The following is a 71893-nucleotide window of genomic DNA, read 5'->3' on the forward strand; positions in this document are numbered from 1 at the left end:
AGATATAGTCATTGCAAACCATAGATGAGCTCTTGAACACCTCCATCCGGAACCTTTGGAGCGCTTGTGCACTCCTTTGCACACAGTACGGATTTTCGAGCAGACTTGGTTGAAATTGCCGAACGACATCGAGTAGTGTGTGCTAAATGAGTCATTGGTCAGTCAAAGCCTCTAAACGACTTTAAGTCGGACCTTTCGAGCTTTTGAAAGTTTCCGCCTTTAGCGTTGTTTGGAGATTACGAACTAAGGAGCTTCCTAGCTATGATAAAAAGGTGTGTGACGGTCATATTTCCGTTTCCGCCAATTTATACTCTCACCTATCCCACGAATTGATGCAGAGGCCTGGGTCTTCCCCTTCTTCAAAAGAAAAAGGAAACTATCCTACCGGTTCACTGGAAGCAACACTTTTTCAAATCATATTTTCTAAGAGAGGATACTAAGATACTTCGTGTGGAAACTTTTGGTCCGTGAGTGTATATACCCCTTATATGGGAAAATTAGTAATTAAATAAAAAGTCAAATTCTGAACATATTTTTGAAATAAAGTTGACCTTCCATTGTACTTGTAAGAAAAATTCCACAAAAAGAAAGAAAATCTGCCGACTTCCTCTAAAAAACAATAATTCAATAGATACGACGATGCTATCAAAATGGATAGAAGTTGTTAGGCTGAGTTTCTCTCTCTATGTGTCGAAAGATTGAACTCAAAAGCCCTAAAAATAGCCTTTGGTTTTTCCACTGTACCTACCATTTTTTGTACTTTTCCGCTTAGGACCATACGAACTACTCCCTCCATTTCAAAATATAGTGCGCCTGCGCTTCCCGAGGTTCAACTTTGACCATAAATTTAACCAACGAGACCAACTGCGGCGGGAGAAAAAAATATATAATTGAAAACTTCTTTCGAATACGAATTCATTGATATAATTTTTGCTCCCGCTGCAATCGGTCTTGGTAGTTAAATTTACGGTCAAAGTTGAAGCACGTGTATAGAGAAAGCACTACATTGTGGAATGGAGGGAGTACTTTTTAGATATAGTCATTGCAAACCATAGATGAGCTCCCGAACACCTCCATCCGGAACCTCTGGAGCGCTTGTGCACTCCTTTGCACACTGTACGGATTTTCGAGCGGACTTGGTTGAAATTGTCGAACGACATCTAGTAGTGTGTGCTAAATGAGTCATTGGTCAGTCAAAGCCTCTAAACGACTTTAAGTCGGACCTTTCGAGCTTTTGAAAGTTTCCGCCTTTAGCGTTGTTTGGAGATTACGAACTAAGGAGCTTCCTAGCTATGATAAAAAGGTGTGTGACGGTCATATTTCCGTTTCCGCCAATTTATACTCTCACCTATCTCATGAATTGATGCAGAGGCCGGGGTCTTCCCCTTCCTCAAAAGAAAAAGAAAACTATCCTACCAGTTCACTGGAAGCAACACTCTTTCAAATCATATTTTCTAAGAGAGGATACTAAGATACTTCATGTGGGAAATTTGTGGTCTATGAGTGTATATACCCCTTATATGGGAAAATTAGTAATTAAATAAAAAAGTCAAATTCTGAACATATTTTTGAAATAAAGTTGACATTCCATTGTATTTGTGAGAAAAATTCCACAAAAAGAAAGAAAAGCTGCCGACTTCCGCTAAAAAACAATAATTCCGGCTAAAAAACAATAGATACGACGATGCTATCAAAAAGGATAGAAGTTTTTAAGCTGAGTTTCTTTCTCTGTGTGTTAAAAGATCGAACTCAAAAGCCCTAAAAATAGCTTTTGGTTTTTCCACTGTACCTACCATTTTTTATACTTTTCCGCTTAGGACCATATGAACTACTTTTATAGTCGTTGCAAACCATAGATGAGCTCCCGAACACCTCCATCCGGAACCTCTGGAGCGCTTGTGCACTCCTTTGCACACAGTACGAATTTTCGAGCGGACTTAGTTGAAATTACCGAACGACATCCAATAGTGTGTGCTAAGTGAGTCATTGGTTAGTCAAATGCTCTAAACAACTTTAGGTTGGACCTTTCGAGCTTTTGAAAGTTTCCGCCTTTAGCGTTGTTTGGAGATTACGAACTAAACCTCTGGAGCTTCCTAGTTATGATAAAAAAAAGTGTGTAACAGTCATATTTCCGTTTCCGCCAATTTATACTCTCACCTATCCCACGAATTGATGGAGAGGCCGGGGTCTTTCCCTTTCTCGAAAGAAAAAGAAAACTATCCTACCAGTTCAATGGAAGCAACACTCTTTCAAATCATATTTTGTAAGAAAGGATACTCAGATCCTTCATGAGGTGAACTTTTGATCTATGTACAGGAAAAAGTAGTAATTAAATAAAAAGTCAAATTCTGAAAGAAAAAAATGAAATAAAGTTGAACTCCCATTGTACTTGTAAGAAAAATTCCACAAAAAGAAAAAAAATCTGCCAACTTCTTCTAAAAAACAGAAATTCCGGCTAAAATAGTGTGAATAGTGATCTATAATAGCAAATAAACTTTTTTTTGCCCTGAAGACAACGCTGGATTTTTGTTCACTGAAATTTATGTAGTAGTGCAAAAGAAAGTCAGGTTTATTTCAAAAAAAAACTTATAAACTCTTTTTACTTTTTTGTAATTATCAATTATTTTTTCTCATATAGGGTGTATATACACACGAGGAACTAAAGGGTATTTCCCAGATCCTTCACCGCTATTGTTGGTCCATTCTGCAGCAGTGTAACGTCCATGAGGAAATGTAGCCTGGGATCCCAAGCACCCCGCGGAAACAAATGATTGGATGTCAAAATCAGGAATAGAAAAGCTGCAACACGCTCTCCGATCCCCACGACAGCTCCTTCGGCAGATGGGAGAAAGGATATGAGCAGATACTCACTCCTCACCGCAATCCGCACCTAATTTTTGTATACATTTGCCTCCCTTGTCCTTCCTCCACACTTTGAATTCCCGGCTTCCTCACCTCCGCCCCCGCCCATGCATGCGAAGCAGCAGTGCTCCCATTACTTCCCAATTACTCCTCTCGCTCTTTCTCCCACCCTCCTCCCTTCAATTGTCATTCTCGGTCCATCACTCGAGCCTAGCACTAGCACCAGCATCATTTTCACCAACCTTCTACCCGTGCTCGGTAATCTTCTCCCCGCGCGCGTTTCTTGGAATTTCCATCGCACCAACCACCGGCCACCTGCACCATATCTTTGTTTTTCTCTCTCGCCTCACCGTAATCCTCAATTTTCATCGCGCCGACACCGACCGAGCCATCCATCCACCGCCCTCCACTTTCCCAGCGAGCAAATCCAATCTTCGCAACCACATTGCTGCGGCCCTGCTTCCCTTTTGCACCCGATCAACTTCCTCTTCATCCCCGCTCCCTTTCCGGCACCGCCGTGCCCAGCATCTGGCCGTTTGCGCGGCACAGTCCGATGGTCTTTGCGGCCTGATTGCCCCGGGCCCGGCCAGAGATCCACCAGTTCGGGAGGAGCAAGAAGCTGCAGGCTGGTGGCAGCTCCCATAAATGGCGGACTCGGAGCTGTCCCGGAGCACGGTGGTGTTCGGGCTCCGCTTGTGGGTGCTCCTCGCCATCGCCGTCGGCGCCGCCTCCGCGCTGCTCCTTGTCCTCCTCTCCGTCCTCTGCTTCCTCGGCTCACGGCGGCGCCGGCCAACCACCCCCGCCCACCACCTCCCCACGTCCGCGCCTCCGAGTAAGGATGCCAGGAAGGTCAACGCGCCCGAGGGCATCCAAGAAGCCCCCTCCCACGCCGCCGCGAAGATGCCGCTGGCGCGGGTGCTGCAGTCCCCCATAACGCCGCCGCCGTCGGTCAAGGAGCAGCGCGTGGCGTACCCGGAGCAGCCCCCGCACCACAGCCACCGGAGCAGCGGGATGCCATCGTCGCAGGGCAGCACCTGCGAGAGCGGGGACGGCGCGGCCCCGGCGCACCACGCGCCCAAGGCGGCGCCGGAGGTGTCCCGCCTCGGGTGGGGCCACTGGTACACGCTCGAGGAGCTGGAGACGGCGACGGAGATGTTCGCCGACGAGAACGTGATCGGCGAGGGCGGGTACGGGATCGTGTACCACGGCGTGCTCGAAGACGGCACGCAGGTCGGCGTCAAGAACTTGCTTAACAACAGGTATTTTACAGTAACTTACTATTACTGAAAGTGTTGTCAACGTTGAAATATCATATCTGTCACAATTTGTGAATTGCAATGGCTATGGATCACCCGAGAACACCCTCACCGATTTGAATTTGAATTTGAATTCGAATTTATGGGTGCTCCCAATTGAAAAGCCTCTATATATATGCGCTGTTAGTATTGGTGCCGGACGCTGCATGAGAGCTGCAGCTTAGGTTCAGTAATTTTTCAGGTATGTTCGTAGCCAGTAGCTTCAGTGTGTTTTAATTGAGGGACGCTGCCCTCGCCGCTCCGTGCCATCAATCGCCTGGCTCAGGGTGCTCTCCGCGGCCACAACTGCTCGATGAAATGCGTATGACAGATATTATGACAAGGACAGAGGGTAGAGAGAGACTGCCAGGTGTGTGATGACCTGTCAAAACCATGCTTTATCAGCACAGATGCTTTGGCTAGGTTGAGGGACGAAAAATGTCCGGTTTAAAAAGTTGAAGTGGAAGTTTCCCAGATTGGGGATTAAGGGACAAAACATTAACTTGTAGATTAGTTGACGGACTAAAAATAGTTTTTTCTTCAATATATATGTTCAACTTTTTAGGACCGGCTTGGATTGGTCAATGTTTAGTGTCTTGCTCAAACTGATGAAATTTTGTTTTTCTTGATGACTTTGTTAGGGGGCAGGCGGAGAAAGAATTCAAGGTTGAGGTCGAAGCAATTGGCCGTGTTCGGCACAAGAACCTTGTGCGCCTTCTAGGATACTGTGCCGAGGGGAATCAGAGGTATTGTCTTGTATGTGCATGCACATTATTTGATTACCTTGCTGAGTTATAGAATCAACAATTATGGATTGTGGTGATGTAAATGTTGCTCATATGGTTGGTATTCTTAGGATGCTTTTGTACGAGTATGTTGATAATGGCAACTTGGAACAATGGCTCCACGGGGATGTTGGACCTGTAAGTCCCCTTACATGGGAACACAGGATGAAGATCATATTAGGGACGGCAAAAGGGTGTGTGTTGCTCAGCTTGGATAACTCTTATTATTACTGACATCTTGCCTAGTCACGTAAACATCTCACACTTTGTAGTGTAGGTTAATGTATTTGCATGAGGGGCTTGAGCCGAAGGTGGTTCACCGGGACGTCAAGGCAAGCAACATCCTTCTTGATAAGCACTGGAATGCTAAGCTCTCCGATTTCGGACTTGCGAAACTCTTAGGCCCAGAGCGGAGTTACGTAACTACACGAGTTATGGGAACTTTCGGGTTAGTTTCTCTGCATTTCCTGTACCTATGGTGATATTATAATATGGCATGAATTTGTGGTTACTAATTTGTTGTTGATCATTGCAGGTATGTTGCTCCGGAGTATGCGGGGACTGGGATGTTAAACGAAACAAGTGATGTATATAGTTTTGGGATTCTTATCATGGAAATAATATCTGGTAGAGTACCAGTGGATTATAACAGGCCACCCGGAGAGGTTAGTCATTGGTGTGCCTTCGTATAGCCTTATGAGCTTGTTAATGCATTTTTATTAACTGCATTTATAATTTCTATAATTAAACATTTTCAGGTAAACTTAGTTGATTGGTTGAAGACAATGGTGAGCACCAGAAACTCTGAGGGGGTTGTGGATCCAAAGATGCCCCAGAAGCCTGCCTCTAGAGCAGTGAAGAAAGCTTTGCTCGTGGCGTTGCGATGTGTGGATCCTGATGCTTCCAAGAGGCCAAAGATTGGACAGATCATTCACATGCTTGAAGTTGAGGATTTCCCCTACAACAGAGATGTAAGTCAATAAAGGCATACATTCCTAAGTTGGATTTTCATTTCATCTGGACATTTACGATCGTAAAGAAATTGAAACATATGAATAAGAAGACATCATCTTATTGCTAATTTCAGGAACGTCGAGGCGGTAGAGCTCCAACGAAGGCAAGGTTGCCCGGGAAACCGACTAATGGAATAGATGATGGTGAAATTGACAACAGTGGGGACAACCACGACCAACCTTTCAGATGGAAAAATACAGTGGCCTAGGTACTTGTTCGGTTACCAAATTATGTGGAACCCCATGTTGTAAATAGGGACAATACCTGGTGAAGCCGCAAAATGTCATTATTTTAGTGTGATTCACGGAGAACATCACATCGAATGTATATGTCATCTAAGGAAAGTAGTAGTAATCCCTGATTATTTATCCAACTGGAGATGTTTTTACATGATAATGCCATGATCTTTTAAGTTAACAACGAAATGTTAAAGCCCTCAGACGGCCTTTGGTTAAAAACTAGCCGGCGCTTGTGACTTGCCCTGACTCCGACACCGTGTTGTCATTATTTACAGTACAGTTCTGAGATTTTGGATACTTCAACAAAAGGTCGGAAATTAAGATGTAAAAATGTGATTATTCTTGTGCCCACGTACAGATAACCCTAAGATGTTTCTCATTTGAAGTGCACGATCATTTCTCTGAAATTAGTTCATCTGTAGCATTTCATATTTTTGAGTTCCAAAGTCAGTACACCACCGTTCTAAATTTATTGGAGTTGTAGATTTTTGAGTTCCAAAGTCAGTACACCACCGTTTTAACTTTGACCAGCAATACATTAAAATAACCTGAAATCTACAAATCTAATATATAAAATACGAAAATATATTTTATAAAGAACCTAATGAAACTAATCTGATTTTGTAGATGTTAAATTTTCTGTAAACTTGATCAGATTTAAAGAAGTTTAACTTAAGACAAAACCAAACCTTCGGTTAATTTGGAACTGGGGGAGTACATAGTACTGGAGATCAAAGAAGAGCGACCAAAATGTGAAGCTGGTTGTTCAGTGATGGGATCTACACCTAATCCGGTATTTTTCCTTTTGTTGCCTTCTTGTTGGCACATGTGAGCAACTTTGACCAATATGGTTAAGACGTCGACATAGAAAATGAAAAGAAATAGATGGTGCCTGCCTGGCATCCATGTCAGGGCTATAATTCTCAGAACACAAAAGCTCTTTCCAGCTGAAACAAAATGTTAGCTGATATGTCGTGACCGAGACTGGAGCTTTTCGTAATGCAGCACGCATGAAGTACGCACATTCAGTTAAGAATCATCGTTTGACAAACCTGCAAGCTGCCAACAACAGCAACCAAATTGGCATGTTCAGATGTTGAAGCTTAAGAAAGAATATCAAACCAATAATGCAGAGAGCCTAGCCAGCACGATGAGTACAGCTTGGCCAAGATGCAAACGAGAGAGAGGTTGAGAGAGATGCAGTGCAGAAATAATGAAAAAAGATCTTCTTCCACTATGCTGCACAAGCTGTACATCTGTTACAAGATTTCTTTTTTAGGGAAAGGATCGGATCTACTGTAAAAGTTCGTCGGAAGTACAACTCAAACATAATAAAAATTACATCAAGATTTCGAGACCACCGAACGATCACTACTGCCGTGAGAACGAGCCGCCGATGCGTCGCTCCCCTACCGGAGCCAGCTTTGACCTTATCGATGATAGCCAGGAATTCTTTATGCACGTGCCCCTAAGGACCATCACCCTGGAGCCGCAGTCATCGCCGTTGAACTCTTGCATAGATCTGAATCATCTGACACCAAATCTTGTCACATGACGAGAAACCCTAACCTCACCGCCCTAAGAAGATGGCAGGAATCTATGTTGGAGCTCCGTCGCTACGTTCAAACAGAAGAACTCGAGGAGGATCGAAGTCCGGAAGACAAACTCGAAGAAGAAGCGTAGTCGTCCGCCTGAGCGTCGCACCTGCGAGAACTAACAAACCTAATCTAAATTACTAATCGGAACGGAGGCAACGAGATTCTCCTCCGGCTGCCGGAGCGGCAAGCAGAGGGGAGGCGGATCCACGGGCTCGCCGGTGAAGCCTGGAGGGGAAAGTTTGCCCTGGCCGCCTAGGGTTAGGGGAGAAAACAAGAGGAAGTCACGTTTGTGCGCAAAGAAATATTTTTCTGTTACAAGATTATGTGGAGAGTGCAAGGAACTTGAAGATTGTATTCAATCTGTTTGAGCTACTCTCCGGGCTAGAATTTTTTAAAAGAAAAACACTTTTGCCCCACTTTATAGATAAAGCACCAATTATGTCCCTACACCACTTTTCTTAAATATGTTTGTCGCTCCTTTTTAAACCATGTCCGTACACCATGTTAACCAAGTACATGTAAAAAATAAGAAATTTGTTACAGCAACATCGACATGCCCAAAAGCGAAAAGGGAAAGTGATACACGAATCCTCATAAATGAGGAATCAACTACTAGGAGGCTCAATGAGCTCAGGTCGAGCACCTGAACACCATCCAACATGTTGCCTAGCTAGTCTTTGTCCCACCGCCTGCATAGCGGGCACCATTAATATTCTTCCCAGTGTTTGGCTACTAGATGAAGCTATAGTCTCCCCACGAAAGGATGAACTAATAACACTTTTGAGCTTGTCCATATTCTGAAAATTTTGACGTATCACCAAAATGTGAGACTTGTTAATAAAAAATGCGGGAAACAGCTCCACTAAGCTTATAGTGACTATATCATGCATCAGAACTACTCTAGAAAATTTCAAATAACCACGCAAACTCATTTTTTTGTTTGACAACAGTAGAAAACATAGCATGATATAAGGCACTAATCAAAATTCTAATTGAATGAGTAGAGGAGAACCATACCATTGAGTAATCCCCCAAAGTTTGAACACATATACTTGTCGAGAGAGGAAGATCAACAATGGGCATCAAGAAAAGTATGGATTTTTTTTTGAAAAATATGTGATGCTTGAGGAAGGTGAAAGAATCCTCCCATGCCCAAGCCCCCTGTGTGTGTGGCTAGTGGGCCCCATACGACCCTACTACCAGGCGGCCACCCCTCAACTGTAACCGTTTGGCCCCATCGTGTGGGCCTTTTGGAGGTCCGAGATGGGACTCCACGTGCCACTGGTGCTCTTTTATTTATTTATTATGCACTGATATGTCTTTCGATGATTTTTGATATTTTTATTTTGATCACTTTTTATTATTTAATAAAGCTGCTTAGTGACATAAATACTCTAATTGAAAGCTTCAACTAAAATAAAAAGTACTTGTAGGTTAGAGGGAAAAATATTGAAAACAATTGGATGAGTGGAGGAGAACCATACCATTGAGTAATCCCCCAAAGTTTGAACACAAATACTTGTCGAGAGAGGAAGATCAACAATGGGCATCAAGAAAATCTTGGATTTTTTTTTTGAAAAATATGTCATGCTTGAGGAAGGTGAAAGAATCCTCCCATGCCCAAGCCCCCTGTGTGGGTGGCTAGTGAGCCCCACACGACCCTACTACCAGGCGGCCACCCCTCAACTGTAACCGTTTGGCCCCATCGTGTGGGCCTTTTGGAGGTCCGAGATGGGCCTCCACGTGCCACCGGTGCTCTTTTGTTTATTTATTTATTATGCACTGATATGTCTTTCGATGATTTTTGATATTTTTATTTTGATCATTTTTTATTATTTAATAAAGGTGCTTAGTGACATAAATACTCTAATTGAAAGTTTTAACTAAAATAAAAAGTACTTGTAGGTTAGAGGGAAAAATATTGAAAACTTTTGACTTTGTAATCACCAAGGATTCTATTAGGAAGGGTGATCAAGCATTTTTAACAATTCTTCGGTGGATTAAAAAAAATCAGATTTATGCTTGTGTTACCTCCATTTCAGTGAGAATGAGCCGCCGATGCGTCGCTCCCCTACCGGAGCCAGTTTTGACCTTATCGATGACAGCCAGGAAGTCTTTATGCACGTGCCCCTAAGGACCATCACCCTGGAGCCGCAGTCATCGCCATTGAACCCTTGCATAGATCTGAATCATCTGACACCAAATCTTGCCACATGACGAGAAACCCTAACCTCACCGCCCTAAGAAGATGGCAGGAATCTATGCTGGAGCTCCGTCGCTATGTTAAACAGACGAACTCGAGGAGGATCGAAGTCCGGAAGACAAACTCGAAGAAGAAGCGTAGTCGTCCACCCGAGCATCGCACCCGCGAGAACTAACAAAACCTAATCTAAATTACTAATCGGAACAGAGGCAACGAGATTCTCCTCCGGCTGCCGGAGCGGCGAGCAGAGGGGAGGCGGATCCACGGGCTCGCCAGTGAAGCCTGGAGGGGAAAGTTTGCCCTGGCCTCCTAGGGTTAGGGGAGAAAACGAGAGGAAGTCACGTTTGTGTGCAAAGAAATATTTTTCTGTTACAAGATTATGTGGAGAGTGCAAGGAACTTGAAGATTGTATTTAATCTGTTTGAGCTACTCTCTGGGCTAGAATTTTTTAAAAGAAAAACACTTTCGCCCCACTTTATAGATAAAGCACCAACTATGTCCCTACACCATTTTTTTAAATATGTTTGTCGCTCCTTTTTAAACCATGTCCGTACACCATGTTAACCAAGTACATGTAAAAAATAAGAAATTTGTTGCAGCAACATCGACATGCCCAAAAGTGAAAAGGGAAAGCGATACACGAATCCTCATAAACGAGGAATCAACTACTAGGAGGCTCAATGAGCTTAGGTCGAGCACCTGAACACCATCCAACATGTTGCCTAGCTAGTCTTTGTCCCACCGCCTACATAGCGGGCACCATTAATATTCTTCCCAGTGTTTGGCTACTAGATGAAGATCTAGTCTCCCCATGAAAGGATGAACTAATAACACTTTTGAGCTTGTCCATATTCTGAAAATTTCGACGTACCACCAAAATGTGAGACTTGTTCATAAAAAATACGGGAAACAACTCCACTAAGCTTATAGTGACTATATCATGCATCAGGACTACTCTGGAAAATTTCAAATCACCATGCAAACTCATTTTTTTTGTTTGACATAGTAGAAAACATAGCATGATATAAGGCACTAATCAAAATTCTAATTGGATGAGTGGAGGAGAACCATACCATTGAGTAATCCCCCAAAGTTTGAACACAAATACTTGTCGAGAGAGGAAGATCAATAATGGGCATCAAGAAAAGCTTGGATTTTTTTTTGAAAAATATGTGATGCTTGAGGAAGGTGAAAGAATCCTCCCATGCCCAAGCCCCCCGTGTGGGTGGCTAGTGGGCCCCACACGACCCTACTACCAGGCGGCCACCCCTCAACTATAACCGTTTGGCCCCATCATGTGGGCCTTTTGGAGGTCCGAGATGGGCCTCCACATGCCACCGGTGCTCTTTTATTTTTTTATTATGCACTGATATGTCTTTCGATGATTTTTGATATTTTTTGATCACTTTTTATTATTTAATAAAGCTGCCTAGTGACATAAATACTCTAATTGAAAGCTTTAACTAAAATAAAAGGTACTTGTAGGTTAGAGGGAAAAATATTGAGAACTTTTGACTTTGTAATCACCAAGGATTCTATTAGGAAGGGTGATCAAGCATTTTTAACAATGCTTCGGTGGATTACAAAATCAGATTTATGCTTGTGTTACCTCCATTTCAGCATGGTTCCTACCATAATTATTCGATACACCTTTTGGGGGGGAATGCATTTGAAATTGAGAATTTCCAATATGAATGATCATCACCCACTTTGATTGAGGACAATATTTATTTTCGTTGATTTTGGCATTCCTTGGGAAATAAACAATGTGCTCACTTCCTTCAATATTAAAAGTAATTTTTCCTTGACTGCAATCAATAAAATCCCATGTAGTGTTTAAAATGGTCTTGCAGGAATAAAGTGAGAAGGGTACACAAATATCAATTGGTCTTGCAATAGATTTATTAATTAGCCATCTCCAAAGATATTTTAGTTGATATCAGTTTATTCAGGTCAAATTTCTTATAAATAAAGAAGGGCATGGCACTCACACCTGCACCTAAGTCACATAAATCATATTTAACACAATTACTTTTAATGGTGCATGGTATAGTTGGACTCCATAATCTCCTAGTTTTTCAAGAAATTTACATTTAAAAGAATATTTGCAAGTATAGTAGTTTTTTATTAAGTTGGCAGTTTTCTTTTATTGGTAAAAAAGTCCTCCATATACTTAGAATAATGTGAAACTTTAATAACATCAATCATAGGAATTTGCAAATAAAGGGTTTTAAGAAATGTTCCAATCATCATGATTTTCAGAGATATCATCAAGAAGTTCCTTAGCCTCAATCAATGTCATGTTCTAACAATCTAATTGCATCCTAGATTCAGGGGTTAGAGCATATGAAATGCAGCGGGCAAAACATTATCCTTAAATACCATGACTACAACTTCTTTGCAATTCACAAAATCTCCTCCAGAGCTAAGTGCAAACTCTCATTCTTAAGTTGGGAAAATTTGTGAATTTCTTTAGCAATAACATTCAGCTTTTGCATATGCATAAAAATAAACAAATAATCATGAGCAATTTCTTCCAAGCTGATTATGCTTCTAGGTGGAATTTTTTTTGAACCATATCTTAGCATCACCTCAAAGTGAAAAAGTAAACAACTTAGGCACGTAATAGTGAAGCTACATGCCTTTCTTAGCAAAAAAGGTTAGCAAATGCCACAAGCTTCACTATATGATCATAATGATTTTCATCTTCCCTACCATTGAACCAATCTGATTCAACACCAAAGGAAACCATAAATTCCATATACCATAGAAATCTAGGATAGAGAGGCTGTTGTAGTGCCAATAGATTCACTACTGAAGCCCCGTTATCGGCTAACAAGCCATTCTGGCAAACAAAAGAGATACTTCTATCAAAGGAATATCAATAATATCAGGTTCAATAGAGAATTCATAAGCATTATCTTTAAAATATATGGTAGAAGCGCACAATTCATTATCGAGGATAAACATCTCCCATAAAGCTCTCCTTCTAAATAGTCTAATTCTAGCATCAAGATAATTATTAGTTTCACAATTCACAAAAGCTATGGCGAAGTTTTAATCATACACAGTGGGTGTGCGTGGAGTGTTTGGTTCCCTAAGCTGTGAAGTGGATGCATCAGCAGCAGCAGCATCAAGTTCTTTTGCTCTATAAATTTGTCTATCCAAATATTCTCCAAAGAAGGCACATAAGCAAAATCAAGTATAAGATCATCAGTAACATGTGACATGTTGGACTGCGTATCAGGTGCACGTAGATGTGCGGGTGGTGCGACTAGTTGATATAAAACTAATGAAGAATAAGAATATGTTTTGGTTTCTGGAGGTACATTTTTTACCTTCGAGTCTTGAATTGTTCCCATGATGGAAAATAAATTCAGAAAACAAATATTTTCCAAGTTGACTTATACGTAGATCTATGCTCTCTGACAACGGTGCCAGAAAAGTGCTTGATATCCCCAAGTGCAAACGGTCACATTATTCTTCATTGAGAAGCATTACAAACCTAATTTATATTCGACATGGTGGGAGCAAGATAATACTTATAAGTTTTGGCAGTTGAGTTGTCAATTCAACAATCACCTCGAAACAATATCTGATCAAGAATTTATTAGTATAAAATGCCCGAAGTAATTGTGATTGTTGCATGTTTTGCAGAAAGTAAATGAAAGCAACAAATACCCATCAGTTGCCAAGTATCAAATATCTTAAAGAGAAAACAAATTATACGAAAAAATAGGCATATGGCTGGATAATGGGAGGTTGTGTGTATACGATGTAAAAAAAATGTTTCGTATGATTAAAAAATGCACGTGAGAATTTATGGAAATATTCTCACGTTTTAGAAAAATGTCATGACATTTTAAAAATTTGTATACAATGTAAATAAAATGCGTAGGTAAAAAAAACCTATTTCCACTATAAAAATGCATGTGACATTTTAAATAAATAATCACGTGTTAGAAAAAGAATGTCCACAATTTTTTCCAAAATGTTTATACAATGCAAAAAATGTTTGCATAGTTTAGCGAAAATGTTTATTGCCATTGAAAAACTGTACAACGTGTATTTGGCGAAATTGTTACCATGAATTTAAGAAGTGTTCAAAACATGTATTTTTAAAAAAGTGTACATCATGTATTTGAAAAATTTCCAACGTGTATCATAAATAATGTTTCGTTCGTGCTCTAAAAATGTACATTATGTACTGAGAGAGAAGTAGAGATGTGTTAAAAAAAACCCAATAGAAACATAGAAAGAAACAGAAAGAAAAGCAAACAACCAAAGTAAATAAAGAAAACCAAAAAAGAAACAAAAGAAAACCAAAGTATATACTATGAAAGAAAGAAGAACCAAAAACCAATGAGAAAATAAAGCAAAATAAAGAAACAACCATGAGAAAACCAATGAAAACCAAAAATAAATAAATAAAGAAAACAAAAACATAGAAAACTGGACCTACAAACTTACAGCGCACATCGGACAATCCGTATTACTAGGCCGGCCCACTAGACGTCGCCATAGGCGATTTCTATTAAGAATCGGTACAGACGATATATAGCCCTGACGGTAATAAACCACTTAGGCGAAATAACAACAACAACAACGAAGACACCAACAAAGTCCCAAAAAAGTTGAGTTCGACCACCACCACACCCTGTAGGCGCAGCGGGGTGCCTCCCGCGGCACATAGCCGCGCACAGCAGGGTGAAGTAAAAAGTTTTTTACACTTTTTTAGATGAAGTAGTTTTTGCATTGTATACATAATTTTTCAAGAAGAGTGTCCGAATTTCAAAGCCCAGCAGCATGGATATAGGGGCAGTTTGGTTCATGACCTGGCCCTAGTGCCTGCATCTCTACTCCTAATGGTGCAGTTGATAGACTGGTACTTCGGTTTTATTTTCGTCCGGTTTTATTTTCGTCCACCTCCCACCACCCCCTCCCACTGGTTTGTTTTCGCCTCACCTTCCATCACCGCCTCTTGTTAAAAAACCGAATCAATTCCTACTATACTTCCACTCGTTTTTCTATCCTGATACTTCCCATCACGTATGATTCTTTCCTTCTTGGGGTAAAGATCTCCCTCTTCCTCATTTTTACACAATCATATCTTCACTTTCCTTACTTAGGCGCACACTCCCAAATCACAAATCAGTCTAAAATCTTTCCTTTTGTCTCATCTAGATCGTGTCCCTGTTCCTCACCCCCGCGGCTGCTATGACTAGCCCGTGGAGTCGTGGACGTGGTGGCCTTGCGGACTAGGGACGATGCGGCCGGTGCTCGGTCCACTCGAGGACTTCTACGCAGTCGAGAAGGTTGTGGCCGGGGACGGTGGATCTGGCTATATGAGCCTGGCGGCAGCCGGATTGTCCCGATGGGCAAGGCGGTAGACCGCCGGATCTTCAGATGGAGGTGTGTGCGCTTGCTTGTTGATGTGTGTCTGTTTGAAGTGCTTGCTTCCATGGTCGAGATGAGTCTGTAGTTGACGTCAGCTTGCTCAGGACGGTGTTTTCCACGTGCTCAACCACAGCGACAACCACCAGGACGACGGTGGCCACACGGATGATAACGTACTCACGCAGGGCGGCCTCCACATCGGCCTCAACAAGACGCCGGCGTCCACACGGAGGACGAATTGCTTGAAGAGGGCGGCGTACACCCGGACGACGGCGTGCTGCCGACCTCGCAGAGGCCAACATCCACCTGTACGATGGTGTGCTGGCGGAGTGCGGCGTCCAGCTGAACGACGGAAAAAAATGTGGCGAACGACGGCAGCAACCAGCCACTTGTCGATGATAGCGGCAGCATCCTCGCGGATGACAACATGCTTAAGGCCAGTGGCATGAGAGCGGCAACCAGCAGGACGATAACGACCTCGTGCACACACTCCAACACAGCAGCAACAGGCAGGACGATGGCAACCAGGTGCACGTGCGAGCATCTCCTAGGAGCTGGGGCCGAACGACGAAGAAAGCATCCCCTAGGAGCTCACGGTCAAGCATGAGATTGCCTGGGCCTGGGCGTCTCATCTGTCCTTGCTGGTATGTGTTATTTTCTCCTCTCATGAGATATCATCATGTGCCAATTATGCTAGAGTTGTACGTATTACACATACGTTGCAAGACCTGACCAATAAGCAGTTGTGGCTTAGGATGCCTTTGGAGACTCGTGGGAATGGTAAAATTCATTCAAACTATCACATGAGCATAGCAGACCATCATATGATGACTATCATTCAGATTATAATGAATGACAAATGAAGGTCTGGATGTCAAACAAAAAATATAATAGCCAACCAGTAGATACAATAAAACGTTGTCAGACTCTGCTTACTTGACTTCTTTTACCATTCAAATCAGGTAATTATATCTTGTACATCAAATCATAATGTTTCCCAAGTATACAAAGGAATGCACATTGAGCCCATACTCAAACTACGTATTGTTTCCCAAGTAAAATCCTTTAATTTCCCCTTCGTCTGGCTCGGTCACTGCTAACTTTCCAAGGCTTCTATTAACAGAAGGAAATTTTCAAGAATATTGTACTGCTATTTTCTCAAGCAACTGTTAATACCATAAGACCAAAGGATCTCGTTGTTTCCTGGATAGGTCTATTACACAAATAAGAACATTGTTAGCCAAAAATGACAGCTGCACTTTGGCGCATTATAAATGGAGATTATATGCCATGATGTTCAACACACAATTCTTAATTAGAGAAATTGTTTTATTACTTTCTTTTATTTTTTATTCCATGGCAACGCGCAAGTTCTCACTTTGTTCGGCTATGCATTTGAAATGTAGTATACTTAAGATTAACTGTTTTTATTCTCATATTTTTGGAGTTTAGTTCTCAAGTCCTTCTCTTGGTTGTAGTAACATCTTATGTTATGGTACAGAGGGAGTATGTGCATATCCATTAAAAATTGAGTGAATTCCGGTTTTTTTCCCCTATTTTGACATTTTTTTAACACTAATTACCCCATTTAGCAAAAGTTCTGCCACGATTTACCCTGTTTAAAATTTCGTGAGTGTTCTGGGCCGACATGCCCCAATTGTCAAATCCTGGCATGCCACATCGATGGTTTTTTTCTTATTTTCTCTCTCCTAAACCAATCCTCCCAGCTTCTCCCGACCGGACCGGCCCGACGGAGGTCGCTCGCGTCGCGTCCAACGCATAATGCCTGAGTCGACCACGCTCCATACTCACGCCCAATCGATTGCATCGCCTGTCCAGGCTTCTGCCTGCACGTACCCGTCAGTCTCGCTCGAACCTAGGGATAGGGATTGTCAGGCAGCGGCAATGGCTATGGTCCAACAAATCAGCGTGGTTACCCAATTCCACAGGATTTTGACCATCTCCATCATATATAGCAAATTTTTGTATTATGAAATTTTCCTGACTCATGCATTGGCCGGTGAGGCGTTTGATTCAGACAGAATTAAAATGCTTATTAGAAGATCAGTCTATACATATCACCCATCTATAACTGACGTACATTGATTTAAAGTTTTCTTTTTCAACATTTTTAATATTGTCAAAATCCTTTTACTTCTTTGTTTGCAGCGTGCGCGTGATTCGAAGGAAGGCGAGCGATGCGTGCTATGAATATTGGAGGTTGGAGTGGTGCGGCCCGACTTAGGCGTTGTGCCTTGGACGCGAACCACCTGCTCTGGTGATCATATCGGGCCAGCCCAGTCGAGCGAAGCTGCGAGGATCGGTTCAACATGGAGAAAAGTAGACAGGTAAAAACCGTCTATGTGGCATGGTAGATGGACCTAACAATTAGGACCAGCTCATCAGAACACTCGCAAAATTATAAAAAGGGTAAATTATGGCAGAACTTTTGCTAAATGGGGTAAAATGGATGAAATCCTGCTATGGGGTAATTAATGTCAAAAATGTCAAAATAGAGGGTAAAAAAGGGAATTCACTCTTAAAAATTTGATATGCTTTGTACTAACAATCTGATGTGATTTTGTAGACACATTTTTCAGATACTAAACATGTAGTAAGAATTATGAAACTAAAACAGGATATTACTGTTGGCATTTGATGGCGAAGTGAGGAAATATAGAAAAAAGAACACTAAAATTTAGCTTTTGGTGAGTAACCTGTGATTTTGTTATGTATGTGTCTGCCTTTAGTTTGCAAGTGCAACATGAAATACATATGTGATTGCTCTTTCCTTTTGCACCGACTAACTAGAGAATATTAGTACTATGTTGGTGTTGACAGGCCACACTATCTTCTCCAGTGGCATGGGCAACATGTATTATGTCGAAGTGTGTAGGATTATTGATTTTATGTCTTTATTTGTACCAATATATATTTATAGAACGGCGTGTATATCTCATTCAACCAGTTTCCTCACATGTAAAGACAAGTAATGCTCTGAGAAAATGCGGGGAGGTCTTTATTTACTCAAGAATATGAAATTCTTATATCACTCTAGAATATGACCAGCACAAGGGGTCCTTTTACACTTCTTATAAATGCACCAACATCATCAAGCAAAATCATCTTTAAAACAGACTCATGCTTCCTCGTAGATCTAATATCGAGTGTCATCTATTGTGTGTGTGTGTGTGTGTGTGTGTGTGTGTGTGTGAGAGAGAGAGAGAGAGAGAGAGAGAGAGAGAGAGAGAGAGAGAGAGATGGATCTAATTGTTACTCCTAAGTGCATCATTAGATACATAAATCTGTGCCACGAATCAGGAATGTGTGCGCGAGTGAGGGAACAAGAGAGAAACATTTACATTTTTTACGATTTGGACACGTCCAGCTGTATGATCTTCGACCTTGGAGACAAATTTAATCATTTGTTTAATTCATAGATAGTGCATGTGCGTTGTCACAGGCACCAAATATTTTTAACTTGGGCCATGCATGGTGGAAGATAAAAATATCAAAGAGTAGAAGGGAGGGGGGGTATGCATCTATTTAAGTAGTAGATATTTATGTGCATCTTAGCCCGTAACAACGCACGGGCGTTCTACTAGTGTTCAGTGTTGCCTGGTGTGGCGTGGGATCTTAATTTTTTTCTGCCTGACCAGGCATGTGTGACAATTCAGCGTTTGGTTGCTGACTGGCCAGGTAAAAAGATCAACGTCCCATCAATACATTCGATGGAGCTACTCCCTCAGGAGTATTATTTAATTCATTCAATACCCAGCAAGGCAGGTTTTAGCAGTGTGGCCGCATGCCAGGCGTTGGAATTCGATTGCCTGGACCAGCGTTGGGAGTCTAGGCTAACTACGAACCAGGCCAGGCATGTATCCGTTTTCTCAGGTTAGCAACCAAACAACCGGGGTTCCTATATGGCGCATAGGGCGCCGCTGAGCGACCTGGCGCACACCCCCTGGCGCGCTGAGCTTTCGTATGGGCCGGCCCATATGCCGTTTATCTTTCTTTTTCGTTTTTTCTTGATTTATTTTCTTTTTTTCTTTTATGTTTCCCTTTTTCTTTTTCTTTTTTTTCCAAATCCGTGAACATTTTTTTGTAGCAAAATAAAAATATGTTCGTCAATGTGTAAAACGCTCAATGATTCATAAAATGTTCATACAATTCCTTTTTTCTTCATCGGGTTGAAAAAATGTTCATCAAAATTCAAAACTTGTTCATCAAATTCAAAAAATGTTTATCAAATTCGAATTTTGTTCATTGATTTAAAATATTGTTCACAGAATTAAAAAATGTTCATCAAAATCGAAATTTGTTCATTGATTTCAAAAATTGTTCACCAAATTCATAATTTGTTCATCGATTTTCAAAATTTGTTCATCATCGATTTAAAAAATTGTTCACCACATTCAAAAATTGTTCGTCGATTTCAAAATTTGTTCATCAAATTCAATTTTTTACTTTTTTCTTTTCTTTCCAAATTCGTGAACATTTTTTTGTATAAAATTCAAAAAATGTTCATCAATGTGTAAAAATGCTCAACGATTCAAAAAATATTCTTAAAATTCATGTTTTGTTCATCGAATTGAAAAAATGTTCATCAAATTTCAAAATTTGAAACCATGAACATTTTTGAAATCATGAAGATTTTTAAAAATCACAAATAATTTTTTAAATCGTGAAATTTTTTCGAAATTGTGAACATTTTTCAAAACAAATGAATATTATTTTGAAATCATAAACAATTTTTCGAAATGTGGAACATTCTCTTAAATCATGAATTTTTTTTGAATTTGAGAACATTTTTTGAAATCATGAACATTTTTTTTAATCATGAACATTTCTTTAATACAAGAATCAGTTTTTGAAATCATGAACATTTTTTACAAATTTGTGCACATTTTTTAGAATTCGTGAACATTATTTGAAATCATGAACATTTTGAAATTTATGAATCTTTTCTTACAAATTTTTGAACATTTTTTAAATCATGATTGTTTTATTTAAAATTAGTAATTTTTTCTGAAATTTAAATCTTTTTGATATCCCGAATTACTGTGAAAAAGAAAAAAGAGAAAAGAGAAAAAACAGGCAGCGTCCCAGCACAAGCTGGGCCGGCCCAGGGGAGCGGGCGGTGCGCGCTCGCTGCGTTCCCGGCGCCTTATGCGCCCTATATAGGAGGAGATCCAAGGACAACTTCAGGCCAGGAAAATTCTGACCCATATTCCGGGGCCGTGTTTTTGCATTGGTTTTGGGCCATCAAAGCAGGCCCTTAGACCTCCTCTCCTGACCTCATGTTCCAAGCCCACGTCTCTTCACCAAGAGAGAAAAAAAAGGCTCCAAGCCGCTCCAATGCGGCTCTAAAAACCCCCCTCTTCCCCTGTACCCTAGAGCTGCCGCCGCGCCGTAGCTCGGCGTCACCGCCGACGCCTCAACCCCCAACCCTCAACCGGCCAACCCCTCCGCCTCTCGCTCGCGGGCGCCGCCGCCATCGCCGTTGCCGCTCAAGCTCGTCGCCTCCCTGCTGCCCCAACGCCGCCCGCAATTTTTGCCGTTGGTCTCTGAGGTATGAGCTCGTGTCATCCATGGTTAGTTAAACCCCTGACCTCGAGAAATGCTGGGTGTGCGGGCGCTTACCCGGTGCGCCATCTAGATCCGCCCCTGCCCCTGCTTAGCGTATCTTGCTGAAATTGATTCATTCCGCTTTTATGTTCCCGGTCCGTTTGTTCTGGCAATTTTCTGAGTATTTTTTTATAAATATTTGATGTGGTGAAGTGGTAATTTCTGTATATGGCTGGGGGGAATTAAATTGAGAACTGTCTGAGACACTCCACGCAGTTCGCATAGGAAAACGTCCACTGTTCACTGTTGGGACATAATCTGTTTTTGGTACTGTTGTGGTTTAGAGTTTGTTCTTACTGGTACCGTGGTATTGGAATCTTTCAAGCTGGCCAAATCCACATCATTCTTGATATGTTAAGCGGTAATTATAGTCTAGCGCTGCTCCTCGTAATGTTTTCTTTCCTCTTAAGGGGCGCAAGTAATGTTTCTGATGCTATGCTGCTGCAATTGACTCGTGTTCCTGATGTGATATGGTAGGTTGTATCGAAGAAATGGAAGAGGTGGAGAATTCCAGCAAGCGTAAGGCACCCGAGCTGAGCTCGGAGGACAATTCCTCCGCTGCTGTTCTGGATGAGCAGCAGTCGCTGCCTGGCTCGACTGCCAAGCGTCCCAACCTCGCCCGGTCGTGCATCCATGAGGTCGCAGTCCCCAACGGCTACGATTTGTCCAAGGATGAGGCCGTACACGGGACCCTTTCAAACCCTGCGTTTAATGGGGAGATGGCCAAGACATACCCGTTTCAGCTCGACCCCTTCCAGAGCATCTCCATCGCGTGCCTGGAGCGGAACGAATCTGTCTTGGTCTCGGCTCACACCTCTGCTGGGAAGACGGCCATCGCTGAGTACGCCATTGCAATGTCGTTCAGAGACAAGCAGAGGGTGATATACACCTCTCCGTTGAAGGCTCTTAGTAATCAGAAGTACAGGGAGCTTACTCACGAGTTCTCTGATGTTGGATTGATGACTGGTGATGTCACGCTTCAGCCAAATGCTACTTGCCTGGTCATGACAACAGAAATCCTGAGGGCGATGCTTTATAGGGGCTCCGAGGTGATCAAGGAAGTTGGTTGGGTTATATTTGATGAGATCCACTACATGAAGGATCGTGAGAGAGGCGTTGTGTGGGAAGAGAGTATAGTTTTCCTGCCCCCTGCCATCAAGATGGTCTTCCTTTCTGCTACCATGTCAAATGCAACCGAGTTCGCTGAGTGGATATGCAATCTGCATAAGCAGCCTTGTCACGTGGTGTACACAGACTTCAGGCCAACACCGCTACAGCACTATGTGTTCCCAATAGGTGGGTCTGGTCTCTACCTTGTAGTGGATGAAAATGGTCAGTTCAGGGAGGATAATTTTCTAAAGCTGCAAGACACATTTGCAAAGCACCCTAGTCAACCAGATGGGAGGAAGGGCGGTGGGCCTAAAGCCAGTGGCCGAATTGCAAAAGGTGGAAATGCTTCTGGAACATCTGACATATACAGAATTGTCAAGGTAGGCAGTCACTGACATACTGTATGCAAGATAATTTCTGGACTTATTGTGCTTTCTAAATTTGTCAACAATAGATGGTTACACTTTCTTCAGCTTGCATGGATATTTTGTAATTCACCACTCACTGGGTTAGGAAACTAGGCAGCAGTTCACGTCTCACTTTTCAATATTCACTGTTTAGTTGTTGATGTTTTATACCTAATTTAATTATTTCTACTCATATCCTCGCTTAATTTCAATTGAATTATAATTCTGCAGATGATTATGGATCGCAAGTTTCAACCAGTTATAATTTTCAGCTTTAGTAGAAGAGAATGTGAGCACCATGCCATGTCGATGTCAAAACTTGATTTCAACACTCAGGAAGAAAAGGATAACATCGAGCAGGTTTTCCGTAGTGCTATTTTCTGTTTAAGTGAGGAAGATAGAGGGTTACCTGCTATAGAGTTGATGTTGCCTCTTCTTAAACGAGGTATTGCAGTACACCATTCTGGACTGCTTCCATTAATTAAAGAGCTGGTGGAATTGCTCTTCCAAGAAGGTCTTGTGAAAGCTCTTTTTGCTACTGAGACGGTGTGCCCTTTAACCCTGATTACCCGCTTGGCCTTATACTTATTTTGTCCCTTTACATGTAGTATAACTTGGAATTACATTCCTCAAATGGACTTCTATTTTTTGTTTTTGAACTACAGAAAGTCAGAGAACTATTGTCTTATACTTTCTGGAATGCATCTTACACTCTTTAGGAGCACCATTTGATGATAATGATTGTTATTTCCTCAGTTTGCCATGGGCCTGAACATGCCTGCAAAAACAGTTGTCTTCACATCTGTCAAGAAATGGGACGGTGATAGTAACCGCTATATTGCTTCTGGAGAATATATACAGGTAAATATTTTGTATATGAAGAGAAGTTGGGCATATGGATAGATTTATTAGGTCGATTGAATTTTGTACAAGCCCTTCTTAGTATAATTTTGTATGCATTTGTAGATGAGTGGAAGAGCTGGTCGACGTGGCATGGATGCACGTGGTATTTGTGTTATAATGATTGATGAGAAGGTAAGGCTGTGCAGTCTTCTGTTGCAACTATCTTTGTTTTATTTAATAAATTTTATAAAGCACTATGATCATGCAAGAAGCTTTGCTTTCTCTTTGTTGACTGAACAAGCCTAATGGACTCTTCATTTAATACAATGATTTGATCAAATGCATCCCTATCAAGATTCTGCAGTTGTCTCTTTGGGTTGATTAAGCACAATGAAATGTGACAACTGATAACTGCTTTATTTTTGTCTGATGCAAATGGTTTCTATTTCACTTATAGTCATGGTTCTCATTGCAATAGATGGTTATCAGTTTTGATATTTAAAGTTTTAAACTATAACAGTTTCATCGTTATTCGTATGCAGTGACATGCAGGACTACCTGATGTCATTATGAGTTAAGATGTGTTTTAAGACTTTACATTTGAAGGATATATGGCCTGCTCCAACCTCTCACCTCTGAGTAGTTGTGTTGAGTGTCATTTTGTGCTGTTGATGTTGTCCACCCAAGAGATGGCATTCCATGTTCATATTTGAATTTAGTTCTCATATCGATATTCACTTAGCTTGCAGTTGCAGTAGTTATGCAAATTTAATTTGTTCTGACTTCTTAGTAGTTGTGTTAACATTCACTTTGCGCTATTGGAGCTGTCCTTCAAGACACTTATTTCATCCCATATTCATGCTTGAATTGCCTTCCATATCAAGACACTATATCAAGATTTGTTTTGTAAGCCGTGGTTCTTATGCAACTTAAATATGCTCATGTGCTTCCTTTAGTCTGACTTTTGCTTGGTGTTAATATGAGTTAAATTTACAGATGGAAATGAGTGTTATCAAGGACATGGTGTTAGGTAAACCAGCACCTCTCATCAGTACTTTTCGACTGAGCTACTACACTATTCTGAATTTACTGAGTCGTGCGGAGGGCCAATTTACCGCTGAACATGTGATCCGGAATTCATTCCACCAGTTTCAGTATGAAAAGGTTTGTCTCACGACCTCTTATAGATGCCTCTCCTGACATTTCCTTGGCAATGTCAAATTAGCTTCCCTTGCTCTTCAGGCTTTACCTGAAGTCGTTCAGAAGATTACAAAGTTGGAAAATGAAGCTACATTGCTGGACTCTTCTGGAGAGGTATGCTATTTTAATTGTAGCAATGCATAACTGTTCTTCTGTTTGACTAACGTCTTAACACTTCTCTGTACAGAATGATCTTGCCGAGTATCACAAGTTAGGGCTTGATATATCTGAACTTGAAAAGAAAATCATGTCTGAGATGATTAGACCAGAGAGAGCTTTGTTATATTTGGTCCCTGGAAGGCTGGTACGTAACTCTATTTCTCATAGGTTCTGTTCTTTCTTGAGGATGAGACATACATGTTCATTAATGCTTGATATATTTGAACTTGACAGCACTACAGCAGGAATGCTGTAAATTTGCACAAATTCCCTTACACTCAGCAATTTGCTTCATGGCAGGTTAAAGTCAGAGATGGCTCAACAGACTGGGGGTGGGGTGTGGTCGTAAATGTTGTGAAGAAACCTCCAGCATCTAGTACTCTCCCCCCTGCATTAAGTGCACCTCGCAATAACTATATAGTGGATACCTTGCTTCATTGTTCTTCAAGTTCAAGTGAGAATGGAGCCAATGGACCACGTTCAAAGCCATGCCCACCTCGCGAAGGGGAGAAGGGAGAAATGCATGTGGTGAGTTGAAGCACATGATCAAGGGTTTTAATTGGTGGCATATCTTTTCAGTTCACTGGACTCGCGTTATGATGGTCATTTAAGTATATCCCAAAACTATTTTTGACTAACGCTGAGGTTTATGCAGGTGCCTGTACCATTACCTTTATTATCTGGTCTAAGCAGTGTTAGAATCAGCATTCCAACTGATCTACGACCACCTGAAGCGAGACAAAACATACTCTTTGCAGTTCAAGAACTAGGAAAACGTTACCCCCAAGGGCTTCCAAAGCTACATCCAATTACGGTGAAAATTCTTTTTACATGATGCCGCTTTTTAATCTTGTTAATGTTGCATTGCAAGTGACATTTCTGTCTAGAGAGCAGAAATTCCCCCCCCCCCCCCCCCCCCCCCCCCCCCCCCCAAAAAAAAGATACGCTGCAAAATATCTCATCAGGATTTAGATGGACATTTTTTTGGCACTTAGCATGCCACTCACCCATGCATGATACACAGGCAGAGAACACAGATGCAATACCTTCTGTTGTCATTTTCTTTCTGTCGTATTTAGCTGGTCCAGTTCCTGGGAGCATATTTTCTTATCATCTGGCATTGTAAAGTGATCTCTTTGATATTCTGATATAATCTGATACAATTAATAGGACATGGGTATTGAAGAACCTGAATTAGTTGACTTGGTTCATAAACTTGATGGTCTCGAGGAGAAATTATGTTCTCATCCTCTTAATAAGGTATGCCTTGTCATCACTTTCAATTAAGAAATGTCCAGTCCTTTTTTACTGTGACCCTCTTATATTTTTCTATTTTTGTGTCTTAGTCTGATCAAAGTGAGCAGCAACTGTCATGGTACCAAAGAAAGGCTGAACTGAATCATGAAATTCAACAACTAAAGTCAAAGATGCGGGATTCACAGGTTGGTTAATTCTTTGTATACTTGATCGCTCGTACAGAGCTAAATGTGTTCTTACGTTTTTCTCCTCCATTCAGCTGCAAAAATTTAGGGATGAACTAAAGAACCGGTCTCGCGTTCTGAAGATGCTTGGTCACATTGACACGGATGGTGTTCTCCAGCTAAAGGGACGTGCTGCCTGTTTAATAGACACTGGGGATGAGCTGCTTATCACTGAACTTATGTTCAACGGTACCTGCTTAATACGATACCATGTTCAGTTTTTTTTTTGTACTTTATATTCAGGATTGCATTAATATGCTGTACGTGACTAGGTACATTTAATGAACTTGATCACCATCAAGTTGCTTCTGTTGTTAGCTGCTTTGTACCGTGTGAGAAGTCAAGTGAGCAAATACGCCTGAGAAATGAGCTTTCTAAGCCAATGATGCAACTCTCGGAGGCTGCTAGAAAAATAGCTGAGGTGCATACTTGTTGTATCACCACCATTTACTATCTCACTAGTCCTTATACTTGTAGTGGGATCTCTGATTTCTCATTTTTGTTTTAGGTACAACGAGAATGCAAATTGGACGTAAATGTAGAGGAATACGTTGAATCAACTTGTAAACCCTATCTGATGGATGTCATATACTGCTGGTCAAAGGTTGGTTAGACTATGCATGTGCAGTTTGTGATGCCATACATTTTTCGTATTTTCGGAAATTTCCAGCCATTGATAAAATCTTATTTCCAATTGTGACATTTGATCATTTTCATGCCTAATCACCCCATCAGATGCAATGTTACTCTACATGTTTAATTCCGTTGCAATTTCTTTAGCTCTATATCGATTCCTGATTATCATGTTCACACAGGGCGCGACCTTTGGAGAGGTGATAGAAATGACTGACATTTTTGAAGGAAGCATCATAAGGCTAGTTAGGAGGCTGGATGAATTTCTAAATCAGGTACGTGTTGCATATGCTACGCCGTACCAGCACCTGCTCTCTCCATTCGCAGATACATGTCATTTGGGACATTCATATGGCCTCCAACGTACATCTTTGACTGTTACTTTATACATGCTTGTAAAAAATATGGAAATTTTCATTTTGTGAAGTTATTTTTCATGAAAAATCTAAAAGTATTATTTTCCCTACGAATGTGAATATTTATAATTATTTTAACAGTCAAAGCTATACAAGTTTGACTGCATGCTTTGTAAGATGGCACATACTCTATTTAGGGAAGGAGGCAGTAAATCACTTATAATCAGAATGTCTGGCATTGAATGCCCTGTTTAGATCAATGTGCAAGTGAATCAAAATTGTCTGCCTTTGAATATCCCCTTCGGATCAATGTGCATCCGTGTCGAGGAAGTGTATTTCATTGTGACACGGCCGAATATGACGTACAAGTTGAAGTCTAGCCGAAATCATTGCATGGCTCAATTACTCACACACAAAAAAGCTAAACCAACTTCAATTGTCGTACTGCCTGATTTCATAGCTTGCTTGGCGTGGTAAGTAGCTGGTATTTATTCGGATGTAGAGGTTGACTTGTGTTGCCTCTGTACAAAGAAATGTAGCTACATACCTATGTTGCTTCTGTAGAGGTTGGCTATGTTGCCTCCGTAGAGGTTGGCTATGTTGCCTACGTAGAGGTTGACTATAGTAATTGTGACTGACATCCACTTTCTTCTATGCCCTTTTCTGCATGCCTAATACTTCATTTTCCTGTTCCCAAGTCTGTGCACAGTCAACAGAAGTAGATGTGCATTGTTTTACTTATCGAACCAACTGACCGTGTGAATCTGATCTGTTTATACCAGCTAAAAGCTGCTGCTGAAGCCGTTGGGGAGGTAAACCTTGAGAAGAAGTTTGGGTTGGCGAGCGAGAGCTTGCGTCGGGGTATCATGTTTGCCAACTCATTGTACCTGTGATCGGTGGAGCTCCAGCAGTTGTACCATATGGGGTATATGTTAGCAGAGCAAATGTAGCTGTCTTGTATTTTGTCTTTGACATGGCATGGGGATGTAGCCCTCATATGTCGCAGCGTAGGATGGAGATGTAACCTTCTACTTTAGTAAACCCTTAGGCCGCAACTGTTTTATCAGAAGATTAGAAGCAATCTGCTATACATCAACATTTTTTGTAAGTGGTCCGATGTCTGAAATAGCACAAAATAGTATTATACCTGTCTCGTTTTTCCCATTACTATGTGTGATGGTGTGGTTATCAGGTTTTGGATGCGTTGTCATCAAGCAATACTCTTTACATTTCCACGGCCTGTCTTATGGAGTCTAGTTGGTTACTGAAAGATCATGTCCATGAAGATGCTTTGGGGAGAAATGCTGAACGAACGTGATATATCAGTACATGGCGTTATGTTTCTAACAGGAGCTATTGTATATTGAGATGGTGATCATTGAAGTTTGAGATCGCCATATTTTTCCGTGAGAACTGGGCATCAAAGTTTTCGGGAAGTTATGGCAGAATTGTTGAATTATGGGTCCTTATACTGTGACCTTACCATTACAAAACCAGTAATTTTGGCCGCCAAACTCTCCTGAGCCCTTTAATTTAAGAATGCCTTCATGTTTCAACCATTCCAAGCTGAACTGCCCTTCAGAGGTGAAGGCACTAAAGCAGTTTCAGAAACAATAGCAAGCAAATGTTCTATGCCAGGAAATCCATACATAGCCAAACAGCTCAAATTGTCACCTCCAGAATTAAGAACAGGCTACATAATCTAGTTTCTGACAATGTCCAATACCAATATCTGGAGCATTTACATATTGCCATGACACAGCACAGTTCAACCAGAGACACTACACTAGTTCATCCACTGGATTTAAGAAACATCTACGAAGGCCAGAGTACGCCGTGCAGCTCCTAGAATTCCAGCAGCATCTTGATCCCTTGAAGCACTGCAGTTCATACCAAGTTAGAACATGGACAGATTAGCGCACGGGCTCTGCTACACAAACCACATGACAGCATATGTTCATCATAAAGTTCAGTATCTAGCCAAGAAGATGCCAGGCATCGAAACTAATAGACTTCATATCTAAAATGCTTATGAAAAACATGATAGTGAATGATGATCACTACGAGCACAAGATTTATCCTAACAGCATTTTTGGGGGTATGTATGCTACGTTGATGTATCGTTGTACCATGTCAGCTTGCACTTAAACCAGCAATGTTCTTACCTTGTAGATCATAAGCAGTTAGATATTCTCCAAGGCAAAATCCCTCCATACGTCCCCTTGTGCTGGCAGGCTTTCCTGATCTGTTTGGTATAAAATAATTCCTATCAAGAATTGCAAAATACCAGCTGTTGAGTATTGACCGTACAGATAGGAAAGGTTTTACATTCAAAATTCTAAAGGATGCCATAACAGTGTAAAGCATTCGACTTCAACCATTTGTATTGCTCAGAAATGTACTACAGTGTTACTTATGCCTAGCAATTAAGCAGAGATTCATATTACAAAATTGAGTTCAAGGTGTTTTTGCGATCCAAGTTTCGTCAAAGAGTAAAGATGCAAGTATGCGGTAAAAAAATTATCACGGGGGGACAGTTTGATATTGCATTAGAAATAGTATTATTTGATCAACTGAAATAAGTTGTATGGAAAATTTGCTAACAGAAATCATGAACTCCAGTCGGACTTGGGCCAAGCGTTTGATTATGGTTAATAGTTTGCTGCTAAATAAATCAACAAACTTAAACATCCATGTTAAACTCCAATTTGAGTGCAATAAGACAGCCAAGAAAATCCTGGTATGAGAGTAGACGGTTACAAGTGATAAATAATTCGATCTTAAATCCATACTCAATTGCATAGAGCACAAGAAATTGCAGAATTTTTATGATGTGGCTCTAGTGAAAAAAGGCAGCTCACTTATGTTATATATTTCTCCGTTACAAAATAAGTGACGTGGTTTTAGTTCAAATTTCAAGTAAAACCACGTCACTTGTTTTTGAATGGAGGGAGTAGATATAAGACGTTTTTTGTCACTGTCATGGACTTCAAAAACGTCTTATGAAAAGTTACAGAGGGAGTATCATGCTGCTATTGAGATTTGGGAATCTAAGGGCGCACACCAGCAAGAGCAGAACAGTGGCGTATCACTGGTGTGATGGAAGTTTCATCAGTAAGATGCCCTACAACAGAGACATTTCCATAACTAGCAGCCGCAGCATGATGCAGCCCTATGGCCTAACGCCTTCATTTTGTTTGGGAAGTTATTATGGGCTAATTGCAGTTCTAGCAGAGTTTAGTCGCACAAATTAACCCAGCAATCGCAATCTGGGAGCTCTGCGGCTGTGCCTATTACCTAGCCTAGAACACCATCAATCGACTGTCCAAGCGCAAGAGGGGCTCGCATCCCGGTAAAGGCCGGATGCAGATCGGGATTGATTTAATTAAAACTCATCACCACAAGCCACGGACTGCGCAGGGCAAGGCGATAGAAAGGAAAGGCGGGACGCGGGCGTACTTGCGGGTGCGGGGTCCTCGGTGTCCTCGGTCTTCACGGCCATCGCCGGCGGCACGGGGATGTCTGCAGGAGGAAACCATCGTGAGCGGATCGACTCGGGCTACTCGGCTAGGTCGCCGGGCGCGGAAAGGGAGGGGGAGGAGGGGAGGGCGTGCGTACCGTCGGCGGGGAGGGTGTCGCGCATCCACTGCTCGTCGACGATGTCGATGAGGATGCCCAGGCTCAGGCTCTGGTCGCCCATCTTCTCCTCCGCCGCGTCGTCTCCTCTGCTCTCCCGCCGGCCGCCGCTACCTGGCTACCGGAGTCGTGTCGTTCGGTCGGAATGGGGCCTGCAGTTTCGACGAAACGAAGGGGCTTTATTTAGCCGGCCCGTGTGGTTTTGGGCCGGAATTGGGCTCAGGCTGTGACCTGGCCCCGTATTTTGCGATCCCCCACTTGTGAAAAAAAAAGATTTTTTTATGAATACGCCCCTTTGATTCATAGGATTTTTTTCATATGGTGGTAATTGGATTTGCATGACTAGATTTTTTTAATCCGTATGATTCATTTGTAGTCTATTTTGGAGAAACTTTCCATGCACTCAAACTATGGTAAGATTTCTTTATTTTTCATGTGCCAACAAAACACTCATTGGTCATTATTCATGTAGTTTTCTAATCCTATAGAATTCCACTTCAATTATAAAGTACTTTCTTTTATCTATGTATTTTGGGAATCATTTGATTCAAAAGGTCATAAATGTTCGTTCTCTAATTAGAGGGAGTGAATGCATGATACCCATCCAATCTGGAGGAGGAGTTATGGGAGGGTAGCCGGGCCAGGGCGGGTAGAAAGAGAGGTCAAAAAGAAGCGGGAAAAGGAAGAATTGGAGGAGGGTACCCGACTATGACAAGCTCAAGAATACATATAGGGGGGGACAATTAAGGGCATGTTTGGTTTGTGTCCTGGCCATCGTGCCTGAAAAAAGTCAATGCCTGGAACGAGCCTGAGAGCATATGTGTTTTATGCCTGCGCAGGATTGGCTGGGACAAGCATGTTTGGTTGATGCCTTGGCCTCAAAAAGCATTAGAGAATATTTTATAGGGTCAAGAATGCGTACAGTTGTGGAGCCCACTGAACTAGCAAAATATTTTAGTACTAATGTACAACCAGGCACGTGCCAGGCATGTGTAATCGTTCGCCTGGCCCATGCTAATGGTGGTGCCTGGATTTGCCAGGCTAATGATGGTGACAGGCTTTTCCAGGCCAAGCATTCTGTCACATGCTCAGGACGCTATCCAAACATGTCTCAGGCAGGTTTCAGGCACCAAATCGCCAGGAAGGCAACCAAAGTGGCCCTAATCTAAGTGGCAAGAAAGACACTTGGTGGCTAATCTGAGACTGGTCGGGGTAACACTTTTGACTTTGGACTTAAAAGGGGATGTTTGATCAAGGTGATGACACCCGCCTCAAGAAATGTTCATGGTAGCTACGACGATGAGACCAGGAAGCCTACAATGGGGTGAAAATGAAACACAATATAAGGAGAGCTTGAGAGTAGCAAAATGGGAAAGGATAATGGCGGAGGCAACTATTCGGTGGGATTGAAGTAGATGACGAGCTGGGGGACAAGACTAACATACCACAGACGCTAGAGTGGTTGTTCAGAAGCGAGTGAAGGTATCACCTAGCTTCATCTTCAAGAAAGAAAAGAAAAAACTGAAGGAAAAAAACAACACTCTGAAAGGACTTGAAATGTTTGATTAAACTAGTCAATGTGTATGTGCAATGCACGTTAATTTGGAAGTATATCAAGTGCATGCAGATATTAAGTAGGATATTATTTGCGTGTTATTATGTGATTAGCACTATATTTAGCATGTAATTAACTGCACACTAAATGTGTTGAGCGCTCGACATTGAAGCAGTCTAGGTCGTTGAATTGACATGATTTGATGGTCGGGATTATTTGGATCTGCCCCTTTGGGTCTTTTTTGTTGGAAATATGCCCTAGAGGCAATAATAAAATGGTTATTATTATATTTCCTTGTTCATGATAAGTGTCTATTGTTCATGCTATAATTGTATTAACCGGAAACCGTAATATATGTGTGAATACATAGACCACAACATGTCCCTAGTAAGCCTCTAGTTGACTAGCTCGTTGATCAATAGATGGTCATGGTTTCCTGACCATGGACATTGGATGTCATTGATAACGGGATCACATCATTAGGAGAATGATGTGATGGACAAGACCCAATCCTAAGCATAGCACAAGATCGTGTAGTTCGTATGCTAATGCTTTTCTAATGTCAAGTATCATTTCCTTAGACCATGAGATTGTGCAACTCCCGGATACCGTAGGAATGCTTTGGGTGTACCAAATGTCACAACGTAACTGGGTGGCTATAAAGGTGCACTGCGGGTATCTCCGGAAGTGTCTGTTGGGTTGGCTCGAATCGAGACTGGGATTTGTCACCCCGTGTAAACGGAGAGGTATCTCTGGGCCCACTCGGTAGGACATCATCATAATGTGCGCAATGTGACCAAGGAGTTGATCACGGGATGATGTGTTACGGAATGAGCAAAGAGACTTGCCGGTAACGAGATTGAACGAGGTATCGGGATACCGACGATCGAATCTCGGGCAAGTATCGTACCGATAGACAAAGGGAATTGAATATGGGATTGATTAAATCCTCGACATCGTGGTTCATCTGATGAGATCATCGTGGAGCATGTGGGAGCCAACATGGGTATCCAGATCCCGCTGTTGGTTATTGACCGGAGAGTTGTCTCGGTCATGTCTACATGTCTCCCGAACCCGTAGGGTCTACACACTTAAGGTTCGGTGACGCTAGAGTTGTAGAGATATTAGTATGCGGTTAACCGAAAGTTGTTCGGAGTCCCGGATGAGATCCCGGACGTCACGAGGAGTTCCGGAATGGTCCGGGGGTAAAGATTTATATATAGGAAGTCCAGTTTCGGGCACCGGGAGAGTTTCAGCAGTCATCGGTATTGTACCGGGACCACCGGAAGGGTCCTAGGGGTCCACCGGGTGGGGCCACCTATCCCGGAGGGCCCCATGGGCTGAAGGGGCGTAGGAACCAGCCCCTGGTGGGCTGGTGCGCCCCCCCTTGGACCTCCCATGCGCCTAGGGTTGGAAACCCTAAGGGGTGGGGGCGCCTCCACTTGGCTTGGAGGCCAAGCCACCCCTAGGGCTGCCGCCCCCTCCCTAGATGGGATCTACAAGGGGCCGGCACCCTCCTAGGCCCCTATATATAGTGGAGGGGAGGGAGGGCAGCCACACCTGAAGCCCTGGCGCCTCCCTTCCTCCCGTGACACCTCTTCCTCCCCGCTTGTGCTTGGCGAAGCCCTGCCGGGATCCCGCTACTTCCACCACCACGCCGTCGTGCTGCTGGATCTCCATCAACTTCTCCTCCCTCCTTGCTGGATCAAGAAGGAGGAGACGTATCTGCTCCGTACGTGTGTTGAACGCGGAGGTGCCGTCCGTTCGGCGCTAGGATCATCGGTGATTTGGATCACGACGAGTACGACTCCATCAACCCCGTTCTCTTGAACGCTTCCGCTTAGCGATCTTCAAGGGTATGAAGATGCACTCCCTCTCTCTCGTTGCTATATGACTCCATAGATTGATCTTGGTGATGCGTAGAAAATTTTAAATTTCTGCTATGATCCCCAACAGTGGCATCATGAGCTAGGTCTATGCGTAGATTCTATGCACGAGTAGAACACAAAGTAGTTGTGGGTGATGATTTGTTTAATTTGCTTGCCGTTACTAGTCTTATCTTGATTCGGCAGCATTGTGGGATGAAGCGGCCCGGACCGACCTTACACGTACACTTACGTGAGACAGGTTCCATCGACTGACATGCACTTGATGCATAAGGTGGCTGGCGGGTGTCTTTCTCTCCCACTTTAGTCGGATCGGATTCAATGAAAAGGGTCCTTATGAAGGGTAAATAGCAATTGGCATATCACCGTTGTGGTTTTGCGTAGGTAAGAAACGTTCTTGCTAGAAACCCATAGCAGCCACGTAAAACATGCAACAACAATTAGAGGACGTCTAACTTGTTTTTGCAGGGTATGCTATGTGATGTGATATGGCCAAAAGGATGTGATGAATGATATATGTGATGTATGAGATTGATCATGTTCTTGTAATAGGAATCACGACTTGCATGTCGATGAGTATGACAACCGGCAGGAGCCATAGGAGTTGTCTTAATTTATTTACGACCTGCGTGTCAATGAAAACGCCATGTAATTACTTTACTTTATTGCTAACCGTTAGCCATAGTAGTAGAAGTAATAGTTGGCGAGGCAACTTCATGAAGACACGATGATGGAGATCATGATGATGGAGATCATGTTGGAAATATGCACTAGAGGCAATAATAAAATGGTTATTATTATATTTCTTTGTTCATGATAATTGTCTATTGTTCATGCTATAATTGTGTTATCCGGAAATCGTAATATATGTGTGAATACATAGACCACAACACGTCCCTAGTGAGCCTCTAGTTGACTAGCTCGTTGATCAAAAGATAGTCATGGTTTCCTGACTATGGACATTGGATGTCATTGATAACGGGATCACATCATTAGGAGAATGATGTGATGGACAAGACCCAATCCTAAGCATAGCTCAAAGATCGTGTAGTTCGTTTGCTGTAGCTTTTCTGAATGTCAAGTATCATTTCCTTAGACCATGAGATTGTGCAACTCCCGGATACCGTAGGAGTGCCTTGGGTGTGCCAAACGTCACAACGTAACTGGGTGACTATAAAGGTACATTACAGGTATCTCCGAAAGTGTCTGTTGGGTTGGCACGAATCGAGACTGGGATTTGTCACTCCGTATGACGGAGAGGTAACTCTGGGCCCACTCGGTAATGCATCATCATAATGAGCTCAATGTGATCAAGTGGTTGATCACGGGATCATGCATTACGGTACGAGTAAAGTGACTTGCCGGTAACGAGACTGAACAAGGTATTGGGATACCGACGATCGAGTCTCGGGCAAGTAACGTACCGATTGACAAAGGGAATTGTATACGGATTGATTGAATCCTCGACATCGTGGTTCATCCGATGAGATCATCGAGGAGCATGTGGGAGCCAACATGGGTATCCAGATCCCGCTGTTGGTTATTGACCAGAGAGTCGTCTCGGTCATGTCTGCATGTCTCCCGAACCCGTAGGGTCTACACACTTAAGGTTCGGTGACGCTAGGGTTGTTAGGAAGACTTGTATGTGATTACCAAATATTGTTCGGAGTCCCGGATGAGATCCCGGACGTCACGAGGAGTTTTGGAATGGTCCGGAGGTGAAGATTTATATGTAGGAAGTTGTCATACAGTCACCGGAAAGGTTCGGGGGCATATCGGTATTGTACCGGGGCCACCAGAGGGGTTTCGGGGGTCCACCGGGAGGGGCCACCTCTCTCGGAGGGCCTAATGGGCTGTAGAGGAAAGGGAACCAGCCCTACATGGTCTAGCCGCATCCCCCCTTGGGCCCAGGTGCCTAGGGTTGGGGGGGAAACCCTAAAGGGGGCGCCCCCCTTGCTTGGGGGCAAGCCCCCTCCCCTTGGCCGCCGCACCCCCTCTAGATATCATCTAGAGGGGGCCGGCCCCCTTCCTCCTTCCCCTATAAATAGAGGGGCAAGGGGAGGGCTGCACACAACATCCAAGGCGCAGCCCCTCCCCTCCCCAACACCTCTCCTCCTCCGTAAGAGCTTGGCGAAGCCCTGCCGGAGTACTGCAGCTTCACCACCACCACACCATCGTGCTGCTGTTGGAGCCCTCTTCCTCAACCTCTCCCTCCTCCTTGCTGGATCAAGGCGCGGGAGACGTCCTCGCTCCGTACGTGTGTTGAACGCGGAGGTGCCGTCCGTTCGGCGCTAGGATCTTCGGTGATTTGGATCACGACGAGTACGACTCCATCAACCCCGTTCTCTTGAACGCTTCCGCTCGTGATCTACAAGGGTATGTAGATGCACTCCTCTCTCCCTCGTTGCTAGATGACTCCATAGATTGATCTTGGTGATGCGTAGAAAATTTTAAAATTCTGCTACGTTCCCCAACAGTGGCATCATGAGCTAGGTCTATGCATTGTTACTATGCACGAGTAGAACACAAAGCAGTTGTGGGCGTCGATATTGTCAATTTACTTGCCGTTACTAGTCTTATCTTGATTCGGCGGCATTGTGGGATGAAGCGGCCCGGACCAACCTTACACGTACGCTTACGTGAGACCGGTTCCACCAACTAACATGCACTAGTTGCATAAGGTGGATGGCGGGTGTCTGTCTCTCCCACTTTAGTCGGATCGGATTCGATGAACAGGGTCCTTATGAAGGGTAAATAGAAATTGGCAATTCACGTTGTGGTTTTGGCGTAGGTAAGAAACGTTCTTGCTAGAAACCTATAGCAGCCACGTAAAAACTTGCAACAACAATTAGAGGATGTCTAACTTGTTTTTGCAGCAAGTGTTTTGTGATGTGATATGGCCAAAGGATGTGATGAATGATATATGTGATGTATGAGATGATCATTTTCTTGTAATAGGAATCACGACTTGCATGTCGATGAGTATGACAACCGGCAGGAGCCATAGGAGTTGTCTTTATTTATTTATGACCTGCGTGTCAACATAAACGTCATGTAATTACTTTACTTTATTGCTAAAGCATTAGCCATAGTAGTAGAAGTAATAGATGATGAGACAACTTCAAGAAGACACGATGATGGAGATCATGATGATGGAGATCATGGTGTCATGCCGGTGACAACGATGATCATGGAGCCCCGAAGATGGAGATCAAAAGGAGCAAATGATATTGGACATATCATGTCACTATTTGATTACATGTGATGTTTATCATGTTTTGCATTTTATTTGCTTGGAACGACGGTAGCTTAAATAAGATGATCCCTCGAAATAATTTCAAGAAAGTGTTCCCCCTAACTGTGCACCGTTGCGAAGGTTCATTGTTTCGAAGCACCACGTGATGATCGGGTGTGATAGATTTTAACGTTCGAATACAACGGGTGTAAGCCAGATTTACACATGCAATACACTTAGGTTGACTTGACGAGCCTAGCATGTACAGACATGGCCTCGGAACATGGAAGACCGAAAGGTCGAGCATGAGTCGTATAGAAGATACGATCAGCATGAAGATGTTCACCGATGTTGGCTAGTCCGTCTCACGTGATGATCGGACACGGCCTAGTTAACTCGGATCATGTTTCACTTAGATGACTGGAGGGATGTCTATCTGAGTGGGAGTTCATTGAGTAATTTGATTAGATGAACTTAATTATCATGAACTTAGTCTAAAATCTTTACAATATGTCTTGTAGATCAAATGGCCCACGTTGTCCTCAACTTCAATGCGTTCCTAGAGAAAACCAAGCTGAAAGACGATGGTAGCAACTATACGGACTGGGTCCGGAACCTGAGGATCATCCTCATAGCTGCCAAGAAAGATTATGTCCTAGAAGCACCACTAGGTGACGCACCTGTCCCAGAGAACCAAGACGTTATGAACGCTTGGCAATCACGTGTTGATGATTACTCCCTCGTTCAGTGCGGCATGCTTTACAGCTTAGAACCAGGGCTCCAAAAGCGTTTTGAGAGACACGGAGCATATGAGATGTTCGAAGAGCTGAAAATGGTTTTCCAAGCTCATGCCCGGGTCGAGAGATATGAAGTCTCCGACAAGTTCTTCAGCTGTAAGATGGAGGAAAATAGTTCTGTCAGTGAGCACATACTCAAAATGTCTAGGTTGCATAACCACTTGACTCAGCTGGGAGTTAATCTCCCGGATGACGCGGTCATTGACAGAATCCTTCAGTCGCTTCCACCAAGCTACAAGAGCTTTGTGATGAACTTCAATATGCAGGGGATGGAAAAGACCATTCCTGAGATATATTCAATGCTGAAATCAGCAGAGGTGGAAATCAAAAAGGAACATCAAGTGTTGATGGTGAATAAAACCACTAAGTTCAAGAAAGGCAAGGGTAAAAAGAACTTCAAGAAGGACGGCAAGGGAGTTGCCGCGCCCGGTAAGCAAGTTGCCGGGAAGAAGCCAAAGAATGGACCCAAGCCCGAGACTGAGTGTTTTTATTGCAAGGGAAGTGGTCACTGGAAGCGGAACTGCCCCAAATACTTAGCGGACAAGAAGGCCGGCAACACGAAAGGTATATGTGATATACATGTAATTGATGTGTACCTTACCAGTACTCGTAGTAGCTCCTGGGTATTTGATACCGGTGCGGTTGCTCACATTTGTAACTCAAAGCAGGAGCTGCGGAATAAACGGAGACTGGCGAAGGACGAGGTGACGATGCGCGCCGGGAATGGTTCCAAGGTCGATGTGATCGCCGTCGGCACGCTGCCTCTACATTTACCTACGGGATTAGTTTTAAACCTCAATAATTGTTATTTAGTGCCAGCTTTGAGCATGAACATTGTATCAGGATCTCGTTTAATTCGAGATGGCTACTCATTTAAATCTGAGAATAATGGTTGTTCTATTTATATGAGAGATATGTTTTATGGTCATGCTCCAATGGTGAATGGTTTATTCTTAATGAATCTCGAGCGTAATGCTACACATATTCATAGTGTGAATACCAAAAGATGTAAGGTTGATAATGATAGTCCCACATACTTGTGGCACTGCCGCCTTGGTCACATAGGTGTCAAACGCATGAAGAAGCTCCATGCAGATGGACTTTTAGAGTCTCTTGATTACGAATCATTTGACACGTGCGAACCGTGCCTCATGGGTAAAATGACCAAGACTCCGTTCTCAGGAACAATGGAGCGAGCAACCAACTTATTGGAAATCATACATAGTGATGTGTGCGGTCCAATGAGTGTTGAGGCTCGCGGTGGCTATCGTTATGTTCTCACCCTCACTGATGACTTGAGTAGATATGGGTATGTCTACTTAATGAAACACAAGTCTGAGACCTTTGAAAAGTTCAAGGAATTTCAGAGTGAGGTTGAGAATCAACGTGACAGGAAAATCAAGTTCTTGCGATCAGATCGTGGGGGAGAATACTTGAGTCACGAATTTGGCACACACTTAAGAAAATATGGAATAGTTTCACAACTCATGCCGCCTGGAACACCTCAGCGTAATGGTGTGTCCGAACGTCATAATCGCACTCTATTGGATATGGTGCGATCTATGATGTCTCTTACCGATTTACCGCTATCATTTTGGGGCTATGCTTTAGATACTGCCACATTCACTTTAAATAGGGATCCGTCAAAATTCGTTGAGACGACATCGTATGAATTATGGTTTGGGAAGAAACCTAAGCTGTCGTTTCTAAAAGTTTGGGGATGCGATGCTTATGTCAAGAAACTTCAACCTGAAAAGCTCGAACCCAAGTCGGAAAAATGCGTCTTCATAGGATACCCTAAAGAAACTGTTGGGTATACCTTCTACCTCAGATCCGAAGGCAAGATCTTTGTTGCCAAGAATGGGTCCTTTCTAGAGAAAGAGTTTCTCTCGAAAGAAATAAGTGGGAGGAAAGTAGAACTTGATGAAGTATTACCTCTTGAACCGGTAAGTGGCGCAGCTCAAGAAAATGTTCCCGAGGTGCCTGCACCGACTAGAGAGGAAGTTAATGATGATGATCATGAAACTTCAGATCAAGTTACTACTGAACTTCGTAGGTCCACGAGGACACGTTCCGCACCAGAGTGGTACGGCAACCCTGTCTTGGAAATCATGTTGTTAGACAACGGTGAAACTTCAAACTATGAAGAAGCGATGGCAGGCCCGGATTCCGACAAATGGCTGGAAGCCATGAAATCCGAGATAGGATCCATGTATGAAAACGAAGTATGGACTTTGACTGACTTGCCAGATGATCGGCGAGCCATAGAAAATAAATGGATCTTTAAGAAGAAGACAGACACGGATGGTAATGTGACCATCTATAAAGCTCGGCTTGTCGCTAAGGGTTATTGACAAGTTCAAGGGGTTGACTACGATGAGACTTTCTCACCCGTAGCGAAGCTGAAGTCCGTCCGAATCATGTTAGCAATTGCCGCATTCTATGATTATGAGATATGGCAAATGGACGTCAAAACGACATTCTTTAATGGTTTCCTTAAGGAAGAATTGTATATGATGCAGCCGGAAGGTTTTGTCGATCCTAAGAATGCTGACAAGGTGTGCAAGCTCCAACGCTTGATTTATGGGCTGGTGCAAGCATCTCGGAGTTGGAACATTCGTTTTGATGAGATGATCAAAGCGTTTGGGTTTACGCAAACTTATGGAGAAGCTTGCATTTACAAGAAAGTGAGTGGGAGCTCTGTAGCATTTCTCATATTGTATGTGGATGACATACTGTTGATGGGAAATGATATAGAATTCTTGGAAAGCATAAAGGCCTACTTGAACAAGTGTTTTTCAATGAAGGACCTCGGAGAAGCTGCTTATATATTAGGCATCAAGATCTATAGAGATAGATCGAGACGCCTCATTGGTCTTTCACAGAGTACGTACCTTGACAGGATATTGAAGAAGTTCAAAATGGATCAGTCAAAGAAGGGGTTCTTGCCTGTATTGCAAGGTACGAGATTGAGCACGGCTCAATGCCCGACCACGGCAGAAGATAGAGAAAAGATGAGTGTCGTCCCCTATGCCTCGGCCATAGGGTCTATCATGTATGCTATGGTGTGTACCAGACCTGATGTAAACCTTGCCGTAAGTTTGGTAGGAAGGTACCAAAGTAATCCCGGCATGGAACACTGGACAGCGGTCAAGAATATCCTGAAGTACCTGAAAAGGACTAAGGAAATGTTTCTCGTTTATGGAGGTAACGAAGAGCTCATCGTAAAGGGTTACGTCGATGCTAGATTCGACACAGATCTGGATGACTCTAAGTCACAAACCGGCTACGTGTATGGTGGGGCAGTAAGCTGGTGCAGTTGCAAGCAAAGTGTTGTGGCGGGATCTACATGTGAAGCGGAGTACATGGCAGCCTCGGAGGCAGCACAAGAAGCAGTCTGGGTGAAGGAGTTCATCACCGACCTAGGAGTCATACCCAATGCGTCGGGCCAGATGACTCTCTTCTGTGACAACACTGGAGCTATTGCCCTTTCCAAGGAGCCCAGGTTTCACAGGAAGACTAGGCATATCAAGCGTCGCTTCAACTCCATTCGTGAAAGTGTTCAAAATGGAGATATAGAGATTTGTAAAGTACATACGGACCTGAATGTGGCAGATCCGTTGACTAAACCTCTCCCTAGAGCAAAACATGATCAACACCAGAACTGCATGGGTGTTCGATTCATCACAATGTAACTAGAATATTTACTCTAGTGCAAGTGGGAGACTGTTGGAAATATGCCCTAGAGGCAATAATAAAATGGTTATTATTATATTTCTTTGTTCATGATAATTGTCTATTGCTCATGCTATAATTGTGTTATCTGGAAATCATAATACATGTGTGAATACATAGACCACAACACGTCCCTAGTGAGCCTCTAGTTGACTAGCTCGTTGATCAAAAGATAGTCATGGTTTCCTGACTATGGACATTGGATGTCATTGATAACGGGATCACATCATTAGGAGAATGATGTGATGGACAAGACCCAATCCTAAGCATAGCTCAAAGATCGTGTAGTTCGTTTGCTGTAGCTTTTCTGAATGTCAAGTATCATTTCCTTAGACCATGAGATTGTGCAACTCCCGGATACCGTAGGAGTGCCTTGGGTGTGCCAAACGTCACAACGTAACTGGGTGACTATAAAGGTACATTACAGGTATCTCCGAAAGTGTCTGTTGGGTTGGCATGAATCGAGACTGGGATTTGTAACTCCGTATGACGGAGAGGTATCTCTGGGCCCACTCGGTAATGCATCATCATAATGAGCTCAATGTGATCAAGTGGTTGATCATGGGATCATGCATTACGGTACGAGTAAAGTGACTTGCCGGTAACGAGACTGAACAAGGTATTGGGATACCGACGATCGAGTCTCGGGCAAGTAACGTACCGATTGACAAAGGGAATTGTATACGGATTGATTGAATCCTCGACATCATGGTTCATCCGATGAGATCATCGAGGAGCATGTGGGAGCCAACATGGGTATCCAGATCCCGTTGTTGGTTATTGACCGAAGAGTCATCTCGGTCATGTCTGCATGTCTCCCGAACCCGTAGGGTCTACACACTTAAGGTTCGGTGACGCTAGGGTTGTTAGGAAGACTTGTATGTGATTACCGAATATTGTTCGGAGTCCCGGATGAGATCCCGGACGTCACGAGGAGTTCTGGAATGGTCCGGAGGTGAAGATTTATATGTAGGAAGTTGTCATACGGTCACCGAAAAGGTTCGGGGGCATATCGGTATTGTATCGGGGCCACCGAAGGGGTTCCGGGGGTCCACCGGGAGGGCCCACCTCTCTCGGAGGGCCTAATGGGCTGTAGAGGAAAGGGAACCAGCCCTACATGGTCTAGCCGCATCCCCCCCTTGGGCCCATGTGCCTAGGGTTGGGGGGGGGAACCCTAAAGGGGGCGCCCCCCTTGCTTGGGGGGCAAGCCCCCTCCCCTTGGCCGCCGCCCCCCTCTAGATCTCATCTAGAGGGGGCCGGCCCCCTTTCTCCTTCCCCTATAAATAGAGGGGCAAGGGGAGGGCCGCATACAACATCCAAGGCGCAGCCCCTCCCGCCCCAACACCTCTCCTCCTCCGTAAGAGCTTGGCGAAGCCCTGCCAGAGTACTGCAGCTTCACCACCACCACGCCGTCGTGCTGCTGTTGGAGCCCTCTTCCTCAACCTCTCCCTCCTCCTTGCTGGATCAAGGCGCGGGAGACGTCCTCGCTCCATACGTGTGTTGAACGCGGAGGTGCCGTCCGTTCGGCGCTAGGATCTTTGGTGATTTGGATCACGACGAGTACGACTCCATCAACCCCGTTCTCTTGAACGCGTCCGCTCGTGATCTACAAGGGTATGTAGATGCACTCCTCTCTCCCTCGTTGCTAGATGACTCCATAGATTGATCTTGGTGATGCGTAGAAAATTTTAAAATTCTGCTACGTTCCCCAACAGATCATGGTGTCATGCCAGTGACGATGGTGTTCATGCCGCGCCTCGAAGATGGAGATCAAAGGCGCAAGATGATATTGGCCATATCATGTCACTTTATGATTTGCATGTGATGTTTGTCATGTTTAGATCTTATTTGCTTAGAACAACGGTAGCATAAATAAGATGATCCCTCGCAATAATTTCAAGAAAGTGTTCCCCCTAACTATGCACCGTTGCTAAGGTCCGTTGTTCCGAAGCACCATGTGATAATTGGGTGTGATAGGTTCAAACGTTCGCATACAACGGGTGTAAGCCAGATTTACACATGCAATACACTTAGGTTAACTTGACAAGCCTAGCATGTACAGACATGGCCTCGGAACACGGAAGACCGAAAGGTCGAACATGAGTCGTATAGTGGATACGATCAACATGAAGATGTTCACCGATGATGACTAGTCCGTCTCACGTGATGATCGAACACGGCCTAGTTGACTCGGATCATGTATCACTTAGATGACTAGAGGGATGTCTATCTAAGTGGGAGTTCATTGAATAATTTGATTAGATGAACTTAATTATCATGAACATAGTCAAAAAGGTCTTTGCAAATTATGTCGTAGCTCACACTTTGGTTCTACTGTTTTAGATATGTTCCTAGAGAAAATTTAGTTGAGAGTTGACAGTAGCAATTATGCGGACTGGGTCCGTAAACTAAGGATTGTCCTCATTGCTGCACAGAAGGATTATGTCCTTAATGCACCACTCAGTGTGCTGAACCTCGAGCGTCATCTGTAGATGTTGGGAAACATCTGACATACACGTTTTGATGACTATGTGATAGTTCGGTGCATACGGTTTAGAATTGTGGCACCAAAGACGGTTTTGAAACGTCGCAGAACATATGAGATGTTCCAAAGACTGAAATTGGGATTTCAGACTAGTGCCCACGTCAAGAGGTATGAGACCTCTGACAAGTTTCTTAAGCCAGCAAACTAAGGGAGAAAAGCTCAATCGTTGAGCATGTGCTCAGATTGTCTGAGTACTACAATCGCTTGAATCGAGTGGGAGTTAATCTTCCAGATGAGATAGTGATGGTTCTCCATAGTCACTGCCACCAAGCTATTGGAGCTTCGTGATGAACTATAACATATCAGGGATAGACATGATGATCCTTGAGCAACTCGCGATGTTTGACACCGCGAAAGTAGAAATCAAGTAGGAGCATCAATTGTTGATGGGTAAACCACTAGTTTCAAGAAGGGCAAGGGAAAGAAGGGATACTTCATGAAACGGCAAATCAGTTGCTGCTCTAGTGAAGAAACCCAAGATTGAACCCAAACCCGAGACTAAGTGCTTATGTAATGAGGGGAACGGTCACTGAAGCAGAACTACCCTAGATACTTGGTAGATGAGAAGGCTGGCAAGGTCGACAGAAGTATTTTGGATATACATTATATTAATGTGTACTTTACTAGTACTCCTAGTAGCACCAGGGTATTAAAATACCGGTTCAGTTGCTAAGTGTTAGTAACTCAAAATAAAAGGCTACGGAATAAATGGAGACTAGCTGAAGGTGAGATGACGATATGTGTTGGAAGTGTTTCCAAGGTTGATATGATCAAGCATCGCATACTCCCTCTACCATCGAGATTGGTGTTAAACCTAAATAATTGTTATTTGGTGTTTGCGTTGAGCATAGACATGATTTGATTATGTTTATCGCAATACGATTATTCATTTAAGGAGAATAATGGTTACTCTGTTTATTTGAATAATACCTTCAATGGTCTTGCACCTAAAATGAATGGTTCATTGAATCTCGATCGTAGTGATACACATGTTCATGCCAAAAGATATAAGATAGTAATGGTAGTACCACATACTTGTGGCACTGCCATTTGAGTCATGTTGGTATAAAACGCATGAAGAAGCTCCATGATGGATCTTTGGACTCACTCGTTTTTGAAAAGATTGAGACATGTGAACCATGTCTATTGTAGATATGCATGAAGAAACTCCATACAGATGGATCGTTTGGACTCACTTGATTTTGAATCACTTGAGACATGCAAATCGTACCACATGGGCAAGATGGCTGAAAGGCCTCGTTTCAGTAAGATGGAACAAGAAAGCAACTTGTTGGAAGTAATACATTTTGATGTGTGCAGTCCAATGAGTGATGAGGCACACAGTGGATATCGTTATGTTCTTGCTTCACAGATGATTTGAGTAGATGCTGAGTATATTTACTTGATGAAACACAAGTCTGAAATATTGAAAGGTTCAAGTAATTGCAGAGTGAAGTTGAAGATCGTCGTGACAAGATGATAAAATGTCTATGATATGATCATACAGATGAATATCTGAGTTATGAGTTTGGCACACAGTTAAGACATTGTGGAAATTGTTTCACAACTAATACCGCCTGGACCACCATAGTGTGATGGTGTGTCCGAACATCACAACTGCACCCTATTGGATATGGTGCATACCATGATGTCTCTTATCGAATTACCACTATCGTTTATGGGTTAGGCATTAGAGACAACCGCACTCACTTTAAATAGGGCACCACACAATTCCGTTGAGACGACACCGTATGAACTATTGTTTAGAGAAACCTAAGATGTCGTTTCTTAAAAGTTTGGGGCTGCAATGCTTATGTGAAAAAGTTTTAGGCTGATAAGCTCAAACCCAAAGCGGATAAATGCATCTTCATAGAATACCCGAAAATAGCTGGGTATACCTCCTATTTCAGATCCGGAAGCAAAAGTGATTGTTTCTAGAAACGGGTCCTTTCTCGAGGAAAAGTTTCTCTCGAAAGAATTGAGTGGGAGGATGGTGGAGACTTGATGAGGTTATTGAACCGTCACTTCAACTAGTGTGTAGCAGGGCACATGAAGTTGTTCCTGTGGCACCTACACCAATTGAAGTGGAAGCTTATGATAGTGATCATGAAACTTCAGATCAAGTCACTACCAAACCTCATGGGTCGACAAGGATGTGTACTACTTCAGAGTGGTACGTAATCCTGTCTTGGAAGTCATGTTTCTAGACAACAATGAACCTACGAGCTATGGAGAAGCGATGGTGGGCCTAGATTCTGACGAATGGCTCGAGGCCATAAAATCTGAGAGAGGATCCATGTATAAAACAAAGTATAGACTTTGAAAGAACTACTTGATGGTCGTAAGGCTGTTGGGTGCAGATGGATTTTAAAAGGAAGACAAACAATGATAGTAAGTGTCACCATTAAGAAAGCTCGACTTGTCATTAAGATGTTTCCCGACAAGTTCAAGGAGTTGACTACGATGAGACTTTCTCACTCGTAGCGATGCTAAGAGTCTGTTGGAATTATGTTAGCAGTTACTGCATTATTTATGAAATCTTGCAGAAAGGATGTAAAAACATTGTTTCCTCGATGTTTTTCTTGAGGAAAGGTTGTATGTGATACAACCAGAAAGTTTTTGTCAATCCTGAAAGATGCTGACAAGTATGCAAAGCTCCAGCAATCCTTCTAAGGACTAGAGTAAGCATCTCGGAGTTGGAATGTATGCTTTGATGAGATGATCAAAGATTTTGGGTTTATACAAAGTTTATGAGAAACTTGTATTTCCAAAGAAGTGAGTGGGAGCACTATAGAATTTTTGATGAGTATATGTTGTTGACATATTGTTGATAAAAAATGATGTAGAATTTCTGAAAAGCATGCAAGGTTATTTGAAAAGTGTTTTTCGATACAAAACCTGGATTAAGCTGCTTGAACAATGAGCATCAAGATCTATAAAGATATATCAAAAACACTTAATAGTACTTTCAAATGAATACATACCATGACAAGATTTTGAAGGAGTTTAAAATAGATTAGCAAAGAAGGAGTTCTTGGCTATGTTACAAGGTGTGAGTATTGAGTAAAACTCAAGACCTGACCACGGCAGAAGATAGAGAAAGGACGAAGGTCGTCCCCTATGCTTTAGACGTAGGCTCTACAGTATGCTATGCTGTGTACCACACCTGAAGTGTGCCTTGCCATGAGTCAGTCAAGGGGTACAAGAGTGATCCAGGAATGGATCACATGACAGCGGTCGACCTTATCCTTAGTAACTAGTGGACTAAGGAATTTTCTCGATTATGGAGGTGGTAAAAGAGTTCGTCGTAAAGGGTTACGTCGATGCAAACTTTGACACTAATCCGGATGACTTTGAGTAGTAAACCGGATTCGTATAGTAGAACAGTTATTTGGAATAGCTCCAAGTAGCGTGTGGTAGCTGCATCTACAAGATGACATAGAGATTTGTAAAGCACACATGGATCTGAAAGGTTCAGACCCATTGACTGATAAACCTCTCTCACAAGCAAGATATGAACATACCCCATGGGTGTTGGATTCATTACAATCACAAAGTGATGTGAACTAGATTATTGACTCTAGTGCAAGTGGGAGACTGTTGGAAATATGCCCTAGAGGCAATAATAAAATGGTTATTATTGTATTTTCTTGTTCAAGATAATTGTCTATTGTTCATGCTATAATTGTATTAAACGGAAACCATAATACATGTGTGAATACATAGACCACAACATGTCCCTAGTAAGCCTCTAGTTGACTAGCTCGTTGATCAATAGATGGTCATGGTTTCCTGACCATGGACATTGGATGTCATTGATAACGGGATCACATCATTAGGAGAATGATGTGATGGACAAGACCCAATCCTAAGCCTAGCACAAGATTGTGTAGTTCGTATGCTAAAGCTTTTCTAATGTCAAGTATCATTTCCTTAGACCATGAGATTGTGCAACTCCCGGATACCGTAGGAATGCTTTGGGTGTACCAAACGTCACAACGTAACTGGGTGACTATAAAGGTGCACTACAGGTATCTCCGAAAGTGTCTGTTGGGTTGGCACGAATCGAGACTGGGATTTGTCACTCCGTGTAAACGGAGAGGTATCTCTGGGCCCACTCGGTAGGACATCATCATAATGTGCACAATGTGACCAAGGAGTTGATCACGGGATGATGTGTTACGGAACGAGCAAAGAGACTTGCCGGTAACGAGATTGAACGAGGTATCGGGATACCGACGATCGAATCTCGAGCAAGTATCGTACCGATAGACAAAGGGAATTGAATACGAGATTGATTGAATCCTCGACATCGTGGTTCATCCGATGAGATCATCATGGAGCATGTGGGAGCCAACATGGGTATCCAGATCCCGCTGTTGGTTATTGACCGAAGAGTTGTCTCGGTCATGTCTACATGTCTCCCGAACCCGTAGGGTCTACACACTTAAGGTTCGGTGACGCTAGAGTTGTAGAGATATTAGTATGCGGTTAACCGAAAGTTGTTTGGAGTCCCGAATGAGATCCCGGACGTCACAAGGAGTTCCGGAATGGTCCGGAGGTAAATATTTATATATAGGAAGTCCAGTTTCGACCATCGAGAGAGTTTCGGGAGTCATCGGTATTGTACCGGGACCACCGGAAGGGTCCCGGGGGTCCACCGGGTGGGGCCACCTATCCCGGAGGCAGCCAACAATGTGTGTTTCTCCTTCGTGCTCGCCGTGCTCGCCATCACCGTCGTCGCCGTCACCTACCAGTGGCCCGACCCCGGATAATAGGGAGCTACTTGGAAGCAACATTGTGCGAAGGGCAAGAATTGGAGACAGGATAATCTCCATTCTCCATAATGGAGAGTCAGGGCCTATCTTGTTTTATGTTATTTTACCTTAGAGAGGGTATTTAGGTCCTAGCTAATACTCATGATCATGTGCTAAGAACAATTAAGTAGGGTTGGTTAGATGACTATGATGATGATGAGTATGACTTGTTATTATGATAACGAGTAGAAGTTGTATGATGATGATGAGTAGGACTTGTCATTATGATACCAATGATGAGTTATTTATTATTATGATCGATGATGCATGATGCTAAGTTGTTATATGAGCATGATGAGTTATTATATATATTAGTAGGTGAAATGAACCTGGATTATATTCAAGTGGAGGCAACATGTGGTGCACATCGAAAGTACTACTAATCCAAACTAGATCAAGTTTGGATTAGTAGTACTTTCGACATGCACCACATGTTGCCTCCACTTGAATATACTCCACGTTCATTTCACCCACTGTTATATATAATAACTAACCATGGTCATAAAATCATACGATGAAAGTATTGTATATAAAACCATAGCGAAAATAAGTTGTATTTTCAAAAATACAGGAAAAGTTAGCAGCATCGCTTTAAAAAACGCTACTGCTACTTACTATTATTAGTAGCGCTTTCCAAGAAAAGCGCTACTGCTAACTAGGTATAGCAGTAGCGCTCGCTTTCCAGCGCTACCGCTAACAGGTAGTTGTAGCGCCTTAGTGGTAGCGCTTGTATAAGCGCTACTGCTAGCTACAAAACAAGCACTACTACTAGGGTTTTCCCTAGTAGTGAAAAGGGTCACTAAAAAAATCAGTGCCCGAGCAAGGGTCAATCACAATCTGGCACAAATGGAGCTGTCCCACCTCAAAATAAGCGCCAGGCTAACTTAGCACAAGTACGTGGGAATGCGTCTACTGCCAATCGCGAGCGGGGTCATGGTGGTTTCGCACGTGGACCATTCCGTCTGGCACATATGGATGTGGCACAAGTGGATTCAGCTTCAGACATAGTCACGGGTAACCTACTAATCCCTCCTAGAGTAGGACTAGTATTGTTTGACCTAGGCGCAACACATTCTTTCATATCACAACGCTTTGTTGAGACACATAATCTGGACCGGACCCCCCTAGCCAAACCCATAAAAGTATATTCACCCGGAGGCTCAATAATTGTTGAGCATGTCTGCCACAACCGTCCCATTTGCATTGAGGGTATAACCTTTAATGCTAGCTTGTTTGTGATTGGCCTAAGAGGGTTAGACGTTATTCTTGGAATGGATTGGTTAGCGAATCATGTAGCAAGAATGGATTGTGCAGAAAAATCCATATCCTTGAGAAGCTCAGAAAATAAACAGATAACCTTTAATAGTATAAGAACCGTGCGCAACCAAACCAAGCCTCGGTAGCCACTTTGGACAAAAAGAGGCTAAAGATGTACCCGTGGTCCAAGAATTTTTGGACGTATTTCCGAAAGAATTGCCTGGGATGCCACCAAACAGGGAGATAGAGTTCACTATTGATATCATCCCAGGTACAACACCCATATCAAAACGAGCATACCGCATGTGAGCAGAAGAACTAAAGGAATTAAGAAAACAATTGGATGAACTAGAAGAAAAGGGGTTTATTCGACCAAGTGTGTCACCTTGGGAAACACCAGTCTTATTCGTTAAGAAAAAGGATGGAAGTGTGAGGCTATATGTGGATTATCGAGCCTTGAATGAGGCGACCATTAAGAATAAGTACCCACTACCTCGGATAGATGATCTATTTGATCAATTGAAAGGAGCCACCATGTTCTCAAAAATAGATCTCCGGTCAGGGTACCACCAACTAAAAGTAAAGGAAGAAGATATACCTAAGACTGCTTTCATAACCCGATATGGTCACCATGAATTCATGGTTGTTCCCTTCGGGCTCACAAATGCACCAACAGTTTTCATGAACCTGATGAACATAGTCCTCGTGCCCTACTTAGATAAGTTTGTGGTAGTGTTCATCGATGATATCCTCATATACTCTTGAAGTATTGAGGAACATGTTGAACATCTCCGAATAGTGCTATAGACCTTGAGAGAAAAACAACTCTATGCCAAATTCAAAGAGTGTGAATTTTGGCTAGAAGAAGTGTCCTTCTTAGGACACATTATATCAGGGAAAGGGATAGCCGTAGATCCTGCTAAAGCGGATGCAATGTTGGCATGGAAATCTCCGACCAATGTAACAGAGATTCATAGCTTCCTTGGTTTAGCTGGATATTATCGAAGGTTCATATGACCAAATTACCAACGAAGAAAGTTCCATTTGACTAGAATGACAAGTGTGAGCAAAGTTTTCAGGAGTTAAAGAAACGGCTCACAGTCGCTCCTGTATTGGCTCTACCCTAACCAGTCAAAGCATTCATAGTACATTGTGATGCCTCTAGAGTTGGTTTGGGATGTGTGCTAATGCAAAATGGGAGAGTCATAGCCTATGCCTCTCGCCAGTTAAAGCCCCATGAACAAAACTACCCCACCCATGACCTCGAGTTAGCTGCCGTGGTATTTGCGTACTGCTACCTCTTGAGCACTGCTTTGGATTTCCCCGAAGAGGAGAGGATGATGCAGCAAAGTAGCGTAAGTATTTCCCTTAGTTTTTGAGAACCAAGGTATCAATCCAGTAGGAGGCTACGCGCGAGTCCCTCGTACCTACACAAAAACAATAGCTCAACGCAACCAACGCTCTTAGGGGTTGTCAATCCCTTCACGGTCACTTACGAAAGTGAGATCTGATAGAGATGATAAATGATATTTTTGGTATTTTTGGTATAGAGATGCAAAGTAAAAAGTAAAAGTAAAGTAAAAGCAAAGCAATAATAAAGTGATGGAGATTGATATGATGAGAAAGAGACCCGGGGGCCATAGGTTTCACTAGTGGCTTCTCTCAAGAGCATAAGTATTCTACGGTGGGTGAACAAACTACTGTTGAGCAATTGACAGAATTGAGCATAGTTATGAGAATATCTAGATATGATCATGTATATAGGCATCACGTCCGAGACAAGTAGACCGACTCCTGCCTGCATCTACTACTATTACTCCACTCATCGACCACTATCCAGCATGCATCTAGAGTATTAAGTTAAAAACAGAGCAACGCCTTAAGCAAGATGACATGATGTAGAGGGATAGTTTCATGCAATATGATAAAAACCCCATCTTGTTATCCTCGATGGCAACGATACAACACGTGCCTTGCTGCCCCTTCTGTCACTGGGAAAGGACACCGCAAGATCGAACCCAAAGCTAAGCACTTCTCCCATGGCAAGAACAACCAATCTAGTAGGCCAAACCAAACTGATAATTCGAAGAGACTTGCAAAGATAACCAATCATACATAAAAGAATTCAGAGAAGATTCAAATATTATTCATAGATAGACTTGATCATAAACCCACAATTCATCGGTCTCAACAAACACATCATAAAAAGAAGATTACATCGAATAGATCTCCATGAGAGAGGGGGAGAACATTGTATTGAGATCCAAAAAGAGAGAAGAAGCCATCTAGCTACTAACTATGGACCCGTAGGTCTGAAGTAAACTACTCACACTTCATCGGAGAGGCTTGGATGATGATGTAGAAGCCCTCCGTGATCGATGCCCCCTCCGGCGGAGCTCTGGAACAGGCCCCAAGATGGGATCTCGTGGATACAGAAAGTTGCGGCGGTGGAATTATGTTTTTGGCTCCGTATCTGATCATTTGGGGGTACGTGGATATATATAGGAGGAAGAAGTACGTCGGTGGAGCTTCGAGGGGCCCACGAGGCAGGGGGCGTGCCCTGGGGGGGCGCCCTCCACCCTTGTGACCGCCTCGTGGCTTTCTTGATGGAGGGTCCAAGTCTCCTGGTGTAACGCCCTCGATGCGGCTATATCTCCCACGTGTCGAAGCACGACTTAGAGGCATAACCGCATTGAAAGCAATGTCGCAAGTGAGGTAATCTTCGCAAACAACCCATGTAATACAATAAGGGAAAAGATACATAGTTGGCTTACAATCGCCACTTCACACAATACAAGAATATAACATTACATCATCCAGATACAATCAAGGTCCGACTACGGAACCAAAATAAAAGAAGACTACCCCAAATGCTACACAGATCCCTGATCGACCCCAACTGGGCTCCACTACTGATCAACTAGAACGAAACAACAGAAAGGACAAGATCTTCATCGAGCTCCTCCTTGAGCTCGGTTGCGTCACCTGCACGATAACATCGGCACCTGCAAACTGGTTTTGGAAGGAATCTGTGACTCACGGGGACTCATCAATCTCACACCCTCACTATCAAGACTATTTAAGCTTATGGGTAAGGCAAAAGGTATGAGGTGGAGCTGCAGCAAGCGACTAGCATATATGGTGGCTAACATACGCAAAAGAGAGCGAGAAGAGAAGGCAAAGCACGATCGAGAATCTATGATCAAGAAGTGATCCTAGAACAACCTACGTCAAGCATCACTCCAACACCGTGTTCACTTCCCGGACTCCGCCGAGAAGAGACCATCACGGCTACACACGCGGTTGATGTATTTTAATTAAGATCAACTTCAGGTTTTCTACAACCGGACATTAACAAATTCCCATCTGCCCATAACCACGGGCACGACTTTCGAAAGTTCAAATCCATGCAGGGGTGTCCCAACTTAGCCAATCACAAGCTCTCACGGTCAACAAAGGATATTCCTTCTCCCAAGACAATCTGATCAGACTCGGCATCCCGGTTACAAGACATCCTCGACAATGGTAAAACAAGTCCAGCAACACCGCCCGAATGTGCCGACAAATCCCGATAGGAGCTGCACATATCTCGTTCTCAGGGCACACTCAGATGAGCGCTCCATACAACTAAAACCAAACCTCGAGTTTCCCCGAGGGGGCGCTGCACAGGGCTCTAGTTTGGACCAACACTCAGAGGAGCACTGGCCCGGGGGGTTAAAATAAGATGACCCTCGGGAGCGTGACTCCCAAGGGAAAAGAGGCTAGGTGGTGAATGGTAAAACCAGTGTTGGGCATTGCTGGAGGAGTTTTATTCAAGGCGAACTGTCAAGGGGTTCCCATTATAACCCAACCGTGTAAGGAACGCAAAATCTAGGAACATAACACCGATATGACGGAAACTAGGGCGGCAAGAGTGGAACAAAACACCAGGCATAAGGCCGAGCCTTCCACCCTTTACCAAGTATATAGATGAATTAATTAAATAAGAGATATTGTGATATCCCAACAAAATATCCATGTTCCAACAAGGAACAAACTCCAATCTTTACCTGCAACTAACAACGCTATAAGAGGGGCTGAGCAAAGTGGTAACATAGCCAAACAATGGTTTGCTAGGACAAGGTGGGTTAGAGGCTTGGCTTAACAAAATGGGAGGCATGATAAGCAAGTGGTAGGTATTGCAGCATAGGCATAGCAAAAGAGCGAGCATCTAGCAAGCAAAGATAGAAGTCATTTCGAGGGTATGGTCATCTTGCTTGAGATCCCGCAAGGAAGAAGAACGAGTCCATGAAGAAGGCAAACGTACATAGCCGAACAGATCCTCACAAACGTGACGATATCGGAACCAACTCGAAGAAGCAACACCGGAAAAAGCACACAACATAGTAAACAACCAACACATGAACATGGCATGATATGCGGGATGCGGTATGTGATGCATATGCATGATTTGGAAAGGAATGATTGAACCTGGCCTCAACTTGGAAATCCAAGAGTGCCACTGGAAAGAGGAGTTGATTTCGATTGAAATTGATATAAAGATCACCGGAATCGGATGCACGGTTTGGAAATGTCAAGCAAAACAAATATGGCACTGAACTGCGATAAACAGCACAAGACCACCTAAATGCATCAAGAACAACATGCTACAGCACTCGAACATGACAAAAAAATACATGGCAGGGATCCACTCAAGATGCTTGACAAAAGATGAACATTGAGCTACGGCTAATTCACTCAATAACAGGTTCAAACAAGCATGGCAAAAGTGCAAACAATAACAGGTTACAGACTTACTGAAATTAACAGCATGTCAGGAATTTATCATCAGAAAGCAATATTTAGAGCACGATAACTATATGCTACAGGAACATATCAAGTCAAAGCAAGGCATGGAATGAAGATACTCAAAGCATATAACAAAAGTCCCTTAGTGACCATGAGCCAAAAGGGATCAGGAAATACAATTGAAAGCATGTGAACATAGCAAAAACATAAACAGATTCAGACTTAGTGAAAAACTGGAGCATGCAAAACAGATAACGAGTAGGCATGTTTACGAGCTCGATGCACTCACTACAAAGCATGACATGATAATCTAAGCATACACCCATCAATTAGACATGGCGTAGAAGCTAAACATGGCAAGAACAACAACATAGCATGCACGGATCAACAACAACAAGCTTGGCAAAATTGCAAAACATGTTAACAATCTGGCAGGAACATTTTATAGCAAAAGTAGAGTTCGATTGACTCAAGCTAGGGTGCTCCATAATTGCAAACAAAGACATGGATGGATAGAGCACAACATTGTCTACAAAACATCCTTACTGATCATGCTCAAAAGAGGCACGGATCACTAGGAAACAACATGAACATAAGGCATAAAAACAATAGCAGGACAAGGACTTAGTGAAATTCCAAGTCCCTGAAATCAGCATCATTGAGTAAGCTACTTTGCATGCTTGTGCTAGTCACCACAAAGATCACAAAAATGCATGGCATGCACCCCTGCAAAGATGGCATGGCATACATAAAAACACATGTAGAGCTCAGGATCATAGCATGCACACATTAATCATGGCAAAAATGACAAAAGGCCATTTGCTGAAACAGATCTGAAACTATCATCACATAGCCCTCTTCCAACAGCATTTCAGGCATCAAGATGAGCACAAATGAAAATGATGCAGTGAGATGAAATTATGTACTCTTCGAGACGAACATTTTGATATGCTACACGCCCAAAACGGAGCCACGGGTGCGGAGTTATGATGCGACGAATAGGGGCATAAAATATGAGGATTTGAGGACTTGGTCGTTTTGAAAAAAAAACAAATGAACGCGTTTTAGTTAAACGACGCTCAGGGCGGCGGGTAGCAGGGCTTCTCACCCGCGTGGCCTTGGGCCGGAGAGAGACGGAGAGAGATGGAGCTGGGCCGGTCAGAGTTGGGCTGGACCACGAGGCCCACGGGGGAGGTCAACGGGGTGACGTGGATCGGGCTCCTCCCGATCTCGCGCAAGGCGACGGTGGCGCGCCGGTGCTCCGGCGAGCAGGTGCCGGCGGGGATGAGCGGGGGATGGGGAGGCGCCAACCGAGGGCACGCGCCGGCGGAGGAGAGGAGCTCGTTCCGGCGGTCGGCATGCGGAGAGGGTGCCGCGCTCCGACGAGGCTCGACGTCGTCCGGCGAGGAGGCGGCGATGTCCAGCGACGAGGGCATGACGGAGTGAGGAGGCGCAGCGAGCGGCGCGCTCGGGCGGTGGATCGGCATCGGCGAGCGGCGTACCGGGCCGGGAGGGCCGGATCTGGGTAGCGGCGGCTCCGGCGGCGGCTGAGCGGGCAGGAACCGGCGGAGTGAAATGTGGCACGACGCGGTTGGGTGCGGGCGACGGCGGGGCTGACGTGGCAGCCCATGATTGGCCGGGGCGACGTGGAGGGGAGCGGCGGACATGTCCAGCGCGGCGTAGATGCGTCCGGACGTGCGGAAGAGGAGTGGATCTAGGTTTAGACCCGAATTTCGGGGGAGATGCACATATTTATAGGTAGAGGGAGCTAGGAGAGTCCAAATGAGGTGCGATTTTTGGCCACGCGATCGTGATTGAACGGCCTAGGTGATGGAGGAGGTTTAGGTGGGTTTTGGGACACTTTGGAGGGGGGTTGGGCTGCAACACAGACGAGGCCTTTTTGGTCCCTCAGTTAACCCTTAGAGTATCAAACGAAGTCCAAATGGCACGAAACTTGACAGGCGGTCTACCGGTAGTAAACCAAGGCCGCATGACAAGTCTCGCTCCAATCCGAAAACGTTTAACACCCGCACACGAAAAGAGATAGAAAGAGACACTGGATGACATAGGAGCGCCGGAATGCAAAACGGACAACGGGGAAAATGCTCGGATGCATGAGACGAACACGTATGCATATGAAATGCACATGATGACATGATATGCAATGCATGACACGCAAGCACATGACAAGGCAACAACAGCGAATAACTGGAAGACACCTAGCACATCAGCCTCGGGGCGTTACACCTGGATCTTATCTGATGAGAAAATCACGTTTCCGAAGGTTTCATTCTGTTTGGACTCCATTTGATATTCCTTTTCTTCGAAACCCTAAAACAGGCAAAAAACAGCAATTCTGGGCTGGGCCTCCGATTAATAGGTTAGTCCCAAAAATAATATAAAAGTGGATAATAAAGCCCAATAATGTCCAAAACAGTAGATAATATAGCATGGAGCAATAAAAAATTATAGATACGTTGGAGATGTATCAAGCATCCCCATGCTTAATTCCTGCTCGTCCTCGAGTAGGTAAATGATAAAAACGGAATTTTTGATGTGGAGTGCTACTTGGCATAATTTCAATGTAAATCTTCTTAATTATGGTATGAATATTCAGATTCAAAAGATTCAAGACAAAAGTTCATGTTGACATAAAAATAATAATACTTCAAGCATACTAACAAAGCAATTATGTCTTCTCAAAATAACATGGCAAAAGAAAGCTATCCCTACAAAATCATATAGTCTGGCTATGCTCTATCTTCACCACACAAAGTATTTAAGTCATGCACAACTCCGATGACAAGCCAAGCAATTGTTTCATACTTTTGACATTTTCAAAACTTTTTCGATCTTCACGCAATACATGAGTGTGAGCCATGGATATAGCACTATATGTGGAATAGAATGGTGGTTGTGGAGAAGACAAAAAGGGAGAAGATAGTCTCACATCAACTAGACGTATCAACGGGCTATGGAGATGCCCATCAATAGATATCAATGTGAGTGAGTAGGGATTGCCATGCAACGGATGCACTAGAGCTATAAGTATATGAAAACTCAAAAGAAACTAAGTGGGTGTGCATCCAACTCGCTTGCCCACGAAGACCTAGGGCATTTTGAGGAAGCCCATCATTGGAATATACAAGCCAAGTTCTATAATGAAAAATTCCCACTAGTATATGAAAGTGACATGATGAGAGACTCTCTATCATGAAGATCATGGTGCTACTTTGAAGCACAAATGTGGTAAAAGGATAGTAACATTGTCCCTTCTCTCTTTTTCTCTCTTTTTTTTTGTTTGGGCCTTCTCTTTTTTATGGCCTCTTTTCTTCGTCCGGAGTCTCATCCCGACTTGTGGGGGAATCATAGTCTCCATCATCCTTTCCTCACTTGGGACAATGCTCTAAAAATGAAGATGATCACACTTTTATTTTTCTCACAACTCAACAATTACAACTCGATACTTAGAACAAAATATGACTCTATATGAATGCCTCCGGCGGTGTACCGGGATATGCAATGAATCAAGAGTGACATGTATGAAAGAATTATGAACGGTGGCTTTGCCACAAATATGATGTCAACTACATGATCATGCTAGAACGGTGGCAATTTGCATGGCAATATATCTCGGAATGGCTACGGAAATGCCATGATAGGTAGGTATGGTGGCTGTTTTGAGGAAGGTATTTGGTGGGTGTATGATACCGATGAAAAGTGCGCGGTATTAGAGAGGCTAGCAATGGTGGAAGGAAGGAAAGTGCGTATAATCCATGGACTCAACATTAGTCATAAAGAACTCATATACTTATTGCAAAAATCTAGAAGTTATCAAAGCAAAGTATTACGCACATGCTCCTAGGGGGATAGATTGGTAGGAAAAGACCATCGCTCGTCCCCGACCGCCACTCATAAGCAAGACAATCAATAAATAATTCATGCTCTGTGTCGGTGTCAAAACCGGCGGATCTCGGGTAGGGGGTCCCGAACTGTGCGTCTAGGCCGGATGGTAACAGGAGGCAGGGGACACGATGTTTTACCCAGGTTCGGGCCCTCTTGATGGAGGTAAAACCCTACGTCCTGCTTGATTAATATTGATGATATGGGTAGTACAAGAGTAGATCTACCACGAGATCAGAGAGGATAAACCCTAGAAGCTAGCTTATGGTATGATTGTATGTTATGGTTGTTGTCCTACGGACTAAAACCCTTCGGTTTATATAGACACCGGAGAGGGTTAGGGTTACACAAGGTCGGTTACAAAGGAGGAGATATCCATATCCGTACTGCCTAGCTTGCCTTCCACGCCAAGTAGAGTCCCATCCGGACACGAGACGAAGTCTTCAATCTTGTATCTTCATAGTCTAACAGTCTGGCCAATGGAGATAGTCCAGCTATCCGGAGACCCCCTAATCCAGGACTCCCTCAATAGCCCCTGAACTAGGCTTCAATGACGATGAGTCCGGCGCGCAGTATTGTCTTCGGCATTGCAAGGCGGGTTCCTTCTCCGAATACACCGCAGAAGAATTTGAATACGAGGATAGTGTCCGACCCTGCAAAATAAGTTCCACATTCCACCGTAGAGAGAATAATATTTTCACAGATCTAATTTGTTGGCTTGTTTTGGCAGCATGACGTTACGTCATGGCCCGGTGATTATTCGAACCGTTTCTTTTAACCAGCCCCGCACATAACGCGAGGCAGTTTTTTGACACGTCTTGTCAAAGCAGAGATCGTGTCCCCTTATTACGGGATTCTCATCAATACGGGCGTGGGTAACACAACCGCGCCATCAATTGCGGCGCTTGGGGGATAAGCGAGTTTTACCAGGCAAGTGGGGACGCTTGGTTTCGTCCACCCATATAAAGGGATAATTATTCACCTTTCTATCCACGCCTTCTTCCTCCCTTACCCATCCGTTTTCGCACACTCGAGCTCTAGCGCCAAAGTCCGCACTTCCCACCTCGACCTTCTCCAATCATGTACGGAGCGGGAGGCAAGTGGATGGTCTCCTCCGTCACGGAGGGAGACATCAAAAAACTGAGGAGAGCCGGATACCTGCCCGACGACATCGCGCACCGGCTCCCAGATGAGGGGCAGCTCATCCCCACCCCCAGGCTCCATGAGAGGGTAGTATTCCTCACCCATTTCCTCCGCAGACTGGGGTTCCCTCTCCATCCCTTCGTCTGGGGGCTCATGTTTTATTATGGCCTGGATTTCCAGGATCTGGCCCCGAACTTCATCCTCAACATCTCGGCGTTTATCGTCGTGTGCGAGGCCTTCCTCCGCATCAAGCCCCACTTCGGCTTATGGCTGAAGACCTTCAATGTCAAGCCGAAGGTCGTGGGCGGCCTCCAGGCGGAGTGCGGAGGCTCCATGGTGGGCAAGATGCCCAACATAACATGGCTCGAGGGCTCCTTTGTGGAAACCATAAAGGGGTGGCAATCGGGGTGGTTCTATATCACCGAGCCGCGCGACCCTACATGGGCAGCAGCCCCCGAGTTCCAATCTGGCATCCCCACACGGATCACCTCCTGGAAAGAGAAGGGCCTGTCCTGTCGTAGTTCGAAAGAGCTAACCGGACTCCAAACATGTATTTAAAACATGGTGGACAAGAAGCTCAAGCTTGTCAACATAGTCCAAGTTATGCTCATCCGTCGGATACTCCTGTGCCAACAACGGGAGTTCAACTTGTGGGAGTTCAATCCGGCGGAGCACCGAACTCGCTCTTCGACACAACTCATGAAGACGCCTGGAGGGTGCTGTTCAAAAGTGTCGAGGTCCCCCCCCCCCTATTACTGAGGATCGCGGATTCAGCGCGAAGCGCCAAGCCAGTGCGGTAAGCTGTTTTACCTTTCACAGGATAATTATTTTTTATATAGATTGACTCTATGCGGGATCTATACTCTCGTACCTTTGACAGGATTGGCAAAAGATGGCCGGACAGATCGACTGTCCGGCTCCTTTGCCCGAAGGCCCCGCAGACGCTCTTCTGGAGAAGATGCTGACTTCTGCCCCTTATAAGGTGCCGGAGAAGACCAAGAAGGCCAAGGGAACCCGAAAGAGTTCCCGATGCCAGGCGTCGTCGGACTCACCGTCCGATGACTCTGCGACGCTCTCTCCCCCCGAAGACGAGGAAGAAGAAGAAGAAGATGCTCCCCCACCGACTGGGGAGACAAGAAAAGGAAGGCCGCCCCAACCGGGGAGGCCGGAGGGTCCAAGAAGGGAAGGACTCTCCTTCCGGACAGTTCCGCCGCCGCCGACGAAGGCGAAGGCGAGTGGTTGCCCAGGGTCAAGCCCCCGGGGAGATCGTAAGTATTTGGATACCAGAGTAACTCCTAGGATTCCTTTGTCGCACTGCTTTCCCTAACGCCGAACGCAATCATGCAGGCCGCCACAAGCCAGTATCGATGTATCATCGGACGGCTCCTTGGGCTTGTCGGACATGGATAGCGATCCAGTCCCGACCGCCACCTCCCCTCATCCTGCCGACGACGCCGAGGTGTTGTCTCAAGAGGCACCGGATCGAGGGGAGACAGTCCTGGAGGCACCTCAAGGCGACCTTCCAGACTCCGGGAGCCGTGGGGACGGGGCCCCTGAGAGCTCCGAGTTCGGCCCTCAGCCGAACACCGTGCTGGACCCTCTAGCGGTTCCGGGCTCGGGCTGGTGGCCTCCTTCTAAGAGGGGCAAGACGCCTGTGCCGGTGACCTCTGTCCATCCAGAGGCACTGGACAATCTGCTGGAAGCGCTTCGCAGCGCTTCCATCGACGAGGAGCACCGCACTATCATGAGTGCGGTGATCCAGAAGGTTCAGTCCGCCAAGAGTTGATTGACTGAAGCCTATGCCAGCCTTCTAACAGGCTTTGAGGTAAGTGTTTTAAAATGTAGTAGAAATATTACTGCATAGACAGTAGCCCCTGATGCTTTGTTCGGTGTTCACAAAGAAAAGCCGAACAGAGGATCAAATAATATCGCAGGAGTCTAAAATAATTGTGTCAATATGCATATGCAGGCTTCGCTGCTGGCGTCCGCTGCACTGACTGCGGAGGTCGTCGTACTAAAGCAGGACCTTGAGGGGTCCAGAAAAGAGCTCGGCCTTTCCAAGAGGCAGCTCGAGGAGAACAAGGGTAAGTAATACCCTGTCTTATGTATATATATAAAAGAGGACGCGATTGCAAAATGACGGGATCATCGTATGTTTGCCAGGGGCCACAACCGAGGTGGCGACCCTGAAGCAAGCGCTAACCAAGGCCGAAGATACAGCAGCCAAGGAGCGCACCGAGCGAGAGAAGCACGAGGCTCGGGTGGGCGAGGTGCAGCAAGAGCTCCAGGCTCTTGTGGCGAAGCACGAGGCGTTGGAGCTTGACTCCAAGACGCGGGAGTCTGAGCTTGCCGCGGCCCTCGAGAGTGTAAAAAGTGCCAAGGCCGAAGCCCAAAAGGCCCTCCAAGAGATCGACGCGATGAAGAAGATAGCGGCGGGTAAGGCTTTCTATATGCAAAGCAAGCATGTAAAAGTAAATTGCCGATTACTTACCCGGATCCGGAGCTCTTCAGGAGCATTCGCAGATTTGCCCTGCAGTGTGTCCGATGCCGCACAATTTTACTAGGCCGAGGACGGAAGCTCGACAGAGAAGATGTTCTGGTCTCAGTATGCTGAGGCTGAACATCCGGTGCCAATGAGCGACCAGTTGAAGCAGATGGTCGAGCTACATAAGGCGGCCGATTAGGCCATGAAGAGCTTTATAGTCCGGTTGTGGCCTGGCGACGCCCTTCCGAACAGCTTCTTCGGCCTGGTGAGGCGGCTCGTGGATGCCTGCCCGCGGCTGGAGGTCGTCAAGCGATCTGTCTGCATTGAAGGTGCACGCCGGGCTTTCGCCCGTGTGAAATTGTAGTGGGTCAAGCTAGACGACCGTGAAGCTGATCAAGGAGGGGCCGCCAGAGGGCAAGGAGCACCGCCACCCCGAGATGTACTACAAGGGTGTTTTGCCGGGCGCCCGTCTCATCGCGGATGAGTGTTCAAAAGATGTAATATTTGAATGAGACTTGCTCGAGTGATCCTGTATGATGAAAACTTGTTTCATATGCGCTATGCAACGCTTGTGTGAATTTAAAATATTACCTTCTGTTTGGCCGTTTATCCAATCTGAGAGATGGCTAGTCCTCGGCTTCTGCCCCCATGCCATGAGTGCTGGGGTGTTCGGGATAAACCTGAGCACTCTTGTTCCCATATTTGGGTCCTTCGAGGGAGGTGCTCAGCACAACGAACAAGGCAACCGGACTAATAATGCTTTATCACTCTCACTTAGCCATAGAATTCTATAATTTTAAATTTCGGCGAAGCCCCGGGTATTCAGAAGGCCGAATTCGGGGCGCGATACACGCCTATAAGCCGGACAGGGCCGGCCCCTCGCCCTAAGCGGCATAAGTCTTTAGGGACTCGAAAAACCTCGCCGAACAGCGATCAGTCTCTCGCCTTATCATGACAGTCAGTTTTAGCTTTCTCTACTAAGGTGCTGAACCCAGCAGAACCGGGGCACAATCGCAGTAGTTCTCCTAGCGCTACCTTAGCCGATAGAGCGGAACGTAAGGTACCAAAACATAGGAGCCGGGCAAACCCAACATTTGACCAAAGACATGATTCGGAGCTGATGCATATAATGCTATAAGTTCGGGGTGCCGCACTTGTGAAAGTGTTCGGACTTTTCACACCGCATTGTGGGGTACGTAAGCCCATGGTGTATTGGCCGTACCATAGTGTACGGTTGCAAGGCGTCATTAATGAACACATAGATATATATATATATAACAAGAATGCAATAATAGTCATAATGGCATGCATTGTTTATTAAAAAAATGCGTTTAAAGCAGAGTGATACAGATAGTGTGATAAGCAAAGAGCAGGACTATGTCCCTTCCAAGGGCGAGCTGAGGAATGATATTAAATCGAATTTTTTGCTCGTTACTGCAATCAACCTGGGATTTCCGTGGTATAACGTAGCTGTCTGCCTCCTTGGTTGCTGCATCATGTGTTCGGCAATAGTGTTGCCGGATAGTGTTTCCAGAGATTAAGGTCCTGAAAGAAAAAGGAAAAATAACCAAACGGGAAGCCCCTAGTGCGGTTTAGGCCGCGTTTTGGGGCGTGCCGCAGTTGTGCCCCCTCCCTACCTATGCCCATGGTATTTTTAATGCGTAATTATGTACGCGCGGCACGAATATCGCTGTTGGGCTGGGATTGGGGTGGCTGCCGTATTGCTACGCGAGCTCAGATCGCGCCAGGCGGTCTATTTGCCAATTGCCCCAAGTGTGCTTGAAGGTGTCTGGGCTTTGAAGCGCCGAACTGGTTGATTGCCTTGAGAGGCTGCTTTGCGCTTCTGCTGCAAGGGCCGCGGTGTGCTCCTTTGTTCGGAGAGAGCGCTCTGTGTTTCCATTGACTGTAATGACTCCGCGAGGTCCTGGCATCTTGAGCTTGAGGTATGCATAATGCGGTACTGCATTGAATCTAGCAAATGCGGTTCGCCCGAGCAGCGCGTGATAACCACTGCGGAACGGGACTATATCGAAGATTAACTCTTCGCTTTGGAAGTTATCCGGGGATCCAAAGACCACTTCCAGTGTAATTGAGCCTGTGCAATGGGCCTCTACGCCTGGAATGACGCCCTTAAAGGTCGTTTTTGTGGGTTTGATCCTTGAGGGGTCTATACCCATTTTGCGCACTGTGTCCTGATAAAGTAGGTTCAGGCTGCTGCCGCCGTCCATAAGGACTCGAGTGAGGTGAAATTCGTCGATGATTGGGTCTAGGACCAGTGCGGCGAATCCGCCATGATGGATACTAGTGGGGTGGTCCCTGCGATCGAAGGTGATCGGATAGGAGGACCAAGGGTTGAACTTTGGGGCGACTGGCTCCAACGCATTTACGTCCCTGAGCGCACGCTTCCGCTCCCTCTTGGGGATGTGGGTTGCGTATATCATGTTCACCGTCCGCACTTGCGGGGGAAACCTCTTCTGTCCTCCAGTGTGCCGCTGCCAGGGCTCCTCCTCGTCATCGCTATGCGGCCCCTTGTCCTTGTTTTTGGCAATTAACTTGCCGGCTTGCTTGAACACCCAACAATCCCTGTTGGTGTGATTGGCTGGCTTGTCTAGGGTGCCGTGTATTTGACACGAGCGATCGAGTATACGGTCCAAGCTGGACGGACCTGGCGTACTTTGTTTGAATGGCTTTTTCTGCTGACCGGGTTTAGAGCCTTTGAATCCGGCATTGACTGCCGTATCCTTAGTATTTTCGCTGTTAATGCGGCGCTTATGCTTGTTGTGACGTGACCTGCTATTGCCGTCCTTGGTATCTGAGGTACCATGGTTCTTTGATATGTTATTACTGTGAGCCATCCAGTTGTCTTCTCCCGCACAAAAGCAGGTCATGAGCGTCGTGAGAGCTGCCATAGATTTCGGCTTTTCCTGACCAAGGTGCCGGGCTAGCCACTCGTCTTAGATGTTGTGCTTGAAAGCCGCTAAGGCCTCTGCATCCGGACAGTCGACGATTTGATTTTTCTTTGTAAGGAACCTAGTCCAGAATTGCCTGGCCGACTCTTCTGGCTACTGAATTATGTGGCTTAAATCATCGGCGTCTGGTGGTCGCACATAAGTGCCCTGAAAGTTGTCGAGGAATGCGGCTTCCAGATCTTCCCAACAGCTAATGGAGTCCGATGGCAAGCTGTTAAGCCAATGTCGCGCTGGTCCTTTGAGCTTTAGTGGGAGGTATTTGATGGCGTGTAAGTCATCGCTGCGGGCCATGTGGATGTGGAGGAGGAAATCCTCAATCCATACTGCGGGATCTGTTGTGCCGTCGTATGATTCAATATTTACAGGTTTGAAACCTTCTGGGAATTGATGTTCCATTACTTCATCTGTGAAGCATAAGGGGTGTGCGGCACCTCTGTATTGGGCTATATCGCGACGCAGCTCGAATGGGTCTTGCCCGCTGTGTTCGGCCCGACCGGATTTGCTTTTACTGTATCCGGCGTGACGTTTGTCGTCTCGCAGAGTGGTGCGCCCTCGTGATCTATAGATCGATCTTGAATGCTTTGCCTTGTCCTCCAATATGTCTCGCAGGTCTGGCGTATCTCCCCATGCCTTTTTATTTGAATGGCGTTGGGGTGGAGGCTGAGCTTTTGGCTGGAATGCCTCTCTATCGCGGCCACGAGGTGGCCGATCAGCCGTATCATATGCTTCTTCCTCCAGTCGGGGTAGTACCCTGCGCCTTGGGTAACTCTTGGAGGGGCGCTCGAGTTTATATTCCTCGGCCACGAGGACTTCAGTCCATTTGTCAGCTAGCAGATCTTGAACAGCTTGAAGCTGCTGCTGCTTTTTCTTCAGGCTATTTGTCGTGGCCATAAGCCGGCGCTTGAAGCGCTCGTGTTCGACGGGATCCTCTGGTACGGCGAATTCATCGTCGCCGAGGCTTGCCTCGTCTTCGGAGGGGGGCATGTGATCGTCATCCTCCTCCTCTCCGTATGCCGCTCTCTCAGGAGAGCTGGCTCTTCCATCCTCCTGCTCTAAATCTTGTTGGAGGGGTTTGTTGTTTTCTTCGGCACTATCCGGAGTGTTATTATCTCCTGTGCTGATATCACCACTTTTGCTTTGGCGGGACTTAGAGCGGCGCCGCTGACATCAGTGTTTGGGTTGCTTCTTGGAGGGGTCATCCTCCGCTATCCCGTCGCCATTGCCTTCTTTGGGTGTATCCACCATGTATATGTCATATGACGAGGTGGCTTTCCAGTGCCCTATAGGTGCTGGTTCATGTTCGTCTCCTACATCGTCATCCATACCGTCGATGTCTTCGGAGTCAAAGTCGAGCATGTCGGTTAAATCATCGACAATAGCTATGAAGTGGGTGGTGGGTGGGCGTCGAATTTCTTCGTCGTCCGCATCCCAATCCTGTTGGCCATAATCCGGCCAGGGCTCTCCTGACAAAGAGAGAGACCTTAGTGAATTCAAAATGTCACCGAAGGGCGAGTGCTAAAAGATATCTGCGGCGGTGAATTCCATGATCGGCGCCCAATCGGATTCGATTGGCAGAGGCGTGGATGGTTCGGAGTCCGGAAAAGAGTCCGGCACCTTGGAGTCACGGGCTGCATAGAGGATTATGCTGGTGTTTGGCTCAATCACCGTTGAGACTGTAGCCCCTGAGGCGGTGTCTAACCACCCATCCTCGATTGGCGCAGTTGGCTCCGAGCTAAGGGTCGGAGCTGATGCGGGCGCGGCCTCTGGGGTACTGTTTGGCGGCAGAGCTAGGTCATACCCATCGCGACAGTGCGGCACGCCCGGCTGTGGCTCGAATCCGTCGAAGATCAAGTCTCCGCGGATGTCGGCCGTGTAGTTCAAACTTCCAAATCTGACATGACGGCCTGGGGCGTAGCTTTCAATCTGCTCCAGATGGCCAAACGAATTAGCCCGCAGTGCAAAGCCGCCGAATACGAAGATCTGTCCGGGGAGAAAAGTCTCACCCTGGACCACATTGCTATCGTTGATAGTAGGAGCCATCAAGCCTAACGGCGACGACACAGAGGAACTCTCAATGAAAGCACCAATGTCGGTGTCAAAACTGGCGGATCACGGGTAGGGGGTCCCGAACTGTGCGTCTAGGCCGGATGGTAACAGGAGGCAGGGGACACGATGTTTTACCCAGGTTCGGGCCCTCTTGATGGAGGTAAAACTCTACGTCCTGCTTGATTAATATTGATGATATGGGTAGTACAAGAGTAGATCTACCACGAGATCAGAGAGGCTAAACCCTAGAAGCTAGCCTATGGTATGATTGTATGTTATGGTTGTTGTCCTACGGACTAAAACCCTTCGGTTTATATAGACACCGGAGAGGGTTAGGGTTACACAAGGTCGGTTACAAAGGAGGAGATATCCATATCCGTACTACCTAGCTTGCCTTCCACGCCAAGTAGAGTCCCATCCGGACACGAGACGAAGTCTTCAATCTTGTATCTTCATAGTCTAACAGTCCGGCCAATGGAGATAGTCCGGCTATCCGGGGACCCCCTAATCTAGGACTCCCTCACTCCGACTTCATCACATAACGGTTCACCATACGTGCATGCTACGGGAATCACAAACTTTAACACAAGCATTTATCAAATTCACAACTACTCAACTATCATGACTCTAATATCACCATCCTCATATCTCAAAACAATTATCAAGCATCAATTTTTTCTTAGTATTAAACGCACTCAAAAGAAAGTTTTACAAATATTGAATACCAAGCATATTATTATTAAGCAAATTACCATGCTATTAAGACTCTCAAAATAATCTAAGTGAAGCATGAGAGATCAATAGTCTCTATAAAACAAATCCATCACCGTTCTCTAAAAGATATAAGTGAAGCACTAGAGCAAAATTATATAACTCAAAAGATATAAGTGAAGCACATAGAGTATTCTATCAAATTCCGAATTATGTATGGCTCTCTCAAAAGGTGTGTACAGCAAGGATGATTGTGGTAAACTAATAAGCAAAGACTCAAATCATAAAATACGCTCCAAGCAAAACACATATCATGTGGTGAATAAAAATATAGCTCCAAGTAAAGTTACCGATAGAAGTAGATGAAAGAGGGGATGCCTTCCGGGGCATCCCCAAGCTTTGGCTTTTAGGTGTCCTTAGATTATCTTGGGGGTGCCATGGACATCCCCAATCTTAGGCTCTTGCCACTCCTTGTTCTATAATCCATCAAATCTTTACCCAAAACTTGAAAACTTCACAACACAAAACTTAAAGTAGAAAATCTCATGAGCTCCGTTAGCGAAAGAAAACAAAAGACCACTTCAAGGTACTGTAATGAACTCATTCTTTATTTATATTGGTGTTATACCTACTGTATTCCAACTTCTCTATGGATTATAAACTATTTTACTAGCCATAGATTCATCAAAATAAGCAAACAACACACGAAAAAACAGAATCTGTCAAAAACAGAACAGTCAGTAGTAATCTGTAGCTAGCACAAGATCTGGAAACCAAAAAATTCTAAAATAAATTTCTGGACGTGAGTAATTTATATATTAATCATCTGAAAAAAGAATTAACTAAATAGCACTTTCCAAATAAAAATGACAGCAGTTCTCGTGAGCGCTAAAGTTTCTGTTTTTTACAGCAAGTTCAACAAGACTTTCCCCAAGTTTCCCAACAGTTCTACTTGGCACAAACACTAATTAAACACAAAAAAAACCAAAATAGAGGCTAGATAAATTATTTATTACTAAACAGGAGCAAAAATCAAGGAATAAAAATAAAATCGGGTTGCCTCCCAACAAGCGCTATCGTTTAACGCCCCTAGCTAGGCATAACAAACACGAATAGATCTAGGTATTGCCATATTTGGTAGGCAATTCTTCAATGAGACATCTATCTCCCTTAGGAATTTCTTTATTTCTAGTGATTATCAAACTCTTAGGCACAAGATCGAAAAATTCATTTGTAGCAATTGGTTCCTTAATGATAGCAAAAAGATTGGGATGAATACTTATAGATTTAAGATCCGCAGTTTCCTTACTAGATGATTCACCCTTATTTTTAGGAACATACATAAGCTTGGCAATTTTAGTAGGAGGACTTGGAGTATTCTTTACGGAAGAAAAGGCGGTTCCCAAATTCGTAATGATACCCTCAAGTTTATCGATTATAGTAGAATCTAAGTTTATTTTCTCATTAATTATGGGTTCCTTTTCCTTAATATTTTTTCAAAGTCATTCCTACCTTAGATCCATATTGAGTAATTTGATTGTGGATCTTTTTATCTAGATTTTCAATTAATTCAATGGTAGCAACTTAATTTTCAATAATTTCAAGTCTTTGCATAACATGCTCCAAAGTTAACATAATTCCATTAACCAAAAGAGGTGGTGAGCCAAATAAATCTAACATAGCATTATAAGAATCAAAAGTATGGCTACCCAAGAAATTCCCTCTGGTAAAGGTATCAAGGATATATCTGTACCAAGGACTAGCACCTACATAAAAATTGCGGAGAAGAACTGAAGTAGATTGCTTCCTGGTAGATCTATTTTGAGCATTGAAAATTCTATAAAAAGCATCTTTTAGATTTTCTCCCTCGCTTTGTTTAAAATTTAGAACTTCATTCTCGGGAGACAACGGAGAAGATAAGAGACTAGCCATGACGACAAGCAAACAAAGTAACACATGAGCAAACAAAAAGCAAACGAGCAAAAAGAGGCAAATAGAGAGGGAGAGGGAGGATAGAGAGAGAGGGCGAATAAAATGGCAAGGGTCAATTGGGGGGAGAGGAAAACGAGAGGCAAATGTCAAATAATGTAGTGCAGGAGATAGAGATTGTGATGGGTACTTGGTATGTTGACTTTTGCGCAACTCCCCGGCAACGGCGCCAGAAATTCTTCTTGCTACCTCTTGAGCACTGCGTTGGATTTCCCCGAAGAGGAGAGGATGATGCAACAAAGTAGCGTAAGTATTTCCCTCAGTTTTTGAGAACCAAGGTATCAATCCAGTAGGAGGCTACGCGCGAGTCTCTTGTACCTACACAAAAACAATAGCTCAACGCAACCAACGCGCTTAGGGGTTGTCAATCCCTTCACGGTCACTTACGAAAGTGAGATCTGATAGAGATGATAAATAATATTTTTGGTATTTTTGGTATAGAGATGCAAAGTAAAAAAGTAAAAGTATAGTAAAAGCAAAGCAATAATAAAGTGATGGAGATTGATATGATGAGAAAGAGACTCGGGGGCCATAGGTTTCACTAGTGGCTTCTCTCAAGAGCATAAGTATTCTACGGTGGGTGAACAAATTACTGTTGAGCAATTGATAGAATTGAGCATAGTTATGAGAATATCTAGGTATGATCATGTATATAGGCATCACGTCCGAGACAAGTAGACCGACTCCTGCCTGCATCTACTACTATTACTCCACTCATCGACCACTATCCAGCATGCATCTAGAGTATTAAGTTAAAAACAGAGTAATGCCTTAAGCAAGATGACATGATGTAGAGGGATAGTTTCATGCAATATGATAAAAAAACCATCTTGTTATCCTCGATGGCAACGATACAACACATGCCTTGCTGCCCCTTCTGTCACTGGGAAAGGACACCGCAAGATCGAACCCAAAGCTAAGCACTTCTCCCATGGCAAGAACAACCAATCTAGTAGGCCAAACCAAACTGATAATTCGAAGAGACTTGCAAAGATAACCAATCATACATAAAAGAATTCAGAGAAGATTCAAATGTTATTCATAGATAGACTTGATCATAAACCCACAATTCATCGGTCTCAACAAACACATCGCAAGAAGAAGATTACATCGAATAGATCTCCATGAGAGAGGGGGAGAACATTGTATTGAGATCCAAAAAGAGAGAAGAAGCCATCTAGCTACT

The 71893-nt window shown here is 44.1% G+C and overlaps 3 protein-coding genes across 4 annotated transcripts; 2 read left to right on the forward strand and 1 right to left on the reverse strand.

Annotated features, from left to right (window-relative positions):
• The first annotated feature begins 2884 nt into the window (after positions 1-2884).
• LOC123187840 (probable serine/threonine-protein kinase At1g01540) lies at positions 2885-6329 on the forward strand. The gene is made up of 7 exons (XM_044599800.1): positions 2885-4121; positions 4799-4903; positions 5014-5136; positions 5220-5390; positions 5478-5607; positions 5701-5913; positions 6030-6329. Exons 1-7 carry the CDS (start codon positions 3508-3510, stop codon positions 6162-6164), a joined length of 1491 nt encoding a protein of 496 aa, XP_044455735.1. The 5' UTR covers positions 2885-3507; the 3' UTR covers positions 6165-6329.
• Positions 6330-20718: 14389 nt separating this feature from the next.
• LOC123187841 (DExH-box ATP-dependent RNA helicase DExH10) lies at positions 20719-28358 on the forward strand. The gene is made up of 17 exons (XM_044599801.1): positions 20719-20965; positions 21499-22511; positions 22770-23084; positions 23295-23399; positions 23505-23573; positions 24378-24545; positions 24624-24695; positions 24769-24885; positions 25041-25268; positions 25396-25554; positions 25911-26000; positions 26087-26182; positions 26257-26410; positions 26494-26642; positions 26730-26825; positions 27037-27129; positions 27993-28358. The coding sequence occupies exons 2-17, from the start codon at positions 21513-21515 to the stop codon at positions 28101-28103; spliced, it is 3021 nt and encodes a 1006-aa protein (XP_044455736.1). The 5' UTR covers positions 20719-20965; positions 21499-21512; the 3' UTR covers positions 28104-28358.
• Positions 28359-28812: 454 nt separating this feature from the next.
• On the reverse strand, positions 28813-31095 carry LOC123187843 (anaphase-promoting complex subunit 13). 2 transcript variants are annotated; one of them, XM_044599803.1, is made up of 4 exons: positions 30829-31095; positions 30670-30732; positions 29376-29476; positions 28813-29090 (listed from the first exon to the last, which is right to left on the reverse strand). In XM_044599803.1, the coding sequence occupies exons 1-3, from the start codon at positions 30908-30910 to the stop codon at positions 29394-29396; spliced, it is 228 nt and encodes a 75-aa protein (XP_044455738.1). In that variant the 5' UTR covers positions 30911-31095; the 3' UTR covers positions 28813-29090; positions 29376-29393. The 2 variants fall into 2 exon arrangements, with proteins under 2 accessions (XP_044455738.1, XP_044455739.1); XM_044599804.1 differs by having other exon boundaries at positions 29376-29455; positions 30829-31019.
• Positions 31096-71893: the final 40798 nt, after the last annotated feature.

This window comes from Triticum aestivum, chromosome 2A (genome assembly GCF_018294505.1).
Source record: "Triticum aestivum cultivar Chinese Spring chromosome 2A, IWGSC CS RefSeq v2.1, whole genome shotgun sequence".
In the NCBI taxonomy this organism is placed as follows: Eukaryota; Viridiplantae; Streptophyta; class Magnoliopsida; order Poales; family Poaceae; genus Triticum; species Triticum aestivum.

What these genes read in the sequence shown, in the direction of transcription:
- LOC123187841 (XM_044599801.1), top strand. Translation starts at nt 21,513, where the DNA reads ATGGAAGAGGTGGAGAATTCCAGCAAGCGTAAGGCACCCGAGCTGAGC. An exon ending in CTTCTGGAGAATATATACAG is followed by an intron (nt 23,400 to 23,504) that starts GTAAATATTTTG and finishes ATGCATTTGTAG; the next exon opens with ATGAGTGGAAGAGCTGGTCG. An exon ending in TGGATGAATTTCTAAATCAG is followed by an intron (nt 27,130 to 27,992) that starts GTACGTGTTGCA and finishes TGTTTATACCAG; the next exon opens with CTAAAAGCTGCTGCTGAAGC.
- LOC123187840 (XM_044599800.1), top strand. Translation starts at nt 3,508, where the DNA reads ATGGCGGACTCGGAGCTGTCCCGGAGCACGGTGGTGTTCGGGCTCCGC. An exon ending in AAGAACTTGCTTAACAACAG is followed by an intron (nt 4,122 to 4,798) that starts GTATTTTACAGT and finishes TGACTTTGTTAG; the next exon opens with GGGGCAGGCGGAGAAAGAAT. An exon ending in ATAACAGGCCACCCGGAGAG is followed by an intron (nt 5,608 to 5,700) that starts GTTAGTCATTGG and finishes AAACATTTTCAG; the next exon opens with GTAAACTTAGTTGATTGGTT.
- LOC123187843 (XM_044599803.1), bottom strand. Translation starts at nt 30,910, where the DNA reads ATGGGCGACCAGAGCCTGAGCCTGGGCATCCTCATCGACATCGTCGAC. An exon ending in CGACACCCTCCCCGCCGACG is followed by an intron (nt 30,733 to 30,828) that starts GTACGCACGCCC and finishes TTCCTCCTGCAG; the next exon opens with ACATCCCCGTGCCGCCGGCG. An exon ending in CGAGGACCCCGCACCCGCAA is followed by an intron (nt 29,477 to 30,669) that starts GTACGCCCGCGT and finishes AATTCTTGATAG; the next exon opens with GAATTATTTTATACCAAACA.